Source organism: Herpailurus yagouaroundi, unplaced genomic scaffold (genome assembly GCF_014898765.1).
Source record: "Herpailurus yagouaroundi ecotype Mexico unplaced genomic scaffold, PumYag 28, whole genome shotgun sequence".
NCBI classification, from domain to species: domain Eukaryota; kingdom Metazoa; phylum Chordata; class Mammalia; order Carnivora; family Felidae; genus Herpailurus; species Herpailurus yagouaroundi.
Window position 1 is genome coordinate 76,798,751 of NW_024412376.1, and position 72,089 is coordinate 76,870,839.

The 72,089-nt window shown below is 41.5% G+C and overlaps 2 protein-coding genes across 2 annotated transcripts; both read right to left on the reverse strand.

Moving 5' to 3' along the window:
- Positions 1-25,033: 25,033 nt before the first annotated feature.
- OSTC (oligosaccharyltransferase complex non-catalytic subunit) lies at positions 25,034-35,595 on the reverse strand. Its single transcript, XM_040476533.1, has 4 exons — positions 35,396-35,595; positions 31,212-31,305; positions 28,772-28,969; positions 25,034-25,613 (listed from the first exon to the last, which is right to left on the reverse strand). Exons 1-4 carry the CDS (start codon positions 35,532-35,534, stop codon positions 25,595-25,597), a joined length of 450 nt encoding a protein of 149 aa, XP_040332467.1. The 5' UTR covers positions 35,535-35,595; the 3' UTR covers positions 25,034-25,594.
- Positions 35,596-58,294: 22,699 nt separating this feature from the next.
- On the reverse strand, positions 58,295-62,790 carry RPL34 (ribosomal protein L34). Its single transcript, XM_040476548.1, has 5 exons — positions 62,761-62,790; positions 61,310-61,383; positions 61,127-61,226; positions 60,709-60,812; positions 58,295-58,413 (listed from the first exon to the last, which is right to left on the reverse strand). Exons 2-5 carry the CDS (start codon positions 61,372-61,374, stop codon positions 58,329-58,331), a joined length of 354 nt encoding a protein of 117 aa, XP_040332482.1. The 5' UTR covers positions 61,375-61,383; positions 62,761-62,790; the 3' UTR covers positions 58,295-58,328.
- Between the last annotated feature and the right edge of the window lie 9,299 nt (positions 62,791-72,089).

The window sequence follows — 72,089 nt, forward strand, 5'->3', positions numbered from 1 at the left end:
GACGGTCACAAACGTGGTATGTTCTCCAACCTGTGTAATTTTTTTTTTTTTTTTGACTGATGACCACATATATCAGAGCACTAACAAATCACCATGTGGAGGTCCCTGCTCAGACTGGCTCAATGAGTATTAATTTCTCGTGGAAAGATGAGATGATAGAGGAAGACGAGCACACATCTTACAGCCCTAGTTATCACAAGTGCATTTTATAGCCAAATCGTTCCACATCTGAAGGAAAGAAACTTACCACCTGTGCACAAAAGTCGTTGCTGGTTGAGAGCTAGAAAAAGCAATTGTCTGTGGTCACAAGAAATACCTGACTGAAAGCCAATCAGGCCCTCTGCTGCAAAATTTGGAACTGGAACAAAGAGCAGTTCGGGTTTCTCTGTTTAGCCAGAAATTTCACACATAAACTTGGGGGCTGTGAGGGAGCAATGCACCCCGCCCAATGCCCAGAAAGGCAGAGAAAACTGTTCACCAGAGAAAGAGCAATGAAACAGTGTGCAAAGAGAAGTAGAAAAACGAGGTTATGAGAAATAACTCTGACGGCTTGGTGGCTCCCCCATCCAGCCCCTCCTGGAACTCACTGCATTCCTGTCCTGGGTTCCTCAAATGTCCCGTTATGCTTTTCATTCATATCCATAGGTAGTTGGTTGGCTTTTGTCTTAAAGAAGTTTAAGTGTGGAAGAGGGGTTTAACAAGGACCCCCCCCCTTCTCCTACAGTAAAGCTTGGAGAGTTTTCATTTGTCAATCCTTCCAGCAGAGCCTCTGAGCTTCCCTCAGTGACTATCCCTGTTACGGTTCCTCTTGCTCTACTCAGAGCTTCTTTCTAGCTCCACCTGTGCTCTTCATAACATTTCTCACCAGCTCTGCCCTGTAGCCCTAATCCCAGACTTACCATATGGTTCCCATCCTTACAATAACAAGACAGGCACCAGAACCTGCCCCTTAAAAACAACCAAAAAGCATACTCCTCCAGATCACAAGTGGCATGACATAGCCACAGGCTCTTTTCCAAAAATGAACTTGAGGGCTCGAGTGTGTTATGAGACACGCACCAAGGGAATTGGACAGAATGAAGGAAATGTAGACCAGATGCAATCTGGAGTCACCTGGGCAATTTTTAAAATCACGACGCCACGGTCCCACCCCCAGGGACTCTGATGGAATCGGTGTGGGGCCCTGGCATCAGGATTTTCAAAATTTCTCGGCCTCTCACGTGATTGTAATGAGCAGCCACAGCGGAGGACCCCTGATGTACAGGAGAAACATGGGTTTTAGGAAAAGGTAAGGGTGATGAGAATTATGCTGTCTAAAGGTTTCATCCTCCAGAGCATCTAGTGTTAAGTAATGCCCATCTATGAAGCACCTGCTGTGTGCCAGAAACTGTGTTTACAATTATTATGTCCATGCATCACAGCGTCCCTGGAGTTTCTCTAGCTGAGGGAGCCAAAGCTGAAGAGGTGAAGTAATTCCACCAAGGACGGACTCCTAGGTCACAGAATTTGTATCTTCCCTGATAACACCAGTCGTTCTGACCTTAGTGGCATCCAAGTCACTAGGGGCACTTGCTAACAACACATTCCTGCCCCTATTCAACAGGGATTAAATTCAACAGGTTTGGACTGGTTTAAGCCTTTCCCCCAAAAGCACGCCAGCTCAGTCTGACGCACACAGTTCACAGACAGCTTTTGACAAAGAGTTCCCCAATTACACCGTTTCCTCTAGCATGGACACCCCACTACTGGGACTCCCAATATAGTAGTTGCTCAAGAAAAATTACCAGAGGGAAAGAGGAAGAGAGGGAGAAAGGAAGGATAAACTTGGCACTAGAGTAATAATTGAGTGATAATAACTGAGTAATAATTATTCATTAACTGAGTATCAATTGAGATGACGGTGAGAAAATAGTTAGAAATATTAAGGGATACACTTCACGTATTTGTGGGCTTGTCGGCTTTCTTCCTTTTTGATGTCAAAGAGCTAAAACGAGAAACCCTGAAAGTTGGGGGTATAGTGGCAGAGATGGGGAAAAGCCAGCCTGGGAAGCAGGCGGGGTGAATATATTCTCCTGCAGAACCACCAAGGTGGTCCACATAGCAGCAGCAGAGGCATCCAGGCCCCGGAGACAGTGCTCAGGAGCACAGAGGTGCTTTCTTGCCCACACACCTTCTCTATTTAACTTGACTCTGACAGCCATGGGTAAAAACATCCATTAACACACATAAAACTGCAGAAGGTCAAGCCGACGATTTCAGGTCTGCTTGATAAAACGGTACCGTCCAGCAAGAAGGATTCCAGACTTAAACCAAAAGTCATAGGCCAAGTGCAAGAACAAAATAGGCTTGGGGATTAAATGACCCTTCCTGCACAAGCGGAAGAAAATCACTCCGTGTTACATATGTACCATTGCCCCTCAAATCTCTGTATTGAAAAAGCAATCGTTACCTAGCCCCAGTGGCACATGATATTTTATCTAACCACATTTGTGGCCAGTGAAGGAATCTGGACAGTCCCTCGGAGCCTGTTCACTGCCAAGGGCAGGACTATATTGTAATACTGACAAAGGGCCAAGCCACAACTCTTCCCCCTCCTTCCTTCTCCTCAGCCCTCCACCTCACCATAAATTGCCTGTCAGCCCCAGTGAAAACAGCTGAACTGGGACCCAGAGATAAAACTTCAGTGAACATTTCCTCTTTCAACCAAACATGTTTGGACACGACTGGCCGATCATGGACTGGCGATGTGTGTTTGTTGAATGAATGAATGAGTGAGTGAAAGGATCCATTAACCTACAAATCAGTGTAAACAATGTTACAGAACGGGAAAGAGATAAATCCTTGGCACCGACGCAGAAATTCTATAGTAGTTGCTCAATAAATGAGTGTCAAATGACAGTGAAGAAAGTACTCTTGGAGACACTGACCAGGTGAAGCATATTTATTTGGAACCCCAGGGGCATGTTTCAAAAATTTGCCTAATACTAAGAAGCGTCTGGTGTTTTTATTAAAAATACAAATTCCCCAGGCTCCTGCCGTGGAGATTCTATTTCTGCAGATCTCCTGCAGGGTCTGGAAATGTCTGTTTGTAAAATTCCTAAATACCCTAGGGCCACGGTGTTAAGGTAGTTTGGTGTTTTTCTTCAGTTCAGTGGAGTTTGACTTTCTCATTCATTCAGCAAACATTTATTGAGTTTCTACTGCATACCAGGCAGAGAGTCCTGTACTAGCACATACGGCATGACCAAGAAAGACAAGATCCCCGACCTCATAGGCCCTACCCCAAGGGAGCTTTGAAGCGCATTCGATGAAACAAGGTAACAACTCAAGAGCATCTGAGACCAACACAGACACGCAAAAATGGTCTGGCCTACGAGAAAGGGGAGACGATAAACAGAAAGAAAAACTCTGAAAAGGATTGAAATTCCAAGTTTAGGAAGAGGCTGGAATTTGTGCGAAGGCACCCGCGCCAGCACCCAGGGTGGGAGGCGGGAGAAAAGCAGCATTGCAGTGGTTTCCTGGGGGTCACTTCAGTGACAAGAAGTAACAGGGTGGCTGGGGCTGACACTCTTGTCTGACATCCAGAACAGGAATGTGTCTCTCTCCCTGGGGCCGATGGGATCTGACTCAGAAAAGACTTCAGAAAATAAATGCTGTAATTACCGCGCCAGATGAGTGAAGGTTTCGTTGGTTTTTGAAGGGCATGTGCCGTGAAGGTCTCCTCAGGGAGCCATGCACAGCCTGGGTGGGACCGTGCGCATCTCCATCCGATCCCCCGCAGAAGGTAAATGTGTCACAGGGCCAAAGGACCGGGAAGCACCCATTTTGGAGGATCGGGAGAACGAACTAGAATTCTGGCCATTCCACTTATTCGTTGTATTAGGTCAAGGTCACTACGAGCCTGTTGTCTTGTCCCTCCGGGTCATCGTGGACATTTTACGTCACCGCATTTGTGGTCAATAAAGGCATCACAAAATGCAGAAGAAGCGATTAGCGGAATCACTTTTGGGCAATTGTTGTTATTATTTTCATAGGTGTGCGAAAAGGATAGAAATAGACGTAGGTCTTTATGGACATCAGTTTCTGTGGCTCTTATCGTGATGGGTTCCCTACCTATGGAATCCTGGAAGCGTCTAGGTTTTCCACATAAAAAACATTTGTTAAAACTTTCCTCATTTGAGGGGCGCCTGGGTGGCGCAGTCGGTTAAGCGCCCGACTTCAGCTCAGGTCATGATCTCACAGCTCATGGGTTTGAGCCCCGCGTCGGTCTCTGTGCTCTGACAGCTCAGAGCCTGGGGCCTGCTCCAGATTTTGTCTCTGGCTCTCTCTGCCCCTCCCCTGCTTGTGCTCCATCTATCTCTAAAATAAGTAAACATTAAAAAAAAAATTTTTTTTTTTAACTTTCCTCATTCGAGGAGTGTGTGCAATGACCTCGTGACTTAAACACCATCAAAGGAGAATCCCCAGCAAAGACCTAGCTGAGGGCATATTTCCAGGGACTCCACTTTTGCCTCATCCCTACCAAGTGAGAATCGTTTCTGGTGGGCAAATTTTTGCCTGCAGGTGTTAAGGATTAAATTATTAACAGTATTGATTTTTAGCCAAGGAGAAAACGGAAAGAGGGCTGAGGGTGTTGGTGGATCCTTGAACTTCAACTTTGAGAAAAAGATGGTTTCAGTGGGAGAGGGAAACATCTAAAGAGCTGGGGTTAGGATGAAAGCAATGGGAGTTGGGGTGAGGAGAATCCCAAGGGAAGGAAAGGTGATCAAAGAGAGGGCAGGTCCCAACCGCGACCTCGGGTATTTTGAGCATTAACTGGGTATTACCCTGGCATTGAATCCTGCCAGGTCATTTAGTCAGAGGTTCATTCATTCATTCATTCATTCTATAGGTATTTATTAAGGACCTAATATGTAGTTGCTCATCCTAGCAGATACATAATAAATGCCTGAACAGGATTCACAGGCTGCTCCACCTAATGACTGACTTTGGGCAAGTATAATGGTAGTACTTACCTCATAGACATGAGGGAAGGACTAAATTAACACATGTAAAATGCTAAGACGAATACCTGGAAAATGGTAAATTCTCAATAAATATCAGCTGCTGCCTAGTATTAACAGAGGGCCATTGAGGTGTCAAATTAGAAACTGTTACTTTTAGGAGATCATCAAATTTTTGCATCACCCCGCCTCCGCCCACACACGCACTCGGGTCACTGCAAGATCATAGGATTTATGGTCACCTCCGCTTTCCCAGACCTCAACATTTCAGAGCCTTTTCTTTTTCCTTCCCGTACACATTTCACATAAGATTCTTCTATTTCCCTTCATTCACATTACTTTCTCTCACTTGAGCAACGTTGGAATTCCTTATTTTGTTCAGTCATTTTATTCTCCTACTTCTTGCTGTCTCTGATGAACACTTCCTTCTCTAACACTTATGACTGGAGACAGTCTAAAAGATCCAGATAGAAAGTGCTCGATAAAATTCTCTCTCTTCTACCTTCACTCCTGCCACGTCTTCTAACATGACTTTCTATTCTTGAGATCTACGGTACAAGTTAAAAATGACTGGCTCCTCTTATAGTGATTAATAGACTTTAATTCATTCTTATGCCCCTAAACTGATGACTCTCACAGGACTCAACACAAGATTTACTTATGTTTGAGCTATGTCTACAATTTTCTTCAAATCTCCCTGTCTCCATTTGCCCACTCTAGAGAATGGAAATCTCATCAAATTCCTGCCGACCCCACAAGGGTATTATAAAGGTTAATGAGGCAATTTCCCAGCAGTGCTTTGAGTGCTGAGAGTGTATGACCATTATTATTGCAAGATTATTGAGAACTTCCAGTGCTTATAAAATAGCACATATTCCCTTCAGGCTATTAGATAAGAATTCTTAATTTCAATTTTTCAGATTTTAATAAATTCAGGGGTTTTTTTTTCATCTTTACGGTTTTGTTAGGCATTTTACTGACATTTCAATGAGATGAAATTCTGAAAGTCTTATGTAAATTGGAATGTATATATAAATACAAACACTTACATGCATTTTACGTATGCATAAATACTTCTATATCTATACCAAATCAGCCATTTTTTTAAATATGTAATACAAAACAAATCCTTGCGGACATAGGTTCCTGAGAGAATAAGTGTTAAAGACTCAAAAAGAATTCAATCTGATACTTGAATTCCCTCCAAGCCATCACCGAAGAATGTTCTATCTATGCTTAAATTTCTCCATTGACAACTTGTTTTATAAACTTCCTAACATGTAAAGAATTGCCCCTTTCGCCAGGAAAGGGTTGTCCTGTGTTGTCCTCTCTCCCCCCAAATCTCCAACACCTCCCCCCTCCTCACCCAGTGGACAAGCTGGCTTCCTGCTCTGCCAAAACAGCTGACGCCATCAGAAGGCAACTTGCACTCTCCCCAGTCGCCCTGCCTTCTGCCTTCTCTCCCATTTCTGTGGGTGGATAATCTCCCTGTGCTCTTAGCTAAGGCCATCCTCTCTCACCTACTTCAGCACACACGGCACCGCCCTTTTCCTGCCTGTCCTTTGCGTCACCCGCTTTTCTCTCTCTACTGAATTATTCCCATCAGTGTATGAAGCTATCGCTAACTTGCCCAGCTTAATATAACCTTTTAAACCCCACTTGACTATTCAGCGAATACTCATTTTTCTCCATTCGTTTTTTGGCAAAAGTCCTTGAAAGCATTGCGTGTACTGGCCCAACCTCTCTTCTCCCGTTCCGTTACAGACATCCCACCATGCCTCTGAAACTGCTCTTGTCAGGGTCACTGAGTGCCTCCACACTGCTAAACCCTCTTATCGTTTTCAGTCTTTGCCTCACTTCACCCAGCAGGGACGTCTGACCTAGTGGATCACTCCTCCTTGAAACACTTTCTCCACTTGGCTTCTAGGATGCCACCTGTGCCTGGTATTCCTCTCTCTTTTCTACCTGCTCATTCTCAGTCTCCCTGTTGGTTCTGCCTTTGACATATATCACTTCTGGACCCCGCCCGCTGCCCCTTGTACAAGCTGTCATCACCTCTCACCTTAATTATTGCAACTTGCCTCCTAACTGATCTCCCTGCGATGGCTTTTGCAGGATGTGCTCACCAGAGCCACCAAGCTGATCCTGTTAAAATATATCAAGTTGAATCACTCTTCTGCTCAAAACACTCCAATGGCCTCCCATCCCATTCAAAGTAAAAGCAAAGTCCTTCCTCTGTCCCACCAGGCCCAACGTGATGGGATCCTATGTTATTCTTCTAACCTCTCCTCTCCACTGCCTTCTCCTGAGTTCACTCCAGACACTCGAGCCTCCTTACTGATCCCTTGAACTCACGAGGCCCACTCTGACCCCAGGGCCCCCACTCCCCTCACTCCTCATTTCCTCACCCGAGAGTCGCCTTCTTAGTAAGGCCCTCATTGGTCATCCTATCAAAAGTCGCAAGGACCTCCCCCAATTCATACCCCCCTTTTCTGGTTTTCTTCTCCCTTTGCATTTTTCATATCTCCCCATATTGTACTCTTTTGTTTATCATCTCTTTTTCACATTAGAATGTAAGCCTCGCGAGGATAGGGATTTTTTTCATCTATTTTGTTTGCTCTTTTATCCAGTGCAATTCATCCAGAACGATGTCTAGAAAATAGTAAGCATTCAATATAAATATTTGCCGAATCGGTTATGAATGAAACAAATTGATACATCAATTTGTTGCCATTGGTAAATCATTAGGAAAATAAAATTCAAACACTGGCATTGAATCTTTGCTGTGGATTAAGCCATCTATATGCCTCCTATGATCTTGGTGTTGATGGTGATCCCTCAACCCCACAGAAGCAGGGGCTGACATCTGTCCGTGCTGTGGAAGCTGGGTTTGTGCTAAGACTGGCTCTTCACCAGTAGGCATTTGTCAAACTTATCACTGATAACTCATCAACAGGAGCAAATAGGATTTTGTCCTTTTTTCAATATGCTGTGAGGTTATCAGGCCTCAATCTTCTTGGCTTTTGCCTCTTAGTTTTGCTCCCGAATGCAACTGGCAAGGATTCTATTCCGACTTAATTAAACTCAGGGAATTGGCTGTATTATGATTTTCTGCTCCTATAGTCTCTCTCTCAATGTCAGCCTGAGCATAAACATTTAAGTAAAATATCATTCATCGTTCAACAAACATTTAGAGAGTTTCAAGGTTCCAAGTGCAGTATAATGGATGCAAAAATAAATAAGGTCCAGTCCTTGCCTTTGAGATCAAAGTCTAAAGGGGGAGGGAGACTTTTAGACTAATTCAACACAATGTAATAAGGCCAGTAATGGACAAAGGGTAATGAGAACAAGAGAAAGGGAAATCTGCCAGGAGAAAGGAGCTTTGAAGGATGAGAAGGTGCTTGCTGAAAAGGGAAAGTGCATTATATCAGAGTAACTACGGGAGATTTTCCCCACCCACAATGATCTGTTTCTCTCACTATGATACAAGAGTCACCTTCCTCTTGTTTTGAGGCTGACCAATGCTTCAGTTAAAGTGGCTACATTTTATTACAAAATTTTGTGTGTTTCATATTTATATCACTTGCTCCATCTCGAGGAATCCACTGTGATGATCGTCAGGCTGAATAAAGTGCCATAGGATAAAGTAATCCCAGGTACCAAGTTGGCGGGTTTTCCAACTTGGGCTCACAGATTACTAGAACTGTGACTTTAGAGACTAGCTTTGCCCAGACTTGAGCCTCTACGCTGCCGAGGAAGCCAAGGCCCTGAAAGGGTGCCTACTCTCCCCAAGTGTGCATGGTGAGTTAGGTCACTCTTTCTCTCAACAGGACCTAATCTGAACACATATCAAATGAATGAATCAATTCTTGCAACTTTTTTCCTGCATTTCCCAAGCCAGCTTGACTGCACTCCAAACCTAAAGCAAGCAATATTTCTCTGACCTGTTCCCCTCCCTGCTGGTCACTTTGGATGAAAAGGGCCTATGTAACCAGAAGAAGCCAGCGGCGAGAGGTCCGACCTGACCACTCTCCCACATCTAAAAGCAGTCCTTGTGTGGTGCCAAGCTTTGCCTTTAAAGAGGTTCGAGTGGCTTTCAAGGGCTGTGAATCAAGCTCTGAACCTAGGTCTTTGTGGAGGTGGTAAAACCTATCACATCTTGGCATTCAAGATTTGTTTCAGATTCCTCAGGATATTCCTCAATGAAACAGTACTCTCCAGAGTTTGTCCTGATCTAGAACAACAAAGGAGATGGAAAGAATGATGTGTTCTCTGCTCAGTACTTTCTCTTCCCTAGCTGGTCATAGCTGTATAGAGTAAACATTAATAGCTGTGTGTAGATGAGCATCCTCCGGTGGACATTTGACTCTTTCAACTTCAGTTAAGAGAGAGTTGTTTTTCTTTTAATGTTTATTTTTGAGATAGAGAGAGACATGAACGGGGGAGGGGCAGAGAGAGAGGGAGACACAGAATCGGAAGCAGGCTCCAGGCTCTGAGCTGTCAGCACAGAGCCCAACGCGGGGCTTGAACTCATGAACCGTGAGATCATGACCTGAGCCGAAGTCAGATGCTTAACCAACTGAGCCACCCAGGCTCCGCAAAGAAGGAGTTATTTTAAGGTATCCGAGGGAAATGAGAACCAGAAGTCCTCTTAGCAGGATAATAACTGGCCTTATGCAGCCACTCAGGACACCATGGCAGACTGGACTGGCAGTCCACCAGGTCATTATGGCACCTCTACTCTGTTACCTCAACTACTCTCCTCCCCTCTTCCTGCTTCTGTAGCTTTCATGAAAGCTCTTAACTGCCTCTCCTACTGTTACCAACCATCATTAAAAAATATCTGATTATATCGTTTTCCATAATCTAATGTATTTCATCTCTGCTAGTCTGGATATAGGCCATGAATCCGTATCTCTACAGCTACCTTGGGCTTGGGAAGCATCTGCACATCAGTTGAGATCGGGGCAACCAAATATAGGACTCAGAACATGGAGGCCTGGGCATAAAGAACTGCCTGTAACCAATGATCTCAGGCAGGGGCAGTGTAAATGGCAGGTCACATGGCCTGTCCAGGACACAGAGTTTCGGTCTCTTTGGTCTCTTTGGACCATTGCATGAAAAAGAGCATCTTTGATAAATATCATTTAGAAGAAACTACAAGAGCTCGGAACATGGTGAAGTAGGCATTATCTTTTTTGGTTTTATTTTCTTAAGACCTGGCCTGACGATACCCAACTTAGAGAACTGTTTGAAGGAGCTGAAAATGCTGAACACAAGGCCAAGTACATAGTCACAGTTTGTCACGAGTGATTATTCCCTTCCTCTGAAGACTCCAATCATGCACGTGGAGTCTTTAAGGCTGGTTCCTCCTTGGCTAAGCCATGGCTCTGGCCACTGCTTTCAACCTAGATTAAAGGAAGCAATAATGACACCTAGTGTTTGTTGAGAGCTTTCCCCGTATTACCTCCTTTAATCTCCATACCGTTACTCTGATTCATTTTCCTTCCTAATGTTTGTCTACCTGATATTATATATTTATTTGTTTAATACGCCTTCCCTTCTAGAATATAATCTCCATGAGGACGAGATCTTTAATTTGTTTACTGTTTTATCGCCAGCATCTGAAATAGATGGAGGCCAGATGAAAACCCAGACTGACCCCAGTATCTCCATGCCCTGCCCTGTGGTCTGCCGCCTCTCGGCACACCGCCTAGAAGAAAGCCTTCTCCTCAGCCCCTGCCTATATGAAGCAGACCCAAACTTGGTTTTAAAACACAGAATAAAATAACCATTCCCTTTGGAACTGATGCTGTGTATGATCAGCAGGGGCACAACTCCCAGAAGGGGGAATAGCAGGACAGTCACTGCAGCCAAAACCATATCCGCTCAGAGCCCATTGCCACGTCCAGAGCACGAAGCTACCGGGGCAGCCCCAGAACGCCCGCTGAACTGAACCAGCACCTCAGAAAGTGAAGGCAGGTGATCCCGCACAGCGGTTGTCCCGGCGGGCTGTAATCTGAACCACCGTTCAAGGAGGACCTTTAACGTCTGGTTCGTATTTTTCCAAAAGATGAACCCTCAGCTCTTGATAAGCAATAAGGTGAAGCATGCCCCCACATTGATGTCAGAGGGGACAGTGTCAGGTTCACTTAACTTGCAGCCTGTTGGAGCCGCGAAGACTGTCTCGGAGGAGGGAACTTCAGGTATGACTCAGCCAACATAAAACCTTCAAGGAAGGGAAGCGGCCGGAGGCAAGAGTGTTATTTTTGGACAATAATACTTGTGTCACAAGTAAACAAGTCAAACAATAGTGGTAGAATTTAAATAGGATGCAAATTGGGGCACCCGATTGGCTCAGTGGGTTGAGCATCCGGCTCTTGATTTCGGCTCAGGTCACCATCCCGGGGATCGTGACATCGAGCTCCACGTCCGGCTCCACGCTGGGCGTGTAGCCTGCTTGAGATTCGCTTTCTCCCTCCCTCCCTGCTCATGCTTTCTCTCGTTCTCTCTCTAAAAATTAAACAAATAGGATCCAAATTATAGTATTCGAGCTAGACTTATATATGACTTCTATATGACTCTCTGTCACAACAATTTGTGAAATGTGACTGCCATGTGTGGAATCTGAAATGAATTCTGCAGTTCTGGTCTAACAGCTATTTTCTATTTTTTTTTTTTTATTTTTTTTCAACGTTTATTTATTTTTGGGACAGAGAGAGACAGAGCATGAACGGGGGAGGGGCAGAGAGAGAGGGAGACACAGAATCGGAAACAGGCTCCAGGCTGTGAGCCATCAGCCCAGAGCCCGACGCGGGGCTCGAACTCACGGACCGCAAGATTGTGACCCGGCTGAAGTCGGACGCTTAACCGACTGCGCCACCCAGGTGCCCCGTAACAGCTATTTTCTAATGTATGTATATATTCCAAGAGATCTGTCCACAGATAAAAGTGTATCTTGTTATCTGGCACTCGCTTCAAACTGACGTGGGATGGGAGCTGGAACACGATTGGCCATAAGTCCGTCCTAGGTGAAGCTGAACAACGGGGGAGGGGACGTTTTAGCTTACTGTCCACTCTTCTTTTGCCTGTGTTTAAATTTCCGCAATAAAAGTGAAAGGATATGCAAATAATAAAAACAACCTTTACACAAAATACATGGACCCCGCCCATGTGCACAGCACTATGGGTGTGCGAGACCAGGTTCTGCCTCAGGGGACTTAAAGTCCCAGCAAGGGAAAGACAGCCTGTACTCCACCAACCCCAATCCGGAGTGGGTGTTGGTACCTTAAGAGAGAGCGAGGGAAAATCCAAGAGGGTTCAAGTTCCAGTTGCCTGGTTAGTACTGTGCTAATCGAGCAGCCCTGTTACCAAGATCTGAAATACTATTCCAACCTAACTCACAGGGCCCACAGTACTAGTTACAAAGAATCAACATCTGTTATCTCCCATGACGTGGGATATGGAGGGAAAGTAGGGAAACTAATTTTCTTCCTGGACAGGACATAGCTGTGCCCCAGCATACATACTATTTTAAGTGAGCTGCAAGTATTTGGCTAGAAAAGAAGCTGGGGATTTTAATGATGGACAAAGTAAGGATAGTCACGATAGTGTCGGATGGAGAAGGTTTACAGTGATTGGGTGATGCTCACAAGGTCTCTCAAAGAAGAGTTGGGGGCGCTTTTCTCCTTTATTGAAATCATCTTGCCAAGCAGGTAGATACTCAAGTCTACTGGCCAGAAGTTTTTTCTATTCTGGACAGTGTAGGAGAAATCTTGCCAACTCATTTGGAGGATTTTGTTTTTCATGGTCCGGGATGATCCTCCCCTTGTATATCCCTCATCTGCCTGCCGACCAACCACCGTACAAGAGGACAAGTCTCCAAGGATTAACTTGCTCAACTTGATTGGAGTTGGTGTTCCCAGTTCTACGTTTAGGGTTTCTTGTTTTATGATCTGACATGACAAACTACCTCCATCATGGGGATCTTACTCCAGTTTAAGTAAGAGGGGTCTCGTTTTCCATTTTCCTTAATAGCTCACCCCACTGTTGAAGCCATGAACTACCAACATGAGAAAATTCCTTGGTTTATCCTGTTCTCTCTCATGCCTGGATTTTGTAAAACGAAATGCCCAAGCTACATTATGAAAAGGAAGTAAGGTATGTGCATAGAATCTGGCACATAGAATGTGTGTAAAATTTGATCAATGTGCTTTTGAAGAAAAATCGAATAAAAACCAAAGTTTTCCAAATTCCAGAGACATAGAGGCTGTTAAACATCTGTAATTAGTGGCAAGTGGGGCAAGGTCCGTGTACTTTGTGAAATTTAAACGCTCCAAATGTTATTTCTGCTTCAGTCCCCTAAAATAAAGCAAGCTCCTGTTATATGTTATGTTCTGTGCACATTTCTCAGATGCAAATGAGGGACACTAAACCGACACGATGCAGTACGTGCTATGAGAGACGAATATGAATATATAGCTGGAGCTGTGGTGCAGAAAACTGTGTAAAGAAGTAACCGAGAAATAATCAGATCCTGAACGCAAGCAATTTCTAAGCTAGTTGCCTCAATAACATTAAAAGTTTCCTAATCCTTTGAGGCCAAATTAGGACATGCTCCTGGAACATTCCATCGTAGTTAAGAGCAGAGGCGAGGGAGCCAGGCTGTAGGTCCCCATCTGGAATCCGTGCGAACTACAGCAAGTGACTTGACCTCTCTGACCCTCAGTTTCCTCATCTACAAAATGGACGCAATGGTGTTACCTCATAGCTCTGTGAGGATGTAGTGTTCCTATGCTGAGAGTGCTGGAAACAAGGTCTGCAGCACAGCATGCTCTCGCTAAATACTCGCTATTTTAATACCTACACTTCCCTGAACAACAAAACTTTCAAAAGAAAAGAAAAGCCTCTCAAGGACAAGAGTTAGGTATTTAAAGGGTTACAAGTCCTAGAGAATCCAGTGCTGTACTAGGACTAGTGAGTCAGCACTTCCCTCTCCCTTGTTTATGCCCAGTCTGTTCAAAAACACTGATTAACATGCTCAGGGCAAGATGTCCAAAATGAATTTGAATGACAAGGAAAACAACAAACCTTGAAACAGAGGCAATTTCCTTATTAAAGCTTTACTTTAGTAACAACCTGGCTGAGTGACATTCGGGGAGTTGGAGGGACAGGGAGAGAAAGAAAAAGCAGAACTGCATTAGGTGCTTAAACCCAAAAGACCCAGAGATACAGTTTAGGATTCAGCCTTCTCTAGTACATGTGTCTGCTCTTAGCGTGCTGACCAAGCGGGGCCTGGGCCAGAGGACATCCAGCCACGTGGTCCAGATGGACAACCAGCTTGTTATGAACACCTGCACAGATTTGCTCAACCACCAGGTCCCTCAGCAGAAGATGCTTACACCAAGGGGCACATGACCTCTCACGAGGGCACACATGTCCAAGCTTAGGCGGTAGGAGAACTAGTAGTAACTTTGTCCTGGCCTACCTTTGAGTGTTTATTTAAATATTTGACGATGGGGCGCCTGGGTGGCTCAGTCAGTTAAGCGTCCGACTTTGGCTCAGGTCACGATCTCACGGTCCGTGGGTTCGAGCCCCGCGTCGGACCCTGTGCTGACAGCTCGGAGCCTGGAGCCCGTTTCCGATTCTGTGTCTCCCTCTCTCTCTGCCCCTCCCCCGCTCATGCTCTGTCTCTCTCTGTCTCAAAAATAAAATAAATTAAAAAAAAATAATAAAATAAAATACACACAAAGAAGAGCAGGAAACACACGAGGAACAGACTTGGCTAACATAACTTTAAAAATAAATAAATAAATAAATAAATATTTGACGAATCTTTTGTTTGATTGTTGGCCCAGTATTAAGTGGTATTGCCAGCATAAGGGCAGCTCCTGCCTTGAAAAAATCTCTTACTTAGAAATGTTCAAGTCCAATATAACCACCAGCCCTTATAACTCAATGTGGCTGTATATAAAATAGGAATCGTTAATGTTGGAAAGTTGTAAGAGAGCTTTGAGAGACACAAAGAGAAAACAAAGTTTGAGAAACGTTTGGATTTTTGTGCTTCTTGGTTGGCAACATCATTTAGTTGGTATAAAAAAGGTGATGTTAGTAGCAATTTATAGATAGAAGATATTAAGTGTTGAAAATGTATGTATAAATTGAAAATATTCTTTTTTAATACATTTTTTAAAGTTTATTTATTATGAGAGGGAGACAGAGAGAGTGAGTAGGGGAGGGGCAGAGAGAGAGTCCCAAGCAGGCCCCTCACTCTCAGCACGGAGCCTGATGTGGGGCTCGAACCCACAAACCACAAGATCATGACCTGAGCCAAAACCAAGAGTTGGACACTTAACATACTGAACCGCCCAGGCACCCCTGAAAATTCTTGAACTCTCTATGGCTTCTGTATATTTCTTACGATCACAACTGTCTTCATAAGATGCAGTTTCCAGCTCCTGAGGGCCTAGGAGGTGTTTGATATATCAAAGCCATCACAAATGAGTCATGGATTCATAGGGTCACTTAACTCTGGGCTTTCAATCAGGCACTTAAGCATTGGGAGATGTCTCCATCCAATTTTCCACAGGGAAAAGTTTTTTTCTTGGTAAAATAAAGTGTGTGTGAGTTTTAAACCTATACCACACATAAAAATAATTGAGATTGGTCTGATAGACATGAAACACGATTGTATAATTCCCAAGCAGCAGCAGGATTGTGCTTAGACCTAGGCCTGGCACATGGAGTAGATGCTCAAGAAAGGTCTAGTGTTCCTATTCAATTATCAAGAGCTCCACCTGCTGGCCAAATGGAATTCATTCGTAGCCCCGCAGATAACTGATTAGATTTCAGGTGTCCGAAAATTCGAAAAGACAAAAAGAATATCCAAGGTGAAAGAGGCATTACAGGTCATCTGATCCAAACCTCTTCCTAGCGAAGACCCTTAAGACCCTTATTGTAATACTGGTATACTCCTGACTAGAAGAAATGGAGAAAGTCAAACAATTTGTTGAAATTATAGTCCACAAAGAATTAGTCTGAAAGATATGGACTATGAGACAGACAGCAAGTATGAAATTTGCTACGGTGAAAGTAATCCACATTGCAGATGCGTTTTGGTTTTAAACTGCTACCTGCTCTTGTCAGAGAAAAAGGTAAAAGAGAAGTTTGGACTTGGGGTCAAACTGACGTTCGAATCGAGGTTCTATCTCTACTAGCTGTTTCTTGGTTGAGTTATTTAACTGTCTGGCTTAATATCCTTCATCCTTAAATCGTGAGTCATAATACTCCCCTAGGTGGATGAGAGGTCACCTGTCTAAAGCATATCAATGGGCACACAGAAGGAACCCAAAAGTGGAGGAGAAGGAAGGGTGGCTATAGTCATGGCTTTTATCAATATTGTGGAGTAAGGGTAGTTTTCCTACAGGCCTAATAGCAGAATTATCCGTAGGATAAACGTATGTATATGAAAACTCTTTCTGCATTGAAAACATGCGATTCAACTAAGAGTTATGAACAAGAGACATGATGTGCTAAAAATTACACTGTAACCGCCAATTTAATACAAAATCTTTTAAAGAGGCTAAATGAAGAACATTACTTGGATAAACTATGGCTTAAAAACACAAGCTTTTGTTTGCTGCCCAGAAAGACTCTTGTGGGCTCTCTGTTGCTCGAAACTGAACTCAAAAAAGAGAACAATTCCTTCTCTGGTTTCTCTCTCTTCTCATGTGTCATTATATGCAGCTAGAAGAAGCTGGTTGACACTTTTCTCTTTTTTTCACATTTATTTATTTATTTTAAGAGAGAGAGCATGTGAGCAAGCAGGGGAGGGGCAGAGAGAGAGGGAAAGAAAGAGAATCCCAGGCAGTCTCCACCATGAATGTGGAGCCCAACGTGGGGCTGGATCCCACAACCCTGGGATCATGACCTGAGCCGAAATCAAGAGTCAGACGCTTAACCAACTGAGCCACGTAGGCACCTTGGCACCTCTTATTTGCTGCCTGGGATTCAAGAGTGCATCAGGTGCCTTTTCTATTTTCCATGTTGCTGCAGGCAATGATGTTAGTAAACTTTATGTAAAAAGCATCCCTTTTCTTCAGTCACCAAGGTCATTTTCCTGCCTTCAGCACTCATCAGCACTTCCCACGGGACCTGTCAACTGTCACTAAGGGTATTCTCAAAGTCCTCCTAGCTTGAATTCTCCATCTCATCAAGACCCTAGCAGTTTCCGCCCACCACTCAGTCCCAAAGCCAATGCCACATTTCCATCCCAGTTATCTATTGCTACATAAAAAGCCACCTCAAAACTTTGTGCCTAAAAGCAACACTTTGTTAACATGACCCAAGGTTTTCTAGGCAACTGGGCTCAGTGGGCAGTTCTTCCTTGCTGTGTCTCATGCAGATGGAGTGTCAGATGGCAGCTGGGGCTGGATGGCCACAAGGGCTCACTCACAGGACTAGTAGTTGATGGCGGCAGCTGGCTCGGAGGTCAGCTAGTGTAGACAGGAGTAATCACACATGGTTTTTCCATGTGGCTTGGACTTCTCATGGTCTTGCAGCAAGATTCCAAGAGGGTGCACCCCAAGAGTGATCATACTAAGAGGCAAGAAACAGAAGCTTCCAGGCCAATTACAAACCATACCTGGCACTGGCACAGTCACTTCTGCCATTTTCTATTGACCAAAGCAGCCACAGGCTGGCAAATTTGCAAGGGTTAGACATATCATCTCCACAATTTGATGGGGAGTGGCAAGGTCACTCTGTATAAAGTGAGACAACAGCTATTTTTGCAGCCAACATTGGAAACCAGAATCTGCCACTTATGGATTAAAACAAAAATTCTAGGGGCACCTGGGTGGCCCGGCCAGTTAGGCATCATATTCTTGATTTCAGCTCAGGTCATGATCTTGCAGTTCATGGGATCAAGCCCCGCATCAGACTCTGTGCTGTAACAGAGTCTGCTTGGGATCCTTCCTCTCTCTGCTCCTCCCCTGCTCTTGTTCTCTCTCTCTCTCAAAATAAATAAACTTAAAAATTTTTTTAGGGGCGCCTGGGTGGCGCAGTCGGTTAAGCGTCCGACTTCAGCCAGGTCACGATCTCGCGGTCCGTGAGTTCGAGCCCCGCGTCGGGCTCTGGGCTGATGGCTCAGAGCCTGGAGCCTGTTTCCGATGCTGTGTCTCCCTCTCTCTCTGCCCCTCCCCCGTTCATGCTCTGTCTCTCTCTGTCCCAAAAATAAATAAACGTTGAAAAAAAAAATTTAAAAAAAAAATTTTTTTTTTAAATTCTATCAATTCAAGAAAGGTGAGAGAGGAGGAAAAAGAAGCACTGAAAAAATGATGAGGTGCTTGGGTGGCTCAGTTAGGTGACCGACTTCCACTCAGGTCATGATCTCACAGTTCGTGAGCTCGAGCCCCAGGTCCGGCTCTGTGCTGACAGCTCAGAACCTGAAGTCTGTTTCAGATTCTGTGTCTCCTTCTCTCTCTGCCCCTCCCCCGTTCATGCTCTGTCTCTCTCTGTCCCAAAAATAAATAAACGTTGAAAAAAAAAATAAAAATAAAAATGAAAGAAAAAATGAGACAAATAGTATAACAAGTGAATAGATACAGAAATATCCAAACATGTAATAATCACCATTCCTAAAAACAAACTAAACTCACTCATTGAAAGAAAAAGATTGTCATTGTAAAACACAAATATGTAAAGTTTCATGATACACACAAGAGACACACCTCAGACGTATGTAAGAATAGAGGTTGAAAGAAAATGGTAGAAAAACATATATGGTAAATTCTAACCTTCAGAGAGCTGGCATAGCTACATTAACATGAGACTACCTAGATTTGGGGACAAAAAAATCACTATCAAACACAAAGAGGGTCACTACATAACGATGAAAATTTCATTTCATTGGAAAGATTCGACAATCAAACTTATGAAAGTGTAAATTTTTTTAAATTTTGAACATAGTGAAAGATGCCATACGCAGTTTTAAATTATCTATGTGGTAAGCAGTAACCCAATAGCAAGCAAAACTAAATGATGTATTACTTAAATAGTTATACACATGTGGTAATACTATTTTTTTAAAAGGAAAGAAGTGATAGACGCAAAATTCATAGCAGCAGATACTTCTTGAGGGAAGGCACAGGATGGATAAGGATAGAATACAAACATAGATTCAGGTGTATGGGTAATATTTTAATGCTTCTGTTGGGTTATGGGTTCTCCGGACTTTGTTCATTTTATTATACTTCTCAATTTACATGTCCGTTTAATATATTCCTTTGATTATATTGAATATTACACAATAAAATTAATATGAAAAATGACATGAATCAAGCTTTAGGGGGGAAACAAAAAAATGTAAGATATCAAAACCACACCTTCATCAAATTAATGATCTGTGTTTTTCCATGGTCTGGTTCTTTTTGAAGAAGTTTCTTCGGTCATATTTTTCAACCTGCAAGTTTTCTTAATTTGGTTCTTCACCTGTGACTATGGATGATGTACTTCAGGAGGTTTATGAGCTCCCTGAAATAACAGAAAAAAAAAAAAGCCTGTGTGTGCATGTGTGTGCGTGTGCGCACGCGCGCGCACGTGCGCTGAAGGGATGGGGCAGAGGAAAAAAAGGGTCCATTCCATTGGCAAGAGTATCTAGAGGTAAGCAGTGTGCAGTAGTTAAGGAATGGATTTGGGAAGCAGAAAATTTGGATTTGAACCTTGGATTAAACATTCCTTAGTGTGTGAGCTTGGTCAAGTTGCTCCTTCTCCATTCCCATATCTATAAAATGAGAATAACAATGCCCATCTCACAGCGTGTGGTACAGATAAAATAGTATGAAGAGTGGCACAGGACCTGACATAGAATGTATATGCTTTAATTCTTGCTCCTTTTATTACAACTTTAATCAGATCCTTAACTGGTCCGTGACCCAAAAGGTTGAGCAACACTCTTACAAGAAGCAATAATTGCCCTTGATTCTGTGTATTTAGCGCTCCTTTATCCATTATAAATGAGCAAAGTGCACATGAGTTAAATTTGTTCACTGCAATGAATAAGCACAGTGTTCGATTCCGGGGATGAGTAAAGAGCTCGCTTTCAAAAGAAAAACCGGATTTAGAAAACCTTTTTATTGAAAGGTAACGTTCATAAAGTACACATATCCTAAGTATACAGCTCAATTCATTTTCCTGAAGTGCACACTCTCTAACTACGTGGTGCCAACATCAAAAAATAACACCACCAGCAACCTAGGCAGCTTTCCTCAGAGATGAAAGGGGAGACCCTTCTGGTCACTACCCCACTTTTCAAGGTAACCACTATCCAGACCTCTAGCATCAGGGAAACACCAACTTTTACAATGATGAAATGAGAACATAGGATGAAAAGTATACAGCGTTCTAGTAGAAACTACAAGAGATTGAGAGCTAGGCACACTTTAGTTCCATCACAGCTCATCTCCCGAAATGGAGACGTACTATTTACTAGACTGAACTGTTACAAGCATTGGAAATAATATGGGTCAAATACCCAGCATGGTACCTCCCCTTGTTGACTAAGCCTATTTCTTATGATACCAAGAGACCCAGAAGATAGTTGGGGTTCTCTTTACGACTGAATGGGATAACAGATGTGAGGGCACTTTATAAAGCTGAAATATGTTATACGAATATAAAGTGTTATGTGAAAAGATATGGTACAACATTTGCTATCTGGGCTTAAAATTGTTAGATAATTTCCTGTCATCTCAGTGAAAATAGTACAACAGGTCTGGGGACTCTGAATTACAGCTGTTCCAACCTATCAACCTGGTCAGACCTCGAGTGCTCTGTGTTTAGACCGGCGCCCACACTCCACCGTCACGAGAAAACTCTCTCTGAGGTGGAGTGGTTGCCAACACAAGCACTTAGTGGCATGTGTGAGGGTTCATCCTCGTCAGGATGCGTCTGAAGGTATGGACTTTATGCAGAGGTGACACCATCTATTAACCAAAAGCAGCTCCTTGGCCTTCCGTCGGAGTGGCGGGGTCATGCTGCACGCTGTGTGGAACTGTTTCCACCCAGGAATGGATATAACATAAATCATAAAAACACTTTTTAAAATGGACATGAAAATAAAAGCAGACATTCCTTGCCTCAACTATATTTATCAGACTTGACTATGTGGGCACATTGCCACCACTCCTATCCCCAGGGGAGAATGCATAATTATGCATTCAATAAAACTATAGGATGTGAAAGGAAAATACTGAAGATTAATACAGACCTAACATCTCAGGGGCACCAGATAGGTTCTTGTTTAACTCTCAGAACATCCCTATAGGGTATTGCCATCTTTGTTTTACTAAGGAGAAAATGCGGCTCAGAGAATCTAAGCAACTTGTCTATAGTTACACAGCTGGTAATTGGCAGAGCTGAAATATGAATCCAAATCTAACTGATCCCATGTCTGAACTCCTAATAATTTGTGGTATTTTCCATCGAGATCCATAGTAGCCATTGTGGAAACACTGAAAATTAACATAGCTCACGAGAAGTACGTAGCCACCAAAATGGCTATATTAATCTAAGCACCCCAAAAGTAGTACATAATCTTTTGTGAAACTTATTTTTAAAGGAATATAAGCGACCTAGAGTGAAGGGAAGGAAGAATGATCCTAAGGGAACTAGACTCCAAGTTTCTGAGCCAGAAAAGCTAGAAATGGTACACCTACAAAAAATGGGAGCTCATGAGAGTTTCAGTATTTGAAATGTTGGCCGTCATTATACAGTAGTTAGATATGCCTAGATATAGACACAATCAGTGGACCTGAAACCAATGAACTAAAGCAAACCAGAAGATAGCTTTCTAAAAAACAAAGAGATCTGAAAATGGAATGGGCTGCCTTGAGAGGTAAAAAGATTCCCACCACTGGCAGGTTCAACAGAAGTTAGAGGACATCTCATCACAGATAATGAAATCGGGACTTGAATTCTCTCACATAATTTACAACAAATTATAAGAAGTTATATATAAATATATTTATTATATATTTATTTTATTATATAAATCCCAGAAGTTTAATAACAACTGGACTTTGAAAATCTTGCAAAGAGGCAACTAGTCAACTTGGTGCAGTAGGGCTAGGGCTGGGGCAGGGAGGGCGGGCCAAAGGGAAGAGGTAGTGTTTCCATTCAAGGAGGTGGTACCCTTAAAAAATCACTGAATCAGGGGCACCTGGGTGGCTCAGTCGGTTGAGTATCCGACTTTAGCTCAGGTCATGATCTCACAGTTCATGGGTTCGAGTCCTGCATCGGGCTCTGTGCTGACAGCTCAGTGCCTGGAGCCTGCTTTGGATTCTGTGTCTCCCTCTCTCTCTACCCCTCCCCCACTCATGCGCTGTCTCTGTCTCTAAAAAATGAATAAACCTTAAAAAAAGTTTTTTTAAATCACTGAATCAAGTAAATCTCCTATAGAGTGGCTGAAGTTGTCACGTGTAACGATCAGGATAGGTTGGCAAGGCATGATTCCCACTGCTCTGAACTAGAGTAATAGAAGTGACCAGTTTCATATAGAGCATGAGTCAGTACATTGAATACATCAGAAATAAACAATAGAGTCCTTATAGTACCATCTTCTCAATTCTGCCCTCCTAATGCCACAGCGGCATTCCTGTCTTGAGTACGATACTCCAGTATCCTAATAAATTATGCTCTTTGCTTAAGATAGCCTGATGTTTTCTCACTTGCAATGAACAGTACGCATTAAGTACTTAGTATACAGCACATTAAGCAAAATGAAGAAAAACAAGTAAAAGAGATTTTGGAAAAAGTGTTATTTGTATCTGAAACTTTCAGGCCCATTGTTCCTGCAAGAAATTCAGCCTCTCCTCATCCCAATCTAGGTATAGATGCTCCTCCCGTGTGCTCCTGTGACAGAAGAGAATTGGCCTGTTTGCCTATACTCACTAGGTTATAAATTCCAAATTAACAAGGGTTGTATTTTTGATATAAGCCCTCATTTTTTACACCACCTCTCATTGATATAACCCAGCATCTGGCGCTATGTGTTTTATAAACAAGTGTATACCTTGTATTACTATGTTCAAAGAGTAATCTCTGTACCAGGAAATAGCCGCACATAATGGAAACAATTGGTCTGCTATGTGCAAGACCTGGGTTCTAATTCAAGCACTGCAGCAAATGAATCTCAATTTACTTGCTGGCATAATGGGAAAATAACCTCTGTTCCGGCTTTCCACTTCAGGTATGTAACATTTATTAAGAAACCTAAGTTACCTCACACTTCCCAATTCAAATAAACATTAATGACATACGATTTCTTTTATTATCAAGATATATAGGATTTCTTGTCATCTTAATTCTCTAAAGACAATGTTTTCTTTATAAATCTCTGGCAGAGATGTGCTCCTCGGGTCCCTTTGACCAACCCACCGCCTAACTGCAAGGAAGAGGGGCTACGTGACAGCCTCTGGCGTTGGCTTTGTCAGGGTTCACCTCAGCTTTCTAGCCAAGATCACGCTCATCTCAAGGTTGGGCCGCACAGCTGGCAAGCCAGTGACACAAGGGCCTAGCAGCCACTTCCACCCAAGGCCTCTGACAGGCAGTCTCTGCTGCAGAGACCCCCACTGGACCGACAGCTACTCTGTCGGCTTCGCGTCGAGGAACGACAGCTTTCCGTGGTTAGCCTTGCAGCCTCCTTTGCCTCTCACCGGCCCACCTTGCACTTCTCCGTGTTAATTAGCATTGACTCCTGGAGGATTCTGTGGTGAAACCAGACTAGTTTGTTCCCAATGTAGTCCACTAATTTAGTCTCTTCATTTACTTAACCTCTGCTGATGTTAATAATGCTTGAAAGGCTTTCCATCAGAGCCTGCCATTTTAGCGTCCTCAAAAGCATTTTAAGTCTAGTAGAAGACACTCTTTTCTTCACATAAAACATTGCAATTTTACAACAGTTATTTAAATATATTTTTGTATTTAGTAAAGATATATTTATTATTAACACAGAAACAAAACCTTAAGAGCTGGGACCAAAAAAAAAAACCCCAAAACAAACCCCCAAACACCCCACCAAACCTTAATAGCACCATCTTGTGGTGTTTAGCAGGAACTGTTCACTACTCAATCGTGTGCGAAAACTTTTGAAGCCCTAACACCTTCCTGTTATCTTCTGTCCATCTAGTTTAGCCAAGGTTTTAAAATATGGCCAAATGCACTTAAATTAAACCTTTAATGCTGTTAAGTACACACAGGCCTTGCTTTCCTTTTTCAGGGCCTTGAGGTAGAACAACCCCCTCTCCCATGTCTTGTGATCACTACAACATACTAGGACTTATTTTGTTTGTGGCCATTTATCAGTATCTGACCTTTTGCAAACAGTTTCTATCTTTCGTTTATCTGGCTTCCCTACAAGAACAGAAGCTCTATGAAAACAGAGCCTTTTCAGTTTTACTCATCCTTATAATGCTCAGTGCCACGTGGCCTATCTTCTCAAAACTTTTTGAATGAGTATTTTACTCAATGAATGGCTACGTTGAAATCCGCCTTGGAATTAGAAAAAAATCACCTGGGATAGAATTTTACTGTGAAGATCTCGGAACAAGAACTAGTTGAGCAGCTAGAGAAGTGATGTTCACAGCCAGTCAGGGAGAACCAGAAGACCTGGCAAGAAGAAATTAGGGGAAGACCAGACCGGTGCAGGGGTGTTTCTAGATGTGCTCACAATTGTGTTAATTACTGAAAACAAATGCCTGGAGTTCTCCTCGCACACAACCACTTACGACTCTAACATGCATGCGGCCCGTGCTTGAATATTTACAGGGGTACAGAATTGCTACCTTACAAGGCAACCTGCCAACTACATTTTGAGACCTTAGACCTACCAACAGTAGGTTAGGAGAGTTATAGGTAGGAATGAGTAATTATAGATGGAAAAGTTAATACCATTGGTTAATTAAATCATAAAATAAGTGGCCCTCTTGGTGCAGTGGTAGCGTGTCAGTCTCATAAAACAAACCGAAAAGGTGTTAATTAGAAAAATTATTTATTTCTGCTCCTTTCATACACCTTACTGTGCAGGAAACGGTCTTGCAGACACATCTGAAATAATGTACTGTCACACACTCTGTTTAAAGGCAAAGCACCATAGGTAAAGCTGATCGTCTGTCCAGAGTTCTCAGCTTACGGGATCTCGCTTCCTGATTTTACATTAATTTTTGAAAGTCACAAATATCATCTCCAAAAAATGTTAAGGGGGGCTGTAAAAAATAATCACTTTATTCAGTATTACAGCTGTAGAAACGGAGTATATTTTCTTTAAGAAATGAAAAACTAAGAAGAAAATGCCACTTAACATCATTGGTACGTCAGCATAGGCCAGCAGGAAAAATACTGCGATAAGCTTGTCTCTTTGATACCAAGAACACATTCTAGTTCAAGCTTTAACATGCTTCCTATGTTTTCACTAGATGCTTCTTTTCTGCTGCTTCGTTCTTTTCCATAGTTCACATCAGAGGATTGGTACAGCCTTTAAAACTTCATTAGCAGGAGCAAATCCAATATCCACAGATTTCATCCCAAAAGGCATTTTAACCCATCAGATATCCCCTGCAGGAATAAAATTTATAAACACAGAAAGTGAAAAGGAAGCAACATTTCAAAACAAATTTTATGATGAATCAAATGACAATCTGAAAATATAATTGTGACTCATCCTTATGGTTTTTATTTCGAATCTTGCCTCCCCAATAAATAAATATATTACTGGGCTTCAGTTCCATTACCCTTTCCCCTCAAAGCATACAGTTACAAACCAATATGGCTCCAAACCTGGAAGCAAATGAGCAGAGACTCAAACACCCACAGAGGCTGTTAAAAAGCCAGGCCGTGAAGCTATCCTTCAACAAGGACTGATTTAAAACGCAAATAGCTAGGTTATCTATGTCCTCAAATCACAGAATTAACAACAAAAAGAAGAGAAAGGAAAGGATAAAATGACAACAGGTATACAATGATAACAATGAGAAATGGCAGATTACATCAAGGAAATAAACTGAACTGAAAAGTATTGCTATGCCTAATTAAGCATAAATGGAAAAGGATTCTGAGTCTAGAAGGCAAAATTATGCTTAATGTTCAGTGTCCAGCAAATAACCGTTATCAAATAATATTTGCTGAATACAAATGTAAATGCTAAGGAAGCAATAAAACAGTTTAGAAAGTGGTGGGTCAAAAAAGAGGAAGATAAAGTTTTAGTACATGTACTAAAGTTAAATTTCAGTTACAGGGAAAAATTGCTTATATGCATTCTCCTAGTCCCTAAATGATATTATTATTATACATTTACTTTTACTTCTCATTTCTCCTTTCCCTTAGAATTTCTTTTCTGAACCGATCTCATGATCTCAGGATTCACGCAGGAGCTCCCTAGCTTTTTTCATCAGGTTTAACACATGGTAGTTCAAATTGCTAAAAAGGCAATTGTTGCCACTGTGTCCTCAACTGCATAATAAAATCTATTCAATAGACTATTTCATATAGCCTTTATTTTTTAAATTTTTTTAATGTTTACTTATTTTTGAGAGAGACAGAATGCGAGTGGGGGAGGGACAGAGAGACAGAGAGGGAGACACAGAATCCAAAGCAGGCTCCAGGCGCTGAGCTGTCAGCACAGCTGACGTCCCTATACAGCTTTAATAACATACTTGCCTAAAAATAGAAACCCATCCCTCTGCTCTGAACTAAACACTTTTCCTAATTTTAGAACATTACACCATGGGGTGCCTGGGTGGCTCAATCAGTTAAGCCTCCGACTTCAGCTCAGGTCATGATCTCACGGCTCCTGAGCTCGAGCCCCACATCAGGGTCTGTGCTGACAGCTCAGAGCCCTGGAGCCTGCTTCGGATTCTGTGTCTCCCTCTCTCTCTGTCCCTGCCCTACTCACACACACACACACACACTCTCTCTCTCTCTCTCTCATCTCTATCCCTCTGCCAGTCTCTCCCACTCATGCTCCCTAAAATAAAAAATTTTTAAAAGTTAAGAAAAACCTAAATAATTGCAATAGTAAGATGGGGGCAATCCAGAGAATTAAGCACTTTCCAAAGCTTTTTTTTTTTTTTTCAGCAGTAGATAGCTCTGTTATCCTCAAAGTCAAATACCTGAGCTAAAAAGAAAAGCACTTACTTATATTCTAAGGACAACACCTAAAACTATAAGGAAGAATGAGAAGCTTAAGTAGAATAAAAACAAATCTGGCTCTATGGACAAAACCAGCCCACCTGTTTTTTCCCCCCAGATTTTTTTTTTTTTATTTCTGAGAGAGCATGGGGGAGGGGCACGCACGGATGAAGGGCAGAGGGACAGGGGAGAGAGCATCTTAAGTAGGCTCCAGGCCCAGTGTGACAAAGGCTCAATCTCACGACGCTGGGATCATTACCTGAACCACAAATCGAAAGCCTGATGCTCAACCAACCGAGCCACCCAGGCGCCCCAAACCAGCCCACTTCTATTCTGCTACATTTCTCCAAACGTTCCATCTGTTTTGGTTGTTAATTTGTAGTAGCCTCTCGATCTCTCTAGGAGCCTCCTCTTTTCTTGTTTTGCTCTGGAAAACTTCAGCCTCTTCCATACCAAGTGTATCTTTTCCAACAGGGACAGAAAAAGAGAGGGACGAAAAGAGGAGGCTGGAGTGCCTAATTCTTCATACAACTTAGCCAATGGCTAAAACTGTTTTCCCCAGACAAAAATAAGAGCCACTGGCAGAGGAGTCTGAGGGAACTATGTGGCCACACAGATACTCAGCTGACAGAGAACGCTGCTCTTTTCCCATCTTTCCCATCCTGCCTTAGCATGAGAACATGACTGCAGGAGAAGTGAGTGCTTTGGACTTTCTAGGGGAAGTCTGCCCATTCTACTCTAGATGTTACAGTGGACAGGTTGAGCCACAGAATAAGTGAACCTGTGAAACACACACATCCCGCATTCTCTTTTACTGTCTATTATAATAAAATACGGGAGTATCAGTTCCAAGAAATCAGTATAGTTGAAACTTGACGTTTAATATACTCCCTGAAAAATAAATTTATGAAGAGCTAATCTTTGTATGGTATACTTGTCCAATGTTCTTGCAGTTACTAATTCATCCACAGGTGAAATAAGAGTATAGGGAAATGTGATCAGACTTGTCCCTATTTCAAGGTAACGATCTCAAATGGAATTATAAAAGTTGCCATAAAACCAATTTTTTTTGTTTTAAAAATATTGTATGTTTTCTGAAACAAAATCTTCTTATACACACACACACACACGATCCTTTTCCCATCTTTTTGGAGAGGCAATAACTCCCTCCCTGTCCAAGGCTTAATGGGTTTTCCTCATACCAGTATTCAAAGAGCAGCAGTAATTAATGCCTTGAAAAAATTCCCTACTATCACTATTACTACTGAAATCCCAAATGTTATAGATTAAGCAAAAAGCAATTTAAAGAAACAAGATCTCCAGTCAGTGGTCAGTGACACTGTAGCAAAATAACCATTTTTCATGAACATGAATGGAGATGACAGAAAGACAACTGGTCTCAATTTTACTACTAACCATAGCTATAACCTTGAACAAGTCACAAATTCCTTTGGTTCTCAGCATTTTCATCTGTTTAAATGAGGGTTAAATTAAATCCTCTATGATTTTATGTGATCCAAGTGATTATTTTACCAACTTGCAACAAAAGTTAAACTGCTGATTATACAAAGTACTTGATAACTTACGGCAGTTTCATTCTCATGAATACTCTAGCCATGAAAAAACTCAATAGGACACAGACGAATCCAATGAATAGAAGAAGAAATCTATTGAGTTTTGGAATGTTTGGTGCATTCGATCGGTCCAGGATTATGAAACCTAAACCTCCCATTGTGAACAGGAAGCTGGATGCGAGTCCTTCCATAATATATTGTCCATTTACTCTGAAAAAGAAAAACCAGATTAAACAACAAATGAAAATTCCCAGAAAAATAAAAAACCTGTCTTTAGATTGAAAGACCTATTTCTGCTTAAATATTTTTGTGCTGCTTTTTTATTCTTAACCTTACAACTATTTTACCACATTTCTGTATATTCATTTCAATTCCTGCCATCTCTGAATTATGAATCAAGCACTATTCTAGGTTCTGGGGATACAACAAAATCTGTGTCTTCATGGGGCTTATGTTCAAAAAAGTTTTATTTATTTTTTTTTTTTTTAATTTTTTTTTTTTCAACGTTTATTTATTTTTGGGACAGAGACAGAGCATGAACGGGGGAGGGGCAGAGAGAGAGGGAGACACAGAATCAGAAACAGGCTCCAGGCTCTGAGCCATCAGCCATCAGCCCAGAGCCCGACGCGGGGCTCGAACTCCCGGACCGCGAGATCGTGACCTGGTTGAAGTCGGAAGCTTAACTGACTGCGCCACCCAGGCGCCCCTCAAAAAAGTTTTAGAACTTCAACTAACACAACTGTCAATGTAAAATCGATGCTGAGATTTTAATTATTAGCTTAAAAAGCAAATTAGTGTATGTATAGAAACCCTTAACCCAGAACTTTTGTTTTGCTTTTAAAAATAATGACATTTAAACTTCTATCAAATTCAAATTTGAATTGGTAAGAAATGTTTCTGGAAGTTTCACAAGAGTAAACCTCTTGTTTCAAAGGGAAGATTTTATTATTTTTTTTTCCAAAGGGAAAATTTTAAAAGGAAGTATTTTTAACTAAGGCTCCATGAGCCCCACAAGAATTTCCAGCAATCTATAAATCCTTAGAATTATATGCAAATTTTTATACATACGTATATCTGGTTTTTTCTAGCAAAAACAGACCTTTCAAAATTCTGAATCCATGGATCCCCAAAAAGCAAATTCCTCTGTTAAAGGGATAATTTATACAAAGGTATATCTAAAGAAGGTATATTTTTTGTTAGCTAGTTGCCTTAATTGAAAACACAATACACGCATACACAAAACACAATACATAATACATTTTGAGCACTGGGCTCAAAATTCCAACAGTACCAATGATAACAGTATGAAAGGTTTCCCTACCATCAAGATCTCCTGTCATCTAGATACCCCTCACTCCCAGAGAATCACAAACATTTTTTCAGGAACATGCTATGTATGGAACATCATTAACGTTCAGCATGAATACAAATATATAGCTATGTTTAGATGGACAGTTATCAAGTGGATTTAGAAAGCAACATAATAAGCACTGCCCAGGTAAGCCAAACCACACTGGAATGGTGATTCATTACTCAAATGGAACACCTAAGTCTCAAAAATTATTTTTAATGTTTATTCATTTTCAGAGAGAGAGAAGGGGAGGGGCAGAGAGAGAGGAAAAGAGAGAATCCCAAGCAGGCTCCACATGGTCGGCACAGAGCCCAACACAGGGCTCAATCTCACGAACCGTGAGATCATGACCTGAGCCAAAATCAAGAGTCAGAAGCTTAACCGACTGAGCCACCCAGGCACCTCAAAAATTATTATTATAGGGGCTCACAGATTTTTTTCTTAAATGGCCACATAATACATGTCTCAGGCTTACAGGCCATATGGTTTGTGTCACACTTAGCACTGCAGCTTGAAAGCAGCCATAGATAGTATATAAACAAATGGGCATCCCTGGTTCCAATAAAACATTACTTACAGGGGCGCCTGGGTGACTCAGTCAGTTGAGTGTTCGACTTCAACTCAGGTCATAACCTCAAGGTTCGTGGGTTTGAGCCCCGTGTCGGGCTCTGTGCTGACAGCTCAGAGCCTGGAACCTGCTTCAGATTTGGTGTCTTCCCCCCACCCCAGCCCCTCCCCCACTTGCTCTCTGTCTCTCTCAAAAATAAACAAACATTTTTTAAATTTTTTTTAGATTAAAAAACATTACTTACAAATAAACTGGTACCCACAGTTTCCTCATCCCCAGAATAGCCTATAAATGTATTTTAAACCAATACCCTCCTTTAAATAAGTGATCATGTCAATCACTATGAAATATATTATTTCCTAATAAATAATATACTTCTGTTCTTGCCCACTTCCTGCATCTCTGCATTTAGCATTTTAAAACAGCTATTATCTAAATGCAGATGGACCCATAGGTTTCACTGTATTTTTAAAAAGCACTCATGCCCCAGCAACCTTCTTTCCCACCAAATCATTCAAAAAGGCAACTGTTACCTGTAGGCCAAGAAGGCTACTGGCCTCTGATGTCCATGTTCATCGGTCATAGAGCCAACACTTGGAGGTTCAACAATAACATCATAAATTATTCCTATAAGAAAGATAATAGTACAGATTAGATTGGGTTCCTAATTTTTAAAAAGGATTAGAGTTTTCATCAGTCTCTAAAGATTCATTTATATTTAAACAGGACTGCTTTGATATATTATTATAATCAAGTGAGGCCCAGCTAATCTCCTAAACTTTAGATAAACCTTTCAGAAATTCAACTCAATATTTTAGCATACTATCTCTAAAACAGGTATTTCATAAAAGAAATTCATTCAGTAACTGTTTCTTATACTCAAGAATTCCTCCACAATAGGGGCGCCTGGGTGGCTCTGTCAGTTGAGCGTCCGACTTCAGCTCAGGCAGGTCATGATCTCGTGGTTTGTGAGTTCAAGCCCCGTGTCAGGCTCTGTGCTGACAGTTCAGAACCTGCAGCCTGCTTCAGATTCTGTGTCTCCCTCTCTCTCTGCCCCTCCCCTGCTTGCACTCTGTCTCGCTCTCTCTCTCGAAAATAACATTAAAAAAAAATTACTTCATAAAGGAGATTAAATATTAAAGGCTATTATTTTAGTTCAAGCAAATGCTGTCAATTGAGAGGTACTGTGACTAGAGTAATTTTCTTGCTTAAATGTAAAATAAGGAGACATTTTTTTTTTAATTTTTTTTTCAACGTTTATTTATTTTGGGGACAGAGAGAGAGAGAGCATGAACGGGGGAGGGGCAGAGAGAGAGGGAGACACAGAATCGGAAACAGGCTCCAGGCTCTGAGCCATCAGCCCAGAGCCTGACGCGGGGCTCAAACTCATGGACCGCGAGATCGTGACCTGGCTGAAGTCGGACGCTTAACCGACTGCGCCACCCAGGCGCCCGGGAGACATTTTTAAAATCATACCAATAGGCAGACAGGCAATACTAGAGATTCATGATCATTAATGTCCATCACTTATGTCACCATGTCCCTGTGATCATTAATTCCATCAACATTAGTATTTTCCGGATCTCCCACTGTCCACATCTACTCTCCAACATCCTCACTTCCAGCTTTTCTTACGCATCGTTAAGACTGTGTCTCCCTCACCCTTGACTAACAAAGCAATCACATTGGGCTTCTCTAATCTCTCCACCACCACCACCACCACCACCAAGCCTACCGGCTGGCATCTACAGCCATCCCTTCCTCCTTCCCTCCAGCTCCAAGAGAGGAAGAGTCCCTCCTCCTACCAATGTGGGATTGCTTCTGCAATTATCAGGACTCCATCCCTTCCTGCCTTCTCAGAGATTTTGTTCCTTTGGCTATCACTCCTCCTTCCTGTATTTCAACCCTCTCCTTCCTACATCAACCTTCCCTGAATTCCAGACCCTTCTAGTTAAATCCTATTACTATGCTTCCTTTTTGAAAAAAAGTGAGACTTCCTTCTTGGGGAAGGAAAAAAAAAAAAAAAAGGTAAACTTGTTGTCTCCCTTTCCTTATTCTTCAGTCTTCAACTCACTCGAACTTGGTATCTGCCTCCGCTGATCTTACTCTTGCTAAAGTTGCCAATGATCTCATGGTGTCAAATTCAATGGACATTTTTCAGTTATCTTAGGAGGCTTCCCGGCAGCACTCAATCCAGTTTACTAAATCCATTTTCCTTGGGGGAAAATTGGTTTCTCATGGCTTCTGATACTCCTGTCCATGTTTTCTCGCTACCTCTCTCGCAGGGCCTTGATTCCTTAGGGCTTGATCCACTGTCCTCATTGTCTACATTCCCTCCAGAACTGAACCCATCCCTTCCCAGGGCTTTCAGTTCCATGCGTTAATGAAGGTCAATATGCCAACACCGATCAAACAATGTTAGCCCCAGTAGAATTAGATGTAAGCTCCCTAAGCACAGGGACTTTCACTATGTTCTTCAATACCTGGCTTAGGAGAGGCATTCGAAAAACATTTGTTGTTAACCAACTTCAATACAGACCTATTTTCTCAGTTCTAAACTCATATCTGCAAACTTGACATAACCATGCCCAACTGTTACATATCCTGAAGTGACCTGTGGTTCACTGTACCCCAGCAAAAACCTTCATCTCTTCAATCTCAGAAAATGACACTCCCATCTACTCAGATGATCAAACCAAACACCAGTTTAAGATTCCTTCGCACTGCATTCTCCCCAACCACTCCTGATAACCCAATCAATCCATCGAGACCTACTGAATCTACTTCCAAACTATCTTTCATTGTATTTTCCTCCTTCTCCACTGCCACCAACCTAGTTAGTCTTAGTCAACTACAAAACCCACCTAATTGGTCTCTTGGTTCCGTATCTGTCCATCCTTTTCCCTCTGCCTACTATTTCCTCTCCCCCAATTCTTTAGATTCTGGCTAACCTGTCATTTCCCCAGGAACCACACTGCAATGTGATGTTCCCAACTCCTGTTATTTTCCCATAATCTCTTGTTCTTTCCCTTCAGTGCAACTCCGGCAGTTTGTAATGGAAAAAATAACGCAGTGGAAAAAGCTTTATGTGAGATTTAACCAACCTCAACCATGACATTATAAGCTTCAGAAGGACGGCGTCCTTATGTTTCGTTCACTGTCGTTCCCAGTACCTAGGGCCTGGAACTTAATCGAACCTCAATGCATCGTTTGCTGAATATTTCTCAGCAATGAACATTATTTTTGGAAGTACACTCACAGTTTTTAGAAGAGACTCCTTTCCAGTGGCAAAACCGATTCCTTGTATGAGACACCTCATGGCCTTGGCCACTAAAAAGTGTCCTTTGCAATTTGCCCCTGGGATTGGAGCAGACAATCTCCCCATTACAACAATCAACGGGAATAAGTGGACAGAATGAAAACTGTGAGGCTTCTAACAAAGGCTTGGACTCCAAGGGAGGTTAGGGTTAGGAGAAGAGACCAGCAGATCAAAGCAGACGAAGACTCATTTTTTGTTAAAATCACATGCATTTTAAATTTCATTTATTCAATACAGCACCCATTAATGTGCTGAGCAAATGTTAATGTTAATGCAATGTTAGGATAGTATCTTACCAACATAAAAAAAAATATTTAAAATATATTTTACTTAAGTTAACTATCATTATTCTAGATTTGGGATGGGAGTTGATTCAAAGACAAATTCTAGTCCCAAGCCCTCAAAGTTTCACATTCTTCCCTCTTAACAACTCTTTTCACATCTATGAAAATAAAGATGCCTATGGCTATTCCCTTAAAAAGGGAACTTTTGCTGTCCCTAATCTGTAAGCTTCAATTTTATAACACCTAAGTTAAGGACCCCACTTCTCAAAATCTGGAAGTACAATAGAATAGTCTTGAGTACATCGTGGAACTGTGGCTTGCAAGGGTGGTGGCCTGAAAATTGTAGCCGGATTGCCAACTCATCACTATACAAAACAACGCCCCTTTTGCAACTTTTTATTTGGAAAAAAAAACAAAACACCAGGATAGGACAATTCTGGAGTGTTTAATAGTACTGCTATTTTCCTTATTCTTTAAATCTTCAACTTCTGCTTTTTGAAATACAATACCTTCTGCAAATCTAACTCCAATCTTAAATATTAATCGAAACCGTGGATTTGGAAATTTCCATTCACATTTATTGTTGACCAGGGCAAAAAGCAACAACGGACCCTTAGGTGTGGGTTAACAAACCCCAAGGATTGTCATGTCTCTTCCACGTTTCCAGGGGCTGTACACAAAGATAAAAGTCCCAAAACCCTCCTGACCAACCGAGTAGAATGGGCAAGACTAGACTTCTCCAGGGCCTCTGTCAAACAATTTACAGGAGGGGATGGAGTCCTGATAATTGCAGGCAATAAACAGAATTACAATCTGGGCTTGAAAAATATATTCGATTCGCATCCCTAGGCTAAGAGGCTAGAAGTGCGGAAAGGCAACGGGCGTGAGAACATGGAGAACAATGAGAGTAGCCTCTCAGGACACAGGACGGGGCGTGAGGGCACATGAACCTCTGGGCTGTTAATACTTGAGACCCCAGAAATTCCCTCCACCCTGCGAAAAGACCTAGAGCACAGCGATGCTTCCCCGGGGCTGAGAGCGGAACGGACGCGCCTCGGGGGCCGCCGGCTCTCCGCGTCTCAGCGCCTCTCGGGCCCGAGCCAGCCCGAGTTACCTCCGGTAATGAGGAAGTAAGACACCACCACCAGAGCGTACACCGTCATGGCCGACGGCATATGCACCCAGGGCGGCTTCTTCAGCTTCAGGTTGGGGCATTCGAGCACTAAGAACGGGACCCGGTACAAAGTCTCCATGCTGGTAGCGGCAGGGGAGCCTCTCGACCACAAGCCCCACGCGCCACCCGGAAACAGGCCCGCCCTCCCGTTCGCCGGCGCATGCGCCAGCGAACGGAACTTGCAGGTCCGTAACTCTAGGAGACCTACATATATAGGAAAAAGAAGAAACTACGAAGAATGAGTAAACAACACGATTTAAAGCTATATCTTATTAAATCTTTTAGGCATAAATTTGAATAAGAAGCTCAGTTATTGCTAATGAGTAGACAGGTGATTTATGTACCTTCAAGGACCTGCAGGGCGTCAGACGTGGCCAAGCCGGAGAAGCAGAGGAGGCAGTCTACATCTGAGCCCCTCCCACTTGCCGGCGCTGGGGATTTGGAAGCTGATTGGATGCGGGCGTTGTAGGTTCCCAGAGCTACAGGATGAATGGAAGCGTTTGGGACGTTCTGCCTTTTCCATTAGCGGTTTTTTTCAAGAGCCTGAGAAAGTCCTAGTTGCTGAACTTTTGCTTCACGATGTAGTTGTGGGGACAATCATAATAACAATTGTTATTAATAATTGCTAAACTAGTATATTATCAAAGTTTAAAAAATATCCAGTCCAGATCTATCAAAATTATCAAGAGGGCATCTCCACAGGATGCCTAAAGTTGATACCTCGACGTGACCAAAATACTATTTTAAATAACCCATGTCCTACCCTCCACTTTGCTTCTCCCTCAACCATCTCTATCCTCATAAATGCTAAAATCTTTCTGGCCGAAAATCTTGAAATCAGCCTGGTGTCTCTATTAAAACTCCATATCCAAAACATCAGCAATAATTAATGAGGGGGGGTTTACACGGAAACCAGTATTTATACATTGGAAGATTTTCTGGGAATTCTAAAGCAGAATGTTTCTGAACTTAGCATGGTTTTATAAATGAGGAAAACTTTGGAACAATTAAAAATATGTTGCCTTGAAAAAATAAGGGAAAGAATAGAAATTCAAAGTTTGTAAGCTTCCTTTGCAGCTTCAGGAGGGAAACATTAATTAACCACTGCTTGGCAGATACTGTGTTAAGTGATTTACACTGGTTCTTATTTCATCTTCATGACAACTCTATTAGGTGAATTCTATCGTCAGCACTTTACATATGACAAAACTGAAGCTTGAGAAGTGAAACTTACAAAATGTAGTATAGTTTGTGATTGGCTGAGACTTGCTCTGAATGGAAATAAGATTTGAGATGCTTAAGATGGGGAAAGTGTATCCTTCTTCCTATATGTTTTAGGACAAAATAATTCTGTATACATTGTGGGGAAAAAAACCTAGACATTTTTAAAATATACATTTTTTAGAACAAAATAAAACTACCTAGTCAGTACTTCACATTGATCTATGTATTAATGTCACTTTTTTACTCTGTTCCAAAAAGTAAGTTTGTTCCAGAAACCAACTAATTATTATTTTTAACATCCTAAAACTTGAAATATTTGCCAACTTGACTTTGTAATATTCTATAAGCCAGGTATTTAAAAAAAAAAACTTTTATGAATAAAAACTCACATCTGTTACCATCTGTGTCCTAACCAAAAATATTGCTGCGGAAAATGTTTTGGTTAAACACAACATAAACTCTGTAACCGAAAACCAAGGAAATAATGAATATAACCATGGATATTAGAGTATGCCCTTAAGTAAACATAGAATCAAATCAGTCAGTGAGTGGATATTTTATATAAATGAAGAAGGGCAAATGTTGGAAGAAACAGATTCAAAACATTATATACAGTCAAGCTTATCATTCTACGTTACTTATACATACAAGCAAAAATGGCTAATTCTTACTACACACAAGAAAATCTCCACTTGAGGAAGATAAGAGCATAAAACTGATCTCTGCCAAGATTCTCAAGTTTAAGATAGGAAGTATTAATTAAAAGCCTTGGGGCACCTGGGTGGCTCAGTTTGTTAAGCTTTCGACTTAGGCTCAGGTCATGATCTCCCTGTTTATGAGTTTGAGCCTGCATTGGGCTTTGTGCTGACAATGCAGAGCCTGCTTCAGATTCTGTCTCACTCTCTCTGCCCCTCCCCCCGTAATTTCTCTTTTTCTCCCTCTCTCTCTATCTCTCTCTCAAAAATAAATAAACATTAAAAAAAAAAAAAAAGCCTTGAAGTCAGGAATGGCTCTGCTGATCAAAAGAAGGACAATCCCACAAATGAGTTTTTATCTAAATTCTAAACAAATTAGAGCTACCAAGACTATTAATACTATACTGACTGTAGTTTATTTGAATATGTATTTAGGGAGGAAATTTGTAGCTTTTTTTTTTTTTTTTGTCAGATAATAATACACAATTTTAACCCTGATTTATTTACAAAGACATTTTGCAGTTGAGCTGACAGTCTTGTGAGCTACGTTCTTTCCCTCCGGGGTCTGTCTAAGCATGAGTATGTTTGTTTCCCCAGCTCAACAGGTATTTGCTGAGTGGCAACTCTGTTCCAGGCCCTGGGTGAGGCACTATTATGTCTCCTGTTCTATCAAACTCTTCCTGATGCAATATTGGATTGTGAATTTTGTTATCATTGTCATTATTTAAAATTTTGAAAGTTAAAATTCACAAGTAAAACATAGGTATGTGTGTATCATGACAACAGCAATGCATGGAATGAGTCCCCTTTCCATCGCTGATCTCCTTTTACTTCTCCTTCCAGAGGCAGTAAGAATGCTGGGATTAGTTCAGCTGGAATAAACATACTCAGATGTGGAACAATCCCTGTATCAGTTTCCTGACCTGTAGAGTGAGAGCTCTTATGGTAGGAAAGATAAAGTCGAACCAATAGAACAGGCTTTACCTACCAAAACAAAAGCGGTGACTGCAGAGACTGATGTCATCATCAAAGATCTGAAAGATGCACTACGGCAATTCCTACTACATTGCATTCAGTTAGCTAATTCAGCCCTTGGAAAAGAAGGATGGATCTTGAAGAACAACAGTGGATTAATGTAAATTTAATCATATCGTAACTTCCTCTGGTCATGTTATTCCAATCTGTTTAGTGAGTAATCCAATAAACTGCTGATTTTGAATGGGAACCCAGAATAAGCAAAGCTTCTCCAACAGGTCCAGCCTGCTGAGCAAACTTCTCTGTCACTTGGGCCACATAACTCAGCAGATCCAATATCCTTCGTAATGTCTGTGGCAGATAGGGATGTTCTGTTGAGCTTTTTTTTTTTTTTTTAACATTTATTTTTGAGACAGAGAGAGACAGAGAATGAACGGGAGAGGGTCAGAGAGAGAGGGAGACACAGAATCCGAAGCAGGCTCCAGGCTCTGAGCTGTCAGCACAGAGCCCGACGCGGGGCTCGAACTCACGAACGGTGAGATCATGACCTGAGCTGAAGTCGGACGCTCAATCGACTGAGCCACCCGGGCGCCCCTGTTGAGCTTTTGACAAGCCCCTTAGGGGAATCATAGCACTAAACCCTAGGCTTTTGCAGCAAACCTATGTCCCCCTCTGAAGATAAATACGTTCACTGAGAAATAGCTTCTGGCTTGCCATTGGAGCTTAGTTAAGACTATGCTATTGACCATGGGCAACAAGTTACCATGAAACCTGAACCTCTAACCTATCAGCCAATAAACATGGTGCCTACAGCAGCATTCCATCATCAAATGAAAGTGTTTTACAGGAGATCAAGCGCATGCAGATCTTAAAATTACACGTAAGTTGCATGAGAAAATAACCCAGATGCACATGGCCCACATCCTTGCACATTGCCTCTTCTCTCTCAATCTATACTGTGGGCATTATGGAAAGTGCCCTATGGCCGGTAAACTGAAGTAGAAAAGGGGAGGAGGCTATTTCACAGATAGTTCTGCATAATGTGCTTGCAGTAACTGAAAGTAAATGACTACAGATTCACTTGGAGGGAGCCTCACTTGAAGGAAGTGATGAGGGAGAATCCTTTCAATGAGCAGAATGTTAGAATCTACCTGGCTGTTCATTCTGCCTGGAAGGAGTGATGACCAGAGTTGCAGGTCTATAGTGATTCGTGGGCCGTGACTAATCATTTGGCTGGCTGGATGGCCAGGGAATTAGAAGGAACACAATTGGAAAATTGTTGAGGAGGTCTGGAGAGAGACCTTCCTGTAAAAGTTCAAAGTATGAAGATATTTGCGCCCCAGGTGATACTCAATAAATTGCAACATAGGTACAGAAGGATGTTCATAATCAGGTGGATAAGATGATCCATCCTATGGATAGTCATCCTCTTTCCCCAGTCACTCCTGTCCTTGCCTAGCAGGCCCACAAACAAAGCGATCATGGCTGCAGGGATGGAAGTTATACGTGGACTTTCACTCATCACGGCCGATCTGGCTAGAGCCACTGCTGAGTGCCCAAACTGCCAATTGAAGAAATCAACAACAAACCCACAAAATGGTATCATTCTCCAGGAAGATGAGGCATCTACTTGGTATAGGTTAACCACATAGGACCACTTCCAGTAGGCACTTGGTTTTTACTAAAATGGACACTTAATGCTGGATACGATTTTTTCTTCCTTGGCCACAATGCTGCTACAAAAATCACCATTGTGTGGATCCGAAGAATGCCTTGCTCATCGTCGCAGTATACCACACAGCATCGCTGTTGGCCAAGGAACTTGTTTGACAACAAATGAATTGTGGCAATTGGCTCACGTTCATGGAATTCCTGGTTTTAGCATGTGCCCTATCACCTTGAAGCAGCTGTGTGGAATGGTGGAATGGCCTTTTGAAAACTCAGTTATGATGCCAACTGAATGTCAACACCTCTTGGAGCTAAAACAATGCCTGCCAAGATGCAGCGTGTGCTGTAAATCAATGATCAGTATATGCGGCTGTTACTCTTGGAACCAGGATTCACAGGCCCGGGAATCAAATGTAGAAAATGGGAACAGCTCCTCTCACTGTGACTTCTAGTGATGCACTCGTGAAACTTTTGGTTCCCATTCCCTACGACTTTGGGCTCTGCTGGGCTAGGAGTTTCAGTCCCCCAAAACAATATTTCCATCAAGGGATGGCCACCTCAATAGGTCCGTTAAACAGAGCCGAGAGGGTCACCTCACCTCTTGAGTGCCCTCATGCCAGTGAATCAAAAAGCAGGTAAAGGGTACTATACCGACCAGAGGTTTGATCCTGACATCCATGGGAAATTCTGATTGCCACTACAAAATGGCAGTAAGGGGGAGTGTGCCTAGGATGCAGGAGATCCACTGCGCCTCTTAACACCCCAAAGTCTATGATTAAAGTCTATGGAAAACTACAACTTAGTAGGGTCAGGACTGGTAATGGCTCAGACCCTTCAGAAATTAAGTTTTAGATCACTCTGGCAGATAAAGAACCTCAGCCAGCTGAAGTTTTTGCTGGAGGCAAGGGGAGTATGGAATAGAGAGTGGAAAATTGTAATTATAAATACCAGTGGTGACCATGTGAAGAGTCGTAGAAATAAGCAATGGGACAGTTATGAGTATTTCTTCCTTATCTTGATATGAATATATTTGTACGTATGCTAACCAATATTTTCTTCTTTCTGTTTCCCATTCTCCTACCATCTATGGTATGCTATTTGTTGACAATATTTAACCTGTCAGTATTTCAGTTACTGGATATCAAAGAAAGAATAAGACTTATCTAGAAGAGGGATGATTCTTGCCCCCAAATAAACAAAAAGCCTTTGTTTTCTCCCTGGAGAGAGCTGGTTACAGTTGCACGAGGGCTAGTTGCATTGTATTAGGGGAAAGCATATTGTTGCTGCTGCCCTTATTTTAAAATTAAATTAAATATAGTTCAAAAAGGTATATGTGGATACCATGGTAATAAGGACTAGACTGTGGTGGATTTGTATTGTGTCAATTTAGCTAAGCTGGAACTACAGTTCCCAGAATCTCTTCACTGTGAAGTTCTGAATTAGTGTGGGCCTCAAGAGACATTATTACTTTTAAGAGACACTATTTTTTTTTTAAGCTAGTGAAATAAATTACCATCTGATCATCAGTTACTTCCGAAACTGGAATTAGCAGATTCGTTAAGTGAATTATGAAACATCCATGTAGGGGCACCTGGGTGGCTCAGTCAGTAAAGCGTCTGACTTCAGCTCAGGTCATGATCTCACAGTTGGTTGAGTTCAAGCCCAGCATCAGGCTCTGTGCTGAGAGCTCAGAGCCTGAAGCCTGGTTCAGATTCTGTGTCTCCCTCTCTCTGCCCCTCCACTGCTTATGCTCTTTTTCTCTCAAAAATAAATAATTAAATATATATATATATATACACACACACACACACACACACACACATATATATATATATACACACACACCCCACATGTATCTATGTGGTATAATATTATACAACCACGAAAAATGATATTGTAGTAGTGTATTTTCTGAAATGGAAGATGTTTACAATATGTTTTAAATGATGAAAAGCGTCCACAAAATTGTATATAGACCATTGGCCCATTTGTTTTGTAGGTATTTTCTGGGCACTGTGCACTGAAAAGTCTGAGGGACATAGAGATGATTAATATCTATGTGATGAGATTGTGGAATTTTTCCTTTTTTGAAACCGCATGTACTTCCTAACTTTTCTATAATAAACATATATTACTTTTGTAATTAAAATAAAGTTTTAAAAATAGTATTTTGTTGGAACGTAGTAAACATCTTTCTGGTCTTTCATGAGTATATCTGTCTCTCTACCCAGGTATTGTTCACTGCTGTATTCTAGAAGGGGTGAATAATAATGCCTCCCAAATTTGTTTCCATTCAACATAAGGGTATCTGGATGTTCATCACTACACAGACATTAATTACTACACTACGGACAGCCATCTGTAGTATCAGAAACTCAGTGTCTTAAAGTCAAGGACAATATCATTTTTGCCACAGAATTCCCTGCACCTCCACAGTGCTGGCACATAGTGGGACTCCTTAAATATTAGTGGAATGAATCCGTGAATGAACCCCTTGCCTCTTCCATGTCTTTTTATCCTTCAGTGTATCGCCTTAACAATTGTGCTTCCTTAATTTTTCTTTCGTTTGTTCCCACATTTTCGTCTCCACCACCGCTTCTTAGTCCAGACCCAACCATTTCCCATCCCAGTTCTCTCCACATTGCAGCCAAGGTGTTCTTTCTAAGAGACTGAACAAATCTCAGTATGCCAATCAAGATGCCATCCTTACTGCTAACTAGGGAGATGTAAGTAGCTGGGTAAAAAGTAAAATTTGGTTTCTTTTTGCTCGTTACTATCTTCTTTCTTTTCTATCTCAAAGCTCCTTTCCATATTTTAATACATGTTTTGCCGAAATTGTGGGTATATTCTGAAAGCATCTACTTATGCTCACGTACTTCTTTCCTTTCCTTTGGAGAAATGGGAGGGCAGGCAGTAGTGCTGGTGATGATAATGTTCACCATTTCCTCCTTCATTGATCAAGCATTTATAGAGAATGTAGCAGAGACAAGTTCTGTTCTAAGTGCTGGGGTGAGGGTGGAGGAGGGACAAGATAACCAGTACCTGATTCCTGCCTCAAGAAACTGTCATTCTGATCAGGAGAGAAACACACACACACACACACACACACACACACACACACACACCACAATCAATGGCAGGACTGAGTAGTGCATGCTTACTGGAGTTCTGGACAAATTGCTTAGCAAGTCCTGGAACAGAAGTTACTCATTCTTGTGGGTAGGAAATTCCAGACTCACAGAAGAGCTCATATTTGAGCTGGGCATTGAAGGAGGAGCTAGATTTTTTAACAGTCAGGCTTTTCAGGCACGAGGAGCAGTCTGAACAAAAGCAGAGAGGTATGAAATTCCAAGGGAAGGTGAGTCGCTTGCTTTGATGGTTCAGTGGTAGAATTTCTCGCCTGCCAAGGGAAGGTGAGCGATTGCACATGACAGAAGACTAATGGAAGAAAGGCTGGAGATATGACTCTAAAAGGAAGGACGAAGCCTGATTGTGGAGGGTCTTTCAATGTCATAATGCATTTAAATTTTACCTAAATAGATAGATTGAAAACTGAAGGATTTTTGAAATTGAGGTAATCGGGTGTGTGTTTGGAAGACAGATGGGAGAGTAGACAGACATGAGGCAGAGAGAACTTTCAGGACCTCAGTGTGAAAGCCCAGATGAGAGACAATGAGGGCATGGGATAGACTTGTGGGAATGTTCAGAGCAGGGAGGTGGGTGGCAATGGAAAGACTCTAAAAGATCGTCACTGGTAGAATCAGGTGAATTTGACCAACAAATGGATATGAGGCTTGAGCACTGATAAAAGCGAACTGGGAAATAATGGTCTTGGGCAACTCTGCTGCTGGGTCCACGAGCTGGACGAAAGAAGGTTTTTCCTGGACCTAGAGGAGGAGACTGGGGTAACGGCCAGGGTCAAGTAGTGCTTTCGTGGATAGCAAGAGCCAGGGTGGAGCACACCTGCTTCCTCCCTGGGACTCTTGCTATATATGCATGCCACATTCACCCCCAACCCACTCAATGCCTGTCAGAGGAAGATACGGGAGCTGAAGGCTAAGGTCCTGCCATCTGCCTGATGAGAACTATTGTCCTAGAGGTACTCTCCAAGAGGGGACCTTGCTCCCAGGAGGGGACCTTGCTCCTCCTGGGACCTTGCTCCCAGGAGGGGATCTTGGTGGAGCTAAGATTTCAAGATCCAGGAGTCAGCAGCATCTGGCTGATAGTGCATGTCTTATCAGTGGATGAAGATGCCTAAACACGAGACGGAGTAGGCAGAGGGTTTGTTTAGAGGGATCATTCTCCAAAAGATCTCCTTGCAAAGCTGATAAAAACTATGACCTTTCTTCCCAGAAAAATTCCCACACATACCCACCAAATGTAGCTATAATTATAGGAGGTTCAGAGACAAAAGTTGAAAGACAGAGGGAAGAGAACAGAGGACGATGCCTAGGGAATCACCCACAGGATTAAGAGGATACCACATAGTAGATACAACAAGATCAAAGGAGCAGAAGAATCAAGGGAGAGCAGTAGCAGAGAAGGCTCAGAAGGGGGAGTTTCCAGCAAGTCAGATGGAGTGAAACTGAACAGAAGCCACTGGGTTTGACAATTGGTCATTGGTGACCGTTGGCCAGTGAGTGTACTGTTAAGTACATGACACTAGAAAGACTCGAGAACGGATCTGACTCCACTGCAAGGCACAATCTTAAAACGTGGCATCGTGATCAATGCTTATAAATGGTTGGTGAATTAATTCATTAATTTCAGTAGCATGGTGGCAGGAGAAGAAACCAGATTGCAGAAGGGAGAAGTGAGCGGGAATTTTAAAAATAACAGGAGTGAAGGAATATAGGATTCATCCCTCCTAACACAGGAGGTGTGAAAGGAATAGGAGAGCTGAGGTGGTAGCTGAGGTTTTTTAAAGATGGTGCAACTTGGGCACGTTTGTATGAGACAAGGAAAGAAAATTGTAGAGATAGTGGGACAGAAGTGGCAGAAGGAAGGGAGGGTGCTAAGGAACAGAACAAATTCAGGGCCATGGCACAAGGGTGTGGAATGGAGCCCATCAGAGGTGAAATTTACCTTGGAAAAGATCTGAGCCATCTTCTGAAGAAAAAGAGATTAGAGGCATAAGGCAGCCAATAGTGTGTGTATAGACAGGAGTGTGTATACTATACACAGGAGTTGTATTAGGTTGGCTTATTTAATTCATCCAATAGGTGTTATTGACTCCATTTTTCGGATGAGGAAGCTGAGGCTTGTCGAGCTATTGGGCAAAAGGCTCAAGTTAACACATTCAGAAAGTGGCAGATCCCTGGCCTGCTGATTCCAAAGCCCACACCTTTCCACACATTAAAGCTTTGTGCCAAAGGATGATTGCTATGTTTTCAGATACCATTAGGCCACTTGGAGTGAGGGTTGGATTGGGAACAAAAGCACATACTTTCAGCCACTTTGAAGAATGCATTAGTATTCAACATTAAAGATCCAGATTAAAAAAAATTATATACATATATATTTAAAATTATATACATATATTTTAAATTATATCTTTGCATGTAATATATATGTAATCTTGTGTAATATATGTTTTATATATACATATACATTCCATTACCTTTTTTAAAGACAAATAACTGTATCTGAACATTTTTTACCTTTTCGGGCGAAGCTGTTGCAATTCAACAAAATAACAGTATGTTTTTCTGACAGCCACCCACCTGTAATTTCTTTCTGTGGCCACAGCAGGGCAGGAGTTCGCTTTTACAGGAATCACAGTACTTCGCCAAAATGTATTTTCGATACCTTGAGATTTACAAACTATATTCGCAAGCATAATAAAAAGGCAAACTTATTTGAAAAAACTTGCCTCAATGCTGTGATCAAATAAACTCAATGAAACATTACACAAATGGAAAAGGCTGCTTCCCACGGCAGTCAAGCATATCTTTAAAATGCAAATGGTTTACTCTTTTAATGATGAAAGAAAAATCTCGTGAAAGCAACATTTTCAGATGAATAAAATATCAAACCCAGGATATTTTCTTTTACATCTAGTTGCCTTGCAAATCATATAGCTTTATACGAGTGAAAAAAAGAAATGTGTATTTGTCTGGCAAGTTTGGGTTATTAAATCTTAAGGAAAAAAAAGAAAGAATAATTTCCAGTTAAGCCTTTTAAAGTAAACTTATTAGATTTCATTTTTTCAATGCAGAAATTTATAAAGAAGACCTAGCAAAAGTGGCCTGAAATGCCATCAGATAGTCCCTGTTCTTTTAAAAATAAGATTACATGTTGAGAGTTATAAAATTCAGAAAGTACAAAGAATAAAAATATGAAAATTGAATGCCATCTTCCCCTTAGCAGTTTCCTCCTTCCCTATTTCTTCTTCCTGAAAGTAACCACTATTAATAGATTCTTACGATGAGGGATACTTTGCAAGGACTGTTTTACCCCGAGATTAGGAATAACATTTAATATAACAGACTTTAGGGGCACCTGGGTGGCTCAGTCCATTAAACATCCGACCTCGGCTCAGATCACGATCTCATGTTTCCTGAGTTCGAGTCCCGCCTCCGGCTCCGTCCTGACAGCTCAGAGCCTGGAGCCTGTTTTGGATTCTGTGTCTCCCCCTCTCTCTCTCTCTCTCCCTCACAAATAAATAAACATTAAAAAAATTAAAATAAGAGACTTTAATCTTTCCAAAAGAATTTGAAGCGAAACCCAGACTGCAATTTTGTTGCACTTGTGAAATGTGGCAGTGGCCTCAGAACCAAAGGCCTGTGTAAAATGGCCAACCACTCCAGCACCATTCCCACCGCCATCTTTCAAAGTGAACAAGAAATCAAAGTGCTTTCTCACCTCCAGAAAAGATCTTAGCAGAGGTAAGGTATTTGAGGTACATTTGAACAGCAGCTGTCCCTGCTGACTGCCAGGAGCCCAGAGCAAAGACCACTGTCTCCAGGGGCTGTCAGTCTGGCTCTTTCCGACTCACTGAAGTGGATTTAACAACACAAAACAAAACAATCCTATCTTGGAAATGACAAGGGACTCTTTAAGACATTGATGTATCCATATTTGCACACATTGAAGAGAAAAGTATGTTTTATATATATACTGAATAAAATATCTAACTTTTTAAGAATGTTGTAAAATATTTCCATATGTACATTATATCAAAGTACTTTCCCCCCAAGTTCGGTTGAAAGGAAATACCCAGAGCATTAGGCCCATCAGAATAGATGTCTCCAGTTGTGGTTTTCAGATGCCCTAACGTGCTTCTGCCCAGAACTAATCAAATACAGCTTGGCATTTTCAGACTGTGTGTGTGTGTGTGTGTGTGTGTGTGTGTGTGTGTATAATTCCTTACAAAGAGAAAAAAATCATTTGGGATAAAACATGATAGAGGAGGATAAGGTATCCGCTGACTTTTTGGTTTATTTCCAACATTATCACTTGTTTTTAATCATACAAATGAGAGGACTCCATCATGGCCATCTTGATGCACTTTGTTGATTTCTCCATAAATATATGTGAAGGCATTTCCATACTAGAACCAGGAAAAGGACATGCAGAACGTGGTGTGGATAACACAGGATATTTAATTGAACTGAACACTAAGAACGCTTGAAGTTAAATATTATCTTCATTTTATAGGTGTGGTGACTAAGATTTAGAGAAGGTAAGAAACTTGCTCAAAGTCACCTAATTGATGACCAATTGGTGGACCTACGATTTAAACCCATATTTGCCTAACACCAAATCGTATATACTTTCTACCGCATCTTGTGAAAAAGCAGTCCAAGGTGCATCTCTGTGAGAATCCGCTAGGAGATCTCGTTAAAATGCACGTTCTTGGCTGGACTTTCACGGGTTCTGACTGAGAAAGTCTCAGACAGGGCTCCAGAACCTGCCCAGCAGATTCTTCAGCAAATTGGAAGTGTGAGAACATTTGTCCATATCATAATGCTCAGTTTTTTTAAAAAAACGGAAAAGGAAATTTCGTACAACAAACCTCATTTGAGTCCCTCAACATCCATTTGTAAAGAGGTGGCAATCCCAGTGTGCTCTTCACCCTTGACCATGTCCTTGGCATTACCCGGAGACTTTGTATTTCTATTTAATAGAGTGATCCTTGACTCCCAAGAGATTGAATTATCTGCTTTTCCTGCCTGAAATTCCTTTGGCACAAGTCAGTCTTTCCACCCACCATCAGGAATTACAAAGCTAAAATGTAAATGAGCCTAGAGGGAATACACTGACTTATGTTCACACTATGGCTGATGGCAGATATGTTCTGAGATTAAGTTTTGAGAAGAGATGGAAAGGGACCCAGAATAAATATTAATTAAATGCCTACTAACATAATTTTTTTTAATGAAGTAACTTAATTAAGTGTGCCAGGCACACTTAACCTTTCTAACAATCTTGGAAGATAGGTATTTTTATACCCATGTTTGCCTTTCATAAACAGAGACTGGGAGGATTTAAGTGACTTCTCGAGGTAACATGACAACTAAGTAGCGGAGACTATGCTTAGTTCATGACACCAAACCACATGCCTGTGTGCACAGAAAGAGGGGGCAAAGAAGGGAGATTGGAGACTTTGTGTACTCCAGAAATTCTCACCAGGGGCAGTGCCAGCATAGTGCCTGGTATACACCCTGTGCACAGTTAATGTCTGTTGAATGAATTGATGTGAATTCTTCATGCCATCAAAACATTCTAAACACTAATATCCTTAAAACCCTGTGCTCACTCCCTGTTGCCCCTAGTAGTAATTCTCTAATTTATACAGAAAGCAAAACACTTAGAATCATGGTGCTCTTTTCAGAACACAATATACACACACACACACACACACACACACACACACACTTGAGAGAAAGAGAGTGAGTGTTCTCGCGTATGAGCAGAGGAGGGGTAGAGGGAAATGGAGAGAGAGAGAGAGAATCCCAAGCAGGCTCCACACCCAGAGCTGAGCCTGACGTGGGGCTGGATCTCATGACCGTGAGATCATGACCTGAGACAAAATTAAGAGTTGGTCGCTTAACCAACTGAACCACCCAGGCGCCCCATAATAGATTTATATATTATGCCACGAGTTAATTTATTGTTAATCAGATCTTGTGCAGACAATATCTAGTACCAAAGATTTAAGAAAAAAATGTAAACCAACACATTCATCCATACATTTATGGTTTAAAAAAAAAAAACAACTGGGAATCTTGCATTACCTTGCAGAAGATCAAAATTTTATGGTTTGCTATTTCTTTTTTCCAAAGTGTTGAAATTCTCCAGATAACGTTCGGAAGAAAAATATAATCTCCCTTCATTTTACATAACACACTCCTGTGCAAAAATACTTTTTTTTTTTCAACGTTTATTTATTTTTGGGACAGAGAGAGACAGAGCATGAACGGGGGAGGGGCAGAGAGAGAGGGAGACACAGAATCGGAAACAGGCTCCAGGCTCTGAGCCATCAGCCCAGAGCCTGACGCGGGGCTCGAACTCACGGACCGCGAGATCGTGACCTGGCTGAACTCGGACGCTTAACCGACTGTGCCACCCAGGCGCCCCAATACTTTTTTTTTCATATTTAAATGGATAAGATAATAATAAGGCTTAGATAATAATAAATAGGTTTCCAACCTACGTAAATATCTGATTGGATATTGGAAAGTCATGTAGGACTCAGGTCAATTCGTTGAGCAGGACTGTACTATAAATTACAGAATGCATAGCATCAGTGCCCCAGCACATTTCCAGCATGCCTCATAGGTGCCCTCCAAGCTTGAATCAGTAATCTACCAAGAGCCATAAGCACCTAAAGTAAGCAACAAGACTGTGAGGTCTTGGAGGGCACTGGTGTTATCATATTCATCCTCAAACTCCCATCCGGGGCCTGAAGCACGGATCTCCAATTCATTACCAAGACAATGAAATGGACTAACACCTCCATGAATGGGAGACTTGGGAGAGCACCAATCCAGTCTTCCAGAGCAGGTAAGTGACTTGTCATGATAACGGAAGTAGGTAGTGGTAGAACCGGTTTCTCAGTCCAGCCCTCTTTGCTTCTAGCATGATACTCTTTCTACTGTATCAGAAATCTTCAAATTGTGGTACTTCATACCTTCAATCTCCAGAGTTACCCGAAGACATCCCAAGGGGTACGGGGGCATTGCCAGTTTTAAGGAAAAGAATTTCTAGATTTATCGGTTCCCGTATGTTCTCTTTCCTAAAATTGATCTCCCCAGGAAGGTGTTCCACCAATTCTCCCTCTCATCCCCTCTTTCACAATCATTTTGCTCCTCTTTTACAAAAGGGAACCCTAAACCCAGCTGGTGTTCCATGGTGCACTGACTGGAGACATAAAATTTGGGGGCAGTAAATGGACAATTTTAAATACTGGAGTCAGCACTGCCTTCTTCAAACAAGGCACCTCCAATGGCTTCCCATCCAGTCAGAAGCCAAAGAGCCAGACCTGCCCACAACATTTTGCAGGACTCAGCACAGGAGTACAAATAGATGTGTACTATCATGTCAAATATCACACCCAAATACTAAAAAAAGTAAAAATCGAGACCAAAAAAAAAAAAAAAAATGATTCAACAAGGTAAGTTCTAGCCTCTCCTTTGACAAACAGCTTCCAAACGTCTTAAAGGCCAGGTCCGACATAATTCTAGGACTTGTCAGGCAGGGCTCTCTGTCTGAGCATGGTGGCATAGGAGTAACCTGTACCCTGCCCAGCCCTCTTTTTTCCAGACCTCTGGCCCTACCTACCTCGATGGGCCTCACTTGCAGCTGTGTGGATAATGCAGCCCATACATCCAAGCTCCTCGCATAGCTCCTGCAAATACCCTCGGGCTTCCAGCGAGCACCTCAGGGGCACAGTTCCCCCTGAGAGACTGGCCAGAGAGAAGGAGAGCTCAGGCTGAGTGAGGGGCATTGGAGTGCCTCGGGCAGGGGCATCTGAGGCCATGTGTACGCTCAGCAGGGGGAACACATGCTTGGGAGCAGCATGCCCCTCAGTCCCCTGGACTCTTTGCTTGTGGGGTGGGGTAGTGGCAGGGGGAAGCCAAAAAAGGACACTCTAAAGCCTGGGGCCCAGAGCAGAGGCTCCTCCTGCTGCGTGAGGGCTGTAGCAGTGGTTGGCACAGGGAGCTCTAAGGACAGATACAACCTGGCACCCTGTGAACTTCCTAACCTCATCTCTCCTGCTTTCTCCCTCCACTCCAGGCACATGGCACCCTCCGGCCTCCTGGCTGTTCTCTACTTGGAATGCTCTTCCCCAGATATCCTGTTTTTAGCCTTCTCAGAGAAGCCTTCCCTCTCACTGCTTAAATTGCAAGCGCCTGCTTACCCCTGCATTCCATCTATTTTCCCTGCTTTACCTCTCTCTATAGCATGTATCAGTCATACTGGATATTCCACGTATTCACCCATTCATTCGTTCATTCATTGTCTATCTCCCCTCATTAGAATGTAATTTCCATCAAGGCAGGGATTTTTGTCTTTTTTGCTTACTTTTGCCCAGAACACGGCCTTATGAACAGTAAATGAATTATAAATAATGCTTGATCGATTGATATTTAAGAAATAAAACATCAGTGGCAGGGCTTTGTGTCTTTCCCTGTCTTACACGTAAGGGGAATGCTAGACATTGGAGCAGGATGCCCTGGCCCGCATTGGGATGACCTTACCTCAGGTAAAACGTAGAATAATGGATAATGACAAAAATTTTCATGTACTGCCCTCCCCTCTTTCATCTTCCCCAAATTGTTGAAGAATAAATAATTCCTGAGAGAGAGTCCCTTGAGAGTGAAGCAAAAACAAGACAGACAAAAGGGCAACGCTGCCTTATTTTCTCCAGAGGGCAAAGGGGTGGCAAGACTCCATGTCTCTCTGTTTTGCTTTTTCTTCCTTAGAAATAGAATTGGGGAGGAGCCCTTAAGTGACTCAGTCAGTTAAGCATCTGACTCTCGATCTCAGCTAAGGTCTTGATCTCAGGTTGTGAGTTCAAGCCCCACGTTGGGTTCCACACTGGGCTTGAAGCCTACTTAAAAAAAAAAAAGATAGAATTGAGGCCCCTGGGTGGTTCAGTCGGTTAAGCGTCTGACTTCGGCTCAGGTCACGATCTCGTGAGTTTGTGAGTTCAATCCCCACATGGGGCTCTGTGCTGATGGCTCAGAGCCTCAAGCCTGATTCAGATTCTGGGTCTCCCTCTCTCTTTGCCCCTCCCCCACTCACAGTCTGTCTCTCTCTGTCTCAAAAATGAATAAATATTAAAAAAAATTATTAAACAAAATAGAGTTGTGGAAATCACCAATCAGGAACAGACTTTCAACAAAAAAAGTTTAAAATCCCATGGAGAAAATGGAATGATTATATGAAGAGGAAAAATGAGGAATATAAAACATCCAACTGTTGAAAGAGCCTCCCGGTGTCTTTGTTTTTAATGGTTGCTATATAGATTTAATTCCATATATTTGAAAGGTGATAGTTTTTTTTTTAATTATTCACATTTTTACTACGCTGGAAATTATATCCTTTGGAATGATTTAAAGTTATAATGAAAAGTTTTATATGATAATCTAAAAATGTGCAAAGGTCTACACAGTTTTTCAAAAACAATTTTAAGGAATATGCAAGTAAAATCATATTTAAAGACCATTGAACTGTACCACTGTTTTAGAGGTATATTGCTATATAAGAAACTACCTCAAAATTTAATGTAATAAATTATTAATTTAATAAATTAATAATTATTTAATAAATAATTTCATTTCATTTAATTTATAATTTAATATTTAATTTAATAAACAAATAAATAATTTAATAAATTAATAATTATTAATAAATTAAATAAAATAATAAATTTAATAAATTATTAATGTAATAAAACCACCAATTTATTTTTTCTCAATATCCTTTGGGTTATTCAGACTCAACAAAGCAGTTTTCTGCTGGTCTTGCTTGAGGTTTCTTGTGCACTTGCAATCAGAAGGCAGCTATAGAGGGGAGCAGCGGTCATCTAGAGCAAGGGGGGGGGGTGTCCACAAACTACCACCAGTGGGCCAAATCTGACCCAACGTCAGTTTTTGTAAATAAAACTCTACTGGAGCACTGCCAGGACTGTTCATTCGGGTACTGTCTGTGGCTGCTTCCACGCTATTGGTAGAGTTGAGTAGTTGCATCAGAGACCATATATAGCTTACCAAATCTTTATACAAATTATGTTAAGATGCAATACACATTTGCATTTTCTTCAAGGCCATTCGTTCTTCAGGAATGTCAAGCGTAAGCTTATTCCCAACCCAAGAGAGAGAATCAAAAGAGAGAGAGAGCATGCATGTGAGCCAGTAAAGCCCTCAGGCTATGGCACAGGCCAAGAAATACAGAAGCTGAATGAGTATTAGGGGAATTCAGTCAATGATTTTGATCCCTTTCCTCCTTAATAGTAAGTTGATGCCTAAATTATAGAGGGGAGTGCATAATTTAAATATCCTCTAGTGCAGAGGAGTATGTCTTTAGGAAAGCTTTTCTTTCACTGGTCTCCCTTAGGAAGCAAGGGTAGCATACATCTTTTGGCTCTGGGGACACATAGGTGGACCAAAAGCTATGTACTAACAGGGAGTTCCCTCTTAGTGATTAACAATTTGTTCATACATATCACATTTATTTGGCTGCAAATACTGAGAGTGAATAGGGCTGCAGGAATTACTTTATTTTTATGATCTCTTTCTTGACAGTAAGGCATTTACACATGTTGGCGCTTCTGCTTGGAATGTTGTTCTCCCTACTTGTCACCCAGCTAACATCTACTTATCCTAAGATTAAACATCACTTCCTCAGAAAAACCTACTTTAACTCCCCATGAGGTTTCTTTCTTGCCTGTTTCACAACATTGTAGTTTCCCTTTATGATTCTTCTCTCAAAGAGTGCAATTAAAAATGTATTTGTATCTCATTTAACATGGTCTCCCCTACGTGCCATGAGAGCAGGGAAGAGTCTGCTTTGTTGACTACTGTATTACTATTTACTCAACAGCACAATTTCTGGAACATAGCAGTTTCTAATAAGTATTTGCTGAGTGAATGAATGAAAGCTAAAGCAAATTGTAACAGAATATAAATGTAGTGGCAAAAATATTTATATAATCTTTTCAATTAACCAGAAACACTTAAGATTTAGTCAAGAGTATTGAATGCTAATATTTTGGAACTCAGAAAGCATCTTTTGATATAGAATTATTGTGGGTCTCACCCCTTAAAAAGGACATTCATGAAGATAGTCTTAACTTTTCTACTCCTGGTTTATAGTAGTGTTTATCACATCTAGTTTTCGTTGTTTAAAGAGATGAAATTTGCACCTTTGCAAGGTTTTTAATTCTTTTCCTCTACATTCACACAAATGGATTCAATAAAAGCTTTGTTTTGTATTTTATGAAATCAAATCCCAGAATATTCACGGACTCAAAGCATTAATAAGCTTTTACTACAGAAAAATTTAAAGTATAAATCATTACTAAGTATGTACCAGCTATATGTAGAGCTCCTGAACCAACAGCAGCATATTGAAGTTGTGACAAGAGACTATAACTTGAGTAATAGCCAATGGCTAGCTGGTAATATTTAATATCCAGCTCCTGAGGAGGGAAAAGGACTTTTGTAGCATTTGCTGATTTCCAGGTGTAAATACTCCCACCATGCCAATTTCAAGGCACGAACCTGACATCAATGAACACAGAGCTGGAAAGGCACACACTACTGGCTCTCACGGCCAGAATGGGCTGGCTACACACACTGCTGCTTCTGTTGGTAATATCTGATGATTATAAATTCTGACCAAACCCTTACTCTTAAAAATTCTAAGTAATCCAACTCAGACAAAAACCGTAGCATTTAGCCCTGCTTCACAATCTTATTCTGCAGGAATTGAATATGATTTTAATTGGTGTGATAAGAAATATGGGTTACAGTTAAAGCTGGACATGGTCTGGACTCAAAATTCTGGGAACCCAAGCTCCAAATCATTAAGATAAAAATTCTTTAAGTATGTTATTGCGCTTTTGAAAATAACCTTAAAATTTACTTAAACATATGGAGATTTTCTGCTTTTAAGGGTGGAAGACACCCCTCCCCCATCCTCCTAATAGAATTTATAAGCAATTCCATGGAAGGAGAAATACTAGACTTTGAAAAGAAACCACTGACTACATTCACATGTCTTTTTAAGAACCTGTCAAGAATACTTAAGTCACACACACAGAACTGGATTCAATAAAAGATTCATTTTGCTTTTTACAAAGTTAAAACCCAGAACAGAGCAGAATCCGTTTTGGTCGCTAGGGCAGTGCTGGTGCTATGTTCGTGCAATTCTAGGCTCTTCTAGATCTACACACAAGACAAACTCGGTCTGCTTGAAGTGTGGGGTGGGAGGAAACTGGACTGGGCAGTATGAGAGGGAGAGATGAAGAGAAGCATTAGCAAAGGGAGGCTGGGAAGCGGTTTGTGGCCAAGAGCTTCAGTGGCTAACCCAACAAAGGTGAAGAAATTGGCTACCAATTAGGCACACTTTGTATCATTAGTTGTATGGACATTAGCCTGTTTGTGTCCCCCCCACCAAAAGTCATTCAACTGAAGCCCTGATCCCCAAAGTGATGGTATGAAAAACGGGGGCCTTTGGGAGGTAATTAAATCTTGAGAGTGAAGCCCTCATAAAGGCATCTGTGCCCTTGTAAGAGACACAAGAGGGCTTATTTCTCTGCTCTCCATCATGTGAGGATACAAGGAGACAGCACTCTGCTAACCAGTAAGAACTAAGAACTGAATCACTAAGAACTGAATCTGTCAGAACCTTGATCTTGCACCTACCAGTTTCCAGAACCTTGACATAGGTATGTAGTTTAAACCACCCAGTCTATGGTAATTAGTTACAGCAGCCGGAGCAGGTGTCCTAAGATACCTAGGAGTCCTGTAACCCCAGTAACTAAGCTTAAGGGCTGTACTTCAGTGCCAGCTTATGAATTTAAAAACAATCAGAATAAATGAAACAATCAAATGTGTAAGTATGCTCACAAGTATTAAATAGAGCAAAATTGTTAATAGCTTTAACCTTCAAAAGAAAGGGAGTAAATTATGGCACGTAGATTTGACGGCACATGCAGCCACTGCAACCTTTTCAGTTAAGTGGGGAAGAAGGATTGAAAATATATATACATGGTATGCCTCCTATTTTGATTTAAAAGGCTCTTAAGTCTAGAAAACAAGATGGGAACATATCAAACTGGCAGATAACCTGTGTACTGAAATTAAAAGGCATTTTTTTCATTCTGTTTTTCCACACTTTACAAATGGTCTACAAAGACATTTATAAAAGGGAAACGTTTCAAACTCTAAAAAGGCTAAACCATTTGACAAATCCTTTGAAAAGTACGGAACTTCAATGCTTTAGCTGTCTAAAATTTCTGCCAACCCATTTCTTTTGCTGAAACTTGGGTAGTCTTCGTCAGTTAGTCTTTGGGTTTGGTCAGGTTGTCCTGTGGAACTCTTTGTAGTAGAGGGAAGAGCCCCGACAGGGAAGAACTCCTGGTGGGCTGGCAAATGAGGAGGCTGTCCCCTCACAGCTGGTATGAAAAAGCTACATCTCAAGCCTTTCAGAAACTCAATTCATCTACAAAGCAATCAAGTAACTGAATTAAATTTTAAGGCATTGTTTCTGAATGTTAATTTAAGTACTAGTTTGTACATTCTTATACCAAACCCACCCCAGGATTACCAAACATGTTGCTGCAGAATACATCAGCCTGAGTCATGGGGAACTGAGAGGTTACTCTACCTCAGAATCCAATGTTTTTCGGTTATATTCCCATCAGAAATCTTACTATGCGATTAAACATTACACAAAGTGATTCCATTACCCCAGTTGCTCAACAAGCCTTAGGATTGGCAGGTGTTTGGGGAAGCCTAACAGATCTCAACTGTCTGAGACCACGTGGGCAACAGGGGCCTCGGGGATCACTGCTTATGCTGTAGTGTTCACAGGAAAAAGGCAGTCATTTGATTCCAATCACTAAGTAGATCACTTGCAAAAAACCTGGGAACACTTAAATGACTCTGGGTACTATCGTACAACCTCTGTGCCTCAGTTCCCTCATTTGTAAACTGGGGATAAAGTAGGTGTCACAGAGTGGTTAGAGAGACTACATGAAGGTTAGTTTGAAGTGTTAGCCACCACTAAGGAGATGCTATCAAGTACTGTCGTTAAATTCTTGAGTTCCTATGCAGCTTAACCACTTACTAGCTCTTCTACAAAAACGTTTAAAACCCGTTGTCTGTCAAGTTAACTGGCAGTGTGGCACAATGAGTGTTTAAGAGGCCAGATAGATTTGTTTTCCTTCCTACAAGGGGAATCATTTATTATAATTAAGAGAAAACATTCCTCTGCAGGAGCCATCAAAGTTAAACCACACCAGTACAGTAACATCTACATTGAAGAAAAGGGTCAGAATTTACAGAATTCTTCTGGCTTCCAGATTTCTTGGCTTGTGCAAATAGCCTGAGGGCTCTGCTCTCTATTCTTCCGTGAGATTGAAAATGAGCTTGACATGATCTGAAAAAATGGTCTTGGAAGGGAATTCAAATGAGCTTATGCATGTAGAATATTAGACAAATACTTGGTACAGTCTGAGCACTGTAATGAGCTATTATTACTGTGTACATACTTATTAAGAGTTGTTAGATACACAGAGCTTCCAAGAGTAAATATAACTAAGGCCTGTTATTTTAATTTTCTGGACTGGATTAAAAATCCAATTTAAGTTAGAATTTAAATTTCACTAGACCAGAGACATGAGGTTTTTGTATACGAGTGGAGCTCTTGATTTGCTGAATATGGAGTTCTGAGCTCTCCAAAATAGACCGTTTTTGGTCTGAAGTAAACTAATGAAATGGAGGGTTTAAATACAATGGTGTATAAAAGATTCTATTCCAAATAACTTGTCAATAAACACTGTTTAATTTCCATCCTGAGTTTTGGTGAAGGAGATTGGATGGAAATGATGCAGCGGAATTAAAAGAAACATCCAGATATAACAGCCACTCTTCTCAAACCTCCCCAAGTGTTCTAGAGGTGCTATCAAAAAATTCTACCCATCACTGGCTTCCATTATGGTCTTTCAGTAAAAGCAATCAACTAAAAATCACGGAATCCCAAACACCACATAGAAACCAAACCTGTATACTAACAAATTACAACAGCAATAACAGAAAATGCCTTCGATTGTTTTATTACTCAAAAAAGCTTCTTTATTTAGCTTTCTGACTCTGTGCTTGTGCCTTCAACACTTTCACAACGATTTTCTGCTCCTCAATAAGGAATGCACGTTTGATCCTATAAAGAAAAATAATAAATGAATACAGTTTAAGATAAAACCCACTGATTTAATAGGCAGGAAAAGTACCATAAAAGAATTGAGTAAAGCAATCAGGGAAGATACGTAGAAAAGTAAATGAAACCCACCAGTATAGACTAAAAACTTAAGAGATGAAATTAGATGGCCAGAACTGTTTGGCTGGCTGAAAGTCTCCTTCCTACACTGGCAGTTTAAGTAGGATAATCCTTCAATTCTATGCCAATTGTATCTGCCCTCTTCTTCTGAGTCACGAAGGAATTACATATGGGAAACCAAAATGAAGGTTAAAAGCTAATGGCAAGAGGCATTTCATCAAGAGCAAAGTTTCTACAGCCTGGGGTCAGCTCTACTACTTACCAGCTGTGTGATCTTGGGCAAATAACTTTCTCTGTCAAAAGGTACACAAAGAATCTTATACCCATTTCACAGGGTTTTTATGAAGATTAAACTCGGAAGGAGTTGCATTGTGTGTACTCTGAACCTCCCTTTCGAGAGGAAGTACATTTTATCAACTATGATTACAGTGCATGGGACCTGGCAAATAGCAGGTACTAACTACCATTCGTTAAAGCAAAGCTACCTCCACAGAGAAAGCACTCAATTCCCACAAAAACCTCCCCATTTATGATCTCTATTTGTAACCCTGGTCATCTAATAATATGGCCTAAAATTCCTGGGATTTTGGACTCCTTCAAAACTCCCCAATGTAATCACATTATAGAAACACAACTGACTGGTGCCACTTTTACTCAGGACCCTTACAAATTCCCTAAACTTACTCAAAGACCAGACCAGTGTCACAGCTAATACTAACCTATAGACAACCGGTAGATCTACATCCAAATTTCCAAGAGCTAGGGCCCAAGAATTGGACTTTCGATAAATGTGCCCATGATTATGTATAGCAAGGTCTGGGAACCAAAGACTGGTAAAAGGCCAAACTCCACTGGCTTAAAACTAACACATGACCCTTCCACCTCCATCTATCTTTCCAATCTCATTGCTCGTTCTTTCATATTCTTTGCCCTTTCAACCTCTTGACCAACATTTACCTATCATGCAGGTTCCACCTCAAATACCGTTCCCAGAGTCCCAACTACTTGAAAGTAATTTCTCCTCCAAACTTCAGTCACAGTTCAGTTTTCCAGTATTTCATGGAAGTTCTATTTACCGTGTCTTTGTACAACTATAACATGTTTACCATCCCCCTACAAATTAACTCCTGAAAGGCAGAGGGAACTTGCAAGGTTTGTTGTCAGATTTGGTTTAGAAACCTAGCCTGACCACTTTACAGAACTAGCTTTATCAACTGGAGGCATCCAACTCTTCTGAAGCAGCTCTGTAACTTGTGAAGACCAACCTCCTTGCAAATCCTCCCAGTCAGGTCTTTAGAGGCAATTCCTGTATATCAGTGAGGCTAAAATCAAGGGTCTCAATAAAACCTAGAACGAATCCCAGTGCTGCTCCTCACTGGCTGTGTGAATTTAAGCAACAAGCCTTGTTTCCTTCATAGAAAGTACAACAGTCCCTGATGGACTTTTGACATTTAGCATAAAAACTCTACTACTACACTTCTACCTATGCCACTACCAACTCTCTCACATATCCCAACATCCCAGTCCTCGACCTGGAACACTGTCCTCTCCTCTAACTCACTCCACCAGCCTTTAGGTCTTCATGCAGGTGCCACCGCCTTAGCCTTCACCAAGAGGAAAACCATTCCAAGCACTCACCTTTTGTTGAAAGAATGAGGTTACTATCCATCCTGCTGCAGTTTTCGTTCTGGCACATCAAAAGTCTCCCTCCCGGCTCAAAATCTATCAATTCCTACCTGTTTTAGGATCGAGCTAAAAGTCTGTCCTTTAAGGGCCTGCGTAACCTGGGACTTCTACCTTTCTTGTCTATCACCTCCTGCAAAGCTCTGCTACAGCCATACTAGAACTACATATAGTTATTCTCTTCCTACACTTTTTAGACCTTCCTCTCTCCATCTACCTGAGACCAAAAACTAATAGTTTCTTATCTACCTCCTCCACAAAATCAAGGTCATTTTAATTTCTACATCTGGCATAAAGATGCCGCCAAATCCTAATTGAATTAAAGTGAACCAGTATCTTTACTGGTTTGTACAGTATCAATTGCCCCTAGCCTAGGAAGGACTCTAAAATAGGCTACTCGTGTTTACGTTTCACCAGTCTTCTAATAATCATTAGCATTCAGTGTAACAGACATGCACACACGTTTGAGAAAGTCCATTTAAGAGTGATATTTACCTGTCACGAACACACTTAGCACACATGGAACCACCGTAGGCCCTGCTGACGTGTTTTTTCGTTTTGGACAGCCTCATAAGAACTTTAGGTCTCACAGCACGAACCTGCACAAAGTCAATGTTGAGATTATTTCATGATGCTTTAACAGAAACAGAAATTGTACTAGATGTGACATATGGCAAGTATAAACACTAAACTAGAACAGGAAATGGTATACTGCTTTATCTGAAAGGCATTTCCCTGTATTTATCACATAGGCTTTAAAAGTCCACGTTCTTGACAGATGTGGATCATGGATGCTTAGTACTTTGCAACCTTCCTAGTGGTGACCTCTCCTTCACTCCATCCCTTACCAAGATGCTAATGCTCCCTAGTTCAATTCTTGTTTACGTTATTCAGAGCAAAAAGGATCACTTACTCCTCGAAGTCGGCCTGGGCACACGCCACATGCGGATTTCGGTGCTTTCCCAACCTTCTTGGTATAAAGGTAAACGATTCTATTACCTGGGGTTCGGGACCTAGAAAGTGAGAGAATAGGGAACAGGCTCAGCATTCTGCAGAGTAAATGACAATATGGATTTTAAATTTTAGAAATACTTACAGCCTAGTTTTGTTAGAGGCTGTATTGTAGGACAGCCTACGACGGTATGTCAAACGCTGGACCATTCTGAATGCCTAAATTAAGAAAGGAATAAAATTGCATTGTAGGAATAATTCAAACCTTACAGCAAAACAGCATCACATAATTTATACGTTCACATATTCTTATATACAATAATCCTTAAAGTATCTTATGAAAAGAATTCCCTATTTTAAAACTACTGAGATTTAAAGGTGCCTGGTAAGAATACTAACAGACCCATGTTTGTTTTCCTTACGGTAATCAATGGTGGCACTTGGTTAAAATTTACCAGATGTATTCCTCAAAACATCTGATTCTGTTTGGAGTAGTGTCCAGAAAAGTGCTACTAACAGGCAAATTTAAGAAACCCTGTTTTTAAAGGAAAAGCGCACCTGAGCATCTATGTTGAACCCTCACTTAGGCCATCTACTGGCCTATACAGCACAAGGGGCTAGCTTCCTTGTCTCTACATTTTTACGGAGTTCACACAGCTGTCATTAGTTACAAACGAGAGAAGCTATCCTGCCCAACCTAGTGCAGTGCCTGTCACATGAAAGATGCTCAGGGTTCAGTGTCTTGCCCCAAAGTAGCATGTGTGACAAGCTAAGTGCCAAATACTTATTTTTGTATCAAAGAATCTTTGGATTATGGCATTTTTTTTATCGACTGAAAATAACACTGAATGTCACTGAGCAAATCGGTATGTAAGTATGCCTATGAACCGTTTTCTCAGTTAACTGCTCAAGGTAACATGACAACGTAAACAAGACTTGAATCCTCATTTTTAACCCCAAACTTTGTAATCATTTCATCACATGCAATGCAAAAGTAAAGAGCCTGCTTTTGTTGTTATAACGTCTTTACTAACATTACACTGAAACATAACTATGAAGACACCAAAAGCGACCCCGAAGGCCAATGAGATCCAAGAAGCCACCATTCCGTTTACATCTCCAAAACCAAGACCGAAAACTCCCTATTAACATTTTTATCTTCCTTGCTATTGGCCTTGGAAAAGAAAACATTTTGAAACAACGACCCGAACATCCTGGTCTCCAGTCCTCCCAAAAACCTGAGAACATCTACTACAGGCGCACTTAACGTGGGCATTAAAATAGGAAAACGTTCTGCGATTTCGCAGCCTCAATCAGCCGAACCACAACTCGTAGGTCTCCAAACGCGACCTCGAAGGCGGCAAAGTTCCAGGTGATGAGCTCCGGCTATTCCCGGCTCGGGAGGGGTGGTCCGGATCGATGGCGCTCTGAGGCTAAAAGCCGGGGGACCTGCTCACCACCAGCTTTCCTTCTGAACCCTTATCCCTATGCCAGTCCAAAAGGCTGCGCCTGAGAAATCCTGGTTCCTCTAACTCCCCGGATGGTGGCCGATTGCAGAGGGAGTAAGCAACAGAGAAAAGGAAAATCCAACCATACCTAAAGACGCCGTCCCCGGAAGAGGAAAAAGGAAGTACTTGCAAGTTTAAAGGTTAAATAGGACTGCGTCGGACAGGAAGTTACGTCATAACAAGAGCCGCCATGTTGTACGGAAGCCACCTAGCTCCCCTCCATGGGAGGGAACGCATAGCGCCGCCACGTTGTACGGCAACCGACGTGCCGCCTTTCCTTGGGCCCGGATGCAAGTCAGCAACCCACAAAGCCACACTTAAGATCTTTTGGGAATCGCCCTAGAAACAAATGCAAATGACAAAGGAACTGCAAAGGACGGAGGTGGGACAAAATCAACTTTTTTCGTTCTTAGGGGCGCTACAACGTATTTAATCTAAAGGGCGCCAGCTTTGCAGTTAGACCTGGGTTTAAAACCCAATTCTGACACTTGTTATTAGTTGACCTTTGAGGAGTTGCTGTCTTTAACCTTCCCTTCTTTTTTACTTATCATTCATTCAAAGCACAAGCTTTACAAATTGGATTTAAATCCAGTATCTACTAATTATTAGCTGTGTTACTTTGAGCAAGTCTTTAAATGAGTTATGTCATGATCAAAGGCACAATAAAATTAAAGCACTTAGCACAGGTCTTGTGGAGAGCAAGTGCTCAATAAATGGTGGCTAATCTTACGATTATGTACAAAGAGCTTCACATGAGTGGTGAAATTTGAGCTGGGACTTAAAAATGAGGAGAAAAGGGAACCCCCCCTCCCCCGAAATAGCATGTAAAAGTTAACATTAAGTGCCTAAGTGTATTTTTCTGAGACCAGGATTCTTAGACTTCTTTATATTGTCAAAGGGATTCGTGACCTCCAAAAAAGTAAAGAGCACTTTGTCTGGACTCTAAGGAAAGATGCTAAAAAGGGCCTTTAAATTTTTATCTGACCTTAGGTTCCCTGCAAACATACTGAGGGTTGCATGCCGGTGTATTGGAGAGTGCTCTTAAAAAAATACATCCCTAGGGAAATGAAGAAGGTAGGAGCAGGGGACCCACAATGTGGTTGCAGCTGAGGCCTCAGCTATTCCAACTAGGAGCTCTGGAATTAGGATGTCTCTCATTGTTGTCCCAAACAGGCAAAGGAGCCAGGCCTTTGTATTCCCAGATCAGCGTCCTTACTCTCTGCGTGGCCTCTGACCCTGAGTGAAGCAGGTTCTTTCTTTCTCTTTTTTTTTTTCAAATTTTTATTTTTTAACATTTATTCATTTTTGAGAGACAGAGGGAGAGGGAGACACAATCTGAAGCAGGCTCCAGGCCCTGAGCTGTCAGCACAGAGCCCGTTGCGGAACTCAAACCGACGAACCATGAGATTGTGACCTGAGCTGAAGTCGGATACTTAACCAACTAAACAGCACAGGTGCCCCTCTTTCTTCATTTTTTTTTTAAAGTTTATTTATTTATTTTGAGAGAGACCGAGCGCAAACGCGAGTGGGGGAGAGACAGAAGAGAAGTCAGAGAGAATCCCAGGCTGCCTCCGCGCTGCTCCATCTCAAGAACCATGAGATCACGACCCGAGCTGCAACCAAGTCTGACGCTCAACCTACTGAGCCCCCCAGGCGCCTGGAGTGAAGCAGTTCCTTGAAGCTGAGAGCAATGTCTAGTGAGGGAGGCAGATGTGAGCCTGCTGTATTGACCCAGAAGAGAGAATTTGAGTAGAGCGTCCCAATATCCATTCAAGGTCCCTTCCAGGTTTCCTGGTCTGACCGTCCTTGAGGTGAGGAAGCAGGCAGGTGACTGAGGGCAGATTGCCTTGTTCATATTAGAGATCTGTCTTGGACTGTGAGTCCTGTTTAGGACATCATGCCTCACGTTTTTGTCACCATACCAAATGGAAGGCTCTGGTTATACCCTTCCCTTTGTTAACTCTTAAAGAGCTGCTTCTCTCCTGACCTAGTCGTGAGTTATCCCCCTCCTTTCCAGTCGGTTTTTGTCCTTCTGGAATCCCTTTCATCTCTGTAGCAAGCAGCAGACAGAGTCAGAAGTGGTTTTTGAATGAGTGAACAAATTTACTTAAAATATATTCTCTTTCTTTCTGGAGAGACTGTGCTGGGCTGATGGGTACAACAACAGGAGATGGGAATCCTTAACACGCTGTAGTATGGTTTACTAAAGTTTCCATGCCCTACTCTACCCCAACAGAAAAGAATAGTGGTCTATCATAATTTTCCCTTATTATACTTAACTCAGTTCCCTAATGTGACTTTCTTCTCTTTCAATCTGTATTTGCATTTTTCTTGGTCAGTCTTGCCAGAGATATGGACTATTTTATTAAACATTTCGAAGAACCTCATTTGTTTTTATTAATCTTTCTCTCTTTTAGTCTCCATTCATTGACTTCTGTGTACTTTTACTAAATATCTTATAAACTTTGTGAAATTGAAATATGATGAACCTACCTCACACTTTTTTTTCTGGCTTGAACTGGGAAACTTTGAGGTTTAAAATTCATTTACTTGAAAGACTTTTCAGGAAACTTATTAATTTTAATGTGGCCAAATGTATCTTTTCTGAGTTTGTGCTTTGTGTGTCTTGTTTTAAGTATCCTTTTCTACTCAAAGGTCTATAAGATATTCACCTGTATTTTCTGGCAATTTAAAGTCTTGTTATTGACTCTTTTAGAGTTGTTTTTTGCGTATAGAGTGAGTTAGAGATACAATTTTCTTTCCATTATGTATAATCTTATTTTTTTCCAGCTTTGCCTATTGAATAGTACCCTCTTTCCCCACCAATCTGATATCTAAGCTCTGTTGTAAATAGTACTTTGTAGCTCCAAAGCTGTGTGGGTCTGTTTCTGTCTCACTATTCTCTTCCACTGGTCACTTTGTCTTTTCTTTATTAGTTTTAGACACTCTAAATTCTTTAGAAGATCTTAACTGCTAAAAGAGCAAATATGTGTTACCTTTCTTTTTTGGGAGGAAAATTCTTGACCTTTTCTCTCTTCCAGTTGCATTTTAGAGTCAGCTACTCTGAATTTTGTTTGCATTTGCATTGACTCTGGATCAATTGGAGGAGAATTAACATTTTTATACTATGAAGTTTTCATAAATGTGAACATAGCATCTCTCAATGTATACATCTCTCAATGTAAGTCCTCTTTAATGTCCCTTAATAAAGTTTTATAATTTTTCTATAGAGATTTGCATGCTTTGGGTTAGATTAATTTCTAGGTTAATTAAAAGTTGACATTTTCTGATTCTGTTGTGAAAGGTGTCTTTTAAACTATATATTCTCATTTTTTTTAAATTTTTTTTTAACGTTTTTATTTATTTTTGGGACAGAGAGAGACAGAGCATGAACGGGGGAGGGGCAGAGAGAGAGGGAGACACAGAATCGGAAACAGGCTCCAGGCTCTGAGCCGTCAGCCCAGAGCCTGACGCGGGGCTCGAACTCATGGACCGCGAGATCGTGACCTGGCTGAAGTCGGACGCTTAACCGACTGCACCACCCAGGCGCCCCGATATTCTCATGTTTTTATTGCTGATATATAGAAATGCAGTTGCTTATATATTAATTTGACTTTCAGCTGTCTTAATAAATTCTATTATTTCTACTAATTTGTATGAAGATTCTTTTGGATTTTCTAAGATTTGTTTGAAGTAGTAACTTAAAATCTTCACACATATCATACGTATGTAATTTAATACATTTTCACAAATTGAACGCACCTAGATCAAGACACAGCATTATCAGCACTCCAAATGGCTTTTCTATATACTCCCATTCTTTCCCCCTCTTTCCAGGGATAACCACTATTCAGACTTCCACCCCATAGATAAGTTTTGTCAATTTTTGTACTCCATGTAAATGAAAAATATTTTTTATATCTAGCTTCTTTTGTCAATCTTATGTTTATAATGCTCATCTCTATTTTTTTTTTTTTTAATTCTTACTGCTACATAGAATTCCACTGAACAAACATTGTACTATTCTTCTGTTGAAGGGCATCAGGTAGCTTCCAAGTTTGGGCTATTATGAAGAGTGCTTCTATCAACGTGGTTAGTACATGTTTTTTGGCGAAGATAATACATACATTTCAGTTGGGTATAAATGCAGCAGTGGAATTGGTGGGTCACAGAGTATGCATGGTAGGCAGAAGGCTAAGAATTCTAGGATGGCCCCAGTGACTTCTGTCTCATGGTGTTATTCTCATAATGATGTTATATTACATGGCAGAAGGGATTTTGAAGATGTAATTAAGGTTACTAATCAGTTGACAACAAATGAAGCCAAAATTAGAATTGGGCTGAAGGAATGTTGAAGGACACCAGCAGCTTCTGCTATGCTAAATAAGAATTCAAGGCTGGTGCTTGGTTTTTTCTGTTTTTTGTTTTTGTTTTTTGTTTTTCCTTTCAGTACTTCGAAAGTACCAGTCTGTTGTTTTTTGGTTTGCATGATCTGTTGAAAAGTCAAATTATTCTTATTTTTTCTTTAAAAAAATGTTTGCCTTTTTTTTTCCGTATTTTGGAACACTTTCTCTTTAGATTCTGTTTCCATTAGTTTTATTATGATATACTTAGGCAAGGTTTTCTTTATTTATTCCAGGAGGTTTGTAGGTTCTTTTATATCTGTATCTTGGTATCTTTCACAAATTTTAAGAAATTCTCAGCCATTATCTGTTCAAATATTATTGCTGCCCCATTCTACTTCTTTCTGGGACTCCAGCTACACACTGTATTCTTATCACTATATCTCTAGGTCTCTCTCCTAGTTATTAGTTGCAATATAACAAATCATCTCAAACTAGTGGTATAAAATAACAACCATTTTACTCATGGATTCCTTGGGTCAGGAAGTTCTATAGGACATAGTGGGAATGGTTTGTCTTTGCTACATCATGCCTGGTGCCTCAGTGAGGGGTAACTTGAATGCTGGAGGCTGGAATCATCTGAATGCTTTTTTACTTAGTGCCTGCATTGGGATACCTTAAAGGCTCAGCTCAGCCTGAGACAGTCCACCAGAGCACCTACATGACCTCTGCATAGGGCTTGGACTTCTCATACATGGCAGTTGGGTTCCAAGAGGAAGTACCTCGGGAGGGAGCATCTAGAAAGTAAGCATTCTAATAGAAACATCAGAAGCTGCATGGCCTTTTATGGCCTAGCCGTGGAAAGGCACATAACATCACTTATGCCATATTCACAAGCTCAAGGTTCTGGTCACTAATTCCAGCGTGGGGGTGGTGAGGAAGGGGTTTCCACACCACCAAGCAAGTCTCTGACACCAGCCAGATGTCCTACAATTCAACTTAATCCCAACACTGTCTACCTGGAGATAGTGTCAGGTCCCACAAGTAGGGGCTCAGGTCTACAAACTGCCTTTCACTTTAGATGCCACTGTGAGTCCAGGTGAGTCCACCTGTGCTTCCAACCAACTGGCTATGAAGCAGAAGTTACCACGACTCCCTCTTTGGCTTTGATTAATTTTCCAGAGTGACTTACAGACCTCAGGAAATCCATTTTTCTCATTAGGTTGCCAATTTATTACAGGAGATATCGAAGGGTACAAATCCACAACCGGAGGAAGACATCCATAGGGTGAGGTCCCCAAAAAAGGATCTTTCGTTCCCACGGAGGTTAGGCCCAGGACAGTGGCTCGTGGAAGTGTTCCGTTTCCCCAACCAATCCTGTGATCAAATGGTTGGTTCTTCTGGCACCCACCCCCCAGCTTTAGGCAAGGTCCGGGAATCACTGACTTAACACGACCAGACTTCACAACTCTTCTCACTCAGGAGATTTTAAGGGGTTGACAGCTATGGGTCAGGATGGAAGGAAGATCAAATATGTATCTCCAATTGTAAATCACAATACCACAGGCCCCCCTAGATTCAAAGGCAGTGGACTTACATCCTTACCTCTTGGTGGATAGAGCATCAATAATTGTAGGATCATATTTTATTTTATTTTTTAAAGTTTATTTATTTTGAGAGAGAGGGAGAGAACAAGCCGGGGAGGAGCAGAGAGAGAGAGAGAGAGAGAGAGAGGAAGACAGAAAATCCCAAGCAGGCGGTCAGCACAGAGCCCAAAGTGGGGTTCCAGCTCACTTACCAGGAGATATGACCAGAGCCTGAGCTTAACCAACTGAACCACCCAGGTGCCCTGATACTCAACAGATCTTAATACTTAAAGTATCTTAATAGATACTAAGAAGGAAATTCACAAATTCAGCACTCATTCTTGACATGGTTAAAAAAATTAAAATATAATTGACAGCTATTTTCTTTATATATATATTTTTTTTCTTTACATATATATGTATATATATATATATTTTCTTTATATATATGTATGTGTATATATATGTATATATATGTATACGTATATATATATATGTATATGTATATATATATATATACACATACACACACACATATATATATAATGTTTATTTTTGAGAGAGAGAGAGAGAGTGAGTCAGGGAGGGGCAGAGAGAAAGGCAGACAAAAAAATCTGAAGCAGGCTCCAGGCTCTGACCTGTCAGCACAGAGCCCAATGCAGGGTTCGAATTCACAAACTGTGAGATTATGATCTAAGACGAAGTCGGACACTGACTGAGCCACCCAGGTGCTCCACACAGCTATTTTCTTAACACAAGACTTAGTGATGTTTTCCTACTAACATCAGGACCAAAATGGAAATGCCCAGTGGAAATGGATAAGATCAGCCAACGGAAATGGGTAAGAGGCATAAGAATTAGAAAGGAAGAGGGAATATGCCTGGGTAATATACCTGGAAACACTGCAAAAATTAATTAAAAAGTTAAATTCCAATAATATGAGAATTTAGTAAGATAGCAGGATATTAACTAATGCACAAAAATTCGTGGCCTTCAATAAAAAGAAAACAGTTAAGGGGCGCCTGGGTGGCGCAGTCGGTTAAGCGTCCGACTTCAGCCAGGTCACGATCTCGCGGTCCGTGAGTTCGAGCCCCGCGTCAGGCTCTGGCCTGATGGCTCAGAGCCTGGAGCCTGTTTCCGATTCTGTGTCTCCCTCTCTCTCTGCCCCTCCCCCGTTCATGCTCTGTCTCTCTCTGTCCCAAAAATAAATAAATGTTGAAAAAAAAATTAAAAAAAAAAAAAAAAAGAAAACAGTTAAATGGAATAATGGAAAAGAGGATGCCACTTACCTACAGAGGATGCCAAAATACCTACAAATAAACTGGGGATCATGGGTGGCTTTTCTAATTTGCACAAAGCCATCACGGTGTTCTTGTTTCATTGGCTATTTCTCTGCCTGATAGCTACATGGCTTACTCTCACTTGCTCTCTACCTCTTTTTTCCAGGTCCCTTTTTTGGCGAGGCCTATCCTAACCATCCCACTTAAATTGCTCATTTCTGTCCTTCATTGGCACTCCTAGTCCCCCCCCCCACTCTTTTTTTTTCCTCCACTCATCACTTTCTAACGTACTATATACATATTATGTCCACTATACCTTGTCTGCCTCCCTTCGAAGTATGCTGCTCAAGTAGGGAAATTTTGCCCTTTAAAACAAGTTTTGGGGGGACACCTGCGTGATTCAGTAGGTTAAGTGTCCGACTTTGGCTCAGGTTGTGATCTCGCGGGTTGTGGGTTTGGGCCCCCCGTGGGGCTCTGTACTGACAGCTTGGCGCCTGGAACCTCTTTGGATTCTGTCTCCCTCTCTCGCTACCTCTCCACCACTCATGCTCTGTCTCTCTCTGTCTCTCAAAAATGAATAAGCGTTAAAATAAATTCACTAATAAAAATTTTCAATACCTAGAATGGTACTTGGAATGTAGGAAGCACTCAAAAAAATTTTTTTTAAAGTAAATGAATGAGATTGGAGATTGTCAAAGAATGGTGAGAGGGAGCATGTGGACTGGAGCTTCCTATTCAAGAAGAACTTCTACTTAAGAATTTTGTTATTTCTGGGGCGCCTGGGTGGCTCAGTCGGTTGAGCGTCCGACTTCGGCTCAGGTCACAGTCTCGCGGTCCATGAGTTCGAGCCCCGCGTCGGGCCCTGTGCTGACAGCTCAGAGCCTGGAGCCTGCTTCAGATTCTGTGTCTCCCTCTCTCTCTGCCCCTCCCCCGTTCATGCTCTGTCTCTCTCTGTCTCAAAAATAAATACAAAACATTAAAAAAATTTTTTTTTAAAAAGAATTTTGTTATTTCTAGATGAGGTTATATTTGTAGTCATTGAGACACAGGACAGAAATAGAAAGACTTTCATTGTAGAACTTGTACACTTTGTCCCATTACTGGGTGTCACACACTATAGACCTCCATGAATTAATGCCTTTTATTAATCCTGTGATTATTTGTGGATAGGTGAATTGTGTTACACTGCATTTTGTGTATTAAACGCTTTAATTGGTTTAATGTAAACATTTAAATTTTTGTAATGTTTTTATTTTATTTTTGAGAGAGAGACAGAGTGAGAGCAGGGGAGGAGGGGCAGAGAGAGAGAGGGAGACACAGAATCCAAAGCAGGCTCCAGGCTCCGAGCTGTTGGTGCAGAGCCTGGTGCGGGGCTTGAACTCACCAACTGTGAGATCATGACCTGAGCTGAAGTCGGATGCTCAACCAACTGAGCCACCCAGGGGAGCCTCAGTGTAAACATTTTAAAATATGCCATGGTTTTGGTAATCTTGCTTTGGCATGTCTTTATTTAAAAAAAGTTTTTTAAGTTTGTTTGTTTATTTATTTAGAGAGAAAGCATGTGTGTGCCAGTGGAGGAGGGGCAGAGAGTGAATCCCAAACCGGCTCCATGCTGTCAGCATAGAGCCTGATGTGGAGCTCGAACTCATGAACCGTGAGGTCATGACCTGAGCTGAAATCCAAAGTCAGATGCTTAACCAACTGAGCCACCCAGGGGCCCCAGCATGTATTTATTTTTAAATTTATACGTGTCTTTCTTGACTTACAGTAGGGTTACATCTTATGCTGAAGATATTGTAAGTCAGAAATGTGTTTAATAGGGGTCGCCTGGATGGCTCAGTCGGTTGAGTGTGGGACTTTGGCTCAGGTCCTGATTTCATGGTTTGCGAGTTCGAGCCCTGCATCAAGCTCTCTGCTGTCAGCCCAAAGCCAGCTTCAGATCTTCTGTCCTCCTCTCTCTCTGCCACTCCCCCACTCTCTCTCTCTTTCTCTCTCAAAGATAAACATTGTAAAAGTGTGTTTAATACACTTAACAATACACTAACATCACAGCTTAGCCTAGCCTCCCTTAAATGTGCTCAGAACCCTCACATTAGACTATAGTTGAGCAAAACCATGTAATGCAAAGTCCATTTTTTCATAAAGGTTGACTATCTCATGTAATTTACTGAGTACTGCACTGAAAGTGAAAAATGGAGTGGTTGTGTG

Coding starts and splice junctions, on each gene's coding strand:
- OSTC (XM_040476533.1), bottom strand. CDS start 35,534: ATGGAGACTTTGTACCGGGTCCCGTTCTTAGTGCTCGAATGCCCCAAC. Junction 31,306..35,395: donor TTACTTCCTCATTACCGGAG/GTAACTCGGGCT, acceptor TCTTTCTTATAG/GAATAATTTATGATGTTATT. Junction 28,970..31,211: donor GTAGCCTTCTTGGCCTACAG/GTAACAGTTGCC, acceptor TTTCTTTTTCAG/AGTAAATGGACAATATATTA.
- RPL34 (XM_040476548.1), bottom strand. CDS start 61,374: ATGGTCCAGCGTTTGACATACCGTCGTAGGCTGTCCTACAATACAGCC. Junction 61,227..61,309: donor GCCTCTAACAAAACTAGGCT/GTAAGTATTTCT, acceptor CTCACTTTCTAG/GTCCCGAACCCCAGGTAATA. Junction 58,414..60,708: donor GCTAAGTGTGTTCGTGACAG/GTAAATATCACT, acceptor TTTTCTTTATAG/GATCAAACGTGCATTCCTTA.